At 50.4% G+C, this 69808-nt stretch overlaps 2 protein-coding genes across 2 annotated transcripts in view; one reads left to right on the plus strand and one right to left on the minus strand.

The window, feature by feature from the left end:
• Nucleotides 1–442: 442 nt before the first annotated feature.
• On the plus strand, nucleotides 443–42048 carry ABCF1 (ATP binding cassette subfamily F member 1; the record flags this gene model as incomplete). The annotated part of the gene is given in 26 exon segments (XM_059837357.1): nucleotides 443–570; nucleotides 2055–2114; nucleotides 4790–4867; nucleotides 5927–6007; nucleotides 8414–8539; nucleotides 9470–9570; nucleotides 14981–15066; nucleotides 16797–16936; nucleotides 18169–18317; nucleotides 20415–20498; nucleotides 23446–23570; nucleotides 25579–25691; nucleotides 30575–30688; nucleotides 31233–31305; nucleotides 35710–35784; nucleotides 36929–36999; nucleotides 39302–39334; nucleotides 39855–39922; nucleotides 39924–40021; nucleotides 40359–40423; nucleotides 40651–40726; nucleotides 41186–41206; nucleotides 41209–41295; nucleotides 41298–41378; nucleotides 41427–41465; nucleotides 41547–42048. Coding segments are annotated over 24 exon segments (2105 nt in total), but the record flags the coding sequence as incomplete, so codon positions are not given.
• A 2395-nt stretch (nucleotides 42049–44443) lies between these two features.
• The window catches only part of PPP1R10 (protein phosphatase 1 regulatory subunit 10), a 34371-nt gene continuing 9006 nt past the window's right edge, over nucleotides 44444–69808 (minus strand). The window contains 15 exon segments of the mRNA XM_059837358.1: nucleotides 44444–45519; nucleotides 49206–49396; nucleotides 49398–49669; nucleotides 50134–50220; nucleotides 53058–53172; nucleotides 55148–55345; nucleotides 55438–55513; nucleotides 57277–57523; nucleotides 61467–61622; nucleotides 62026–62170; nucleotides 63941–64041; nucleotides 65562–65671; nucleotides 66363–66462; nucleotides 68430–68600; nucleotides 68696–68773. Coding sequence (XP_059693341.1) covers nucleotides 45123–45519; nucleotides 49206–49396; nucleotides 49398–49669; nucleotides 50134–50220; nucleotides 53058–53172; nucleotides 55148–55345; nucleotides 55438–55513; nucleotides 57277–57523; nucleotides 61467–61622; nucleotides 62026–62170; nucleotides 63941–64041; nucleotides 65562–65671; nucleotides 66363–66462; nucleotides 68430–68600; nucleotides 68696–68773 — 2444 coding nt within the window. The 3' untranslated portion in view covers nucleotides 44444–45122.

Consider the following 69808-nt stretch of genomic DNA (forward strand, 5'->3'; position numbering starts at 1 on the left):
AAAATCTCTAAAAAAACTCTCAAAAAACCTCAAAATTCCTCAAAAACCCCCAAAAAATCTGTAAAAAACCCCAAAATCCCTAAAAAAATCTAAAATCTCTTAAAAAGTCCTAAAGTTCCTCGAAATAATCCAGATTTTTGGACAAAAAAATTCCAAATCCTTGAGAAAAAATTCTCAAGTTCTTGAAAAATTAAAATTCTTTGAAAAAAATCAAAAAAATCTTTGGAAAAATCCCCCAAAATCTCTCAAAAAAGCCCAAAATCCCTGAAAAAAAATCCCAAAATTGCTGAAAAATCCTAAAATTCTTCAAAAAAACCCCAAACTTCCTCAAAAAAACCCTAAAATTCCTGAAAAAATTAAAATATTCTTGGGAAAAAGCCCCAAAATCCCTAAAAAATCCTCATAAAATCCCTTAAAAAATCCCAAAACGCCTCAAAAAAAGCCCAAATTTGTGAAAAAAACCCCAAAATCCCTGAAAATTCCAAATTTTTGCCTCCCCAGGAGGAAGAGGAGGCTGAGAAGAAGAGGAAGAAAAATCCCAAGAAGGAAAAAGCCAAAGGGAAGAAACAGGTGCAGAATTTGGGGGGGGGGGTTCCACAATTTTGGGGTTTTTCCCCCAATTTTTGGGAATTTTCCCCCAATTTTGGGGATTTTTCTCCTATTTGGGGATTTTTCCCCATTTTTGGGGTTTTTTCCCCAATTTTGGGATTTTTTCCCAAATTTTTATTATTTTTCCCCCCAATTTTTCGGATTTTTTCCCCAATTTTTGGGATTTTTCCACAATTTTTGGGATTTTTTTTCCCCAATTTTTGGGATTTTTCCCCAATTTTTGGGATTTTTTCCCCCAATTTTGGCATTTTTTTCCCCAATTTTGGGATTTTTTTCCCCAATTTTTAGGATTTTTTTCCCCAATTTTTGGGATTTTTTCCCCAATTTTTGGATTTTTTTCCCAATTTTTGGGATTTTTTTCCCCATTTTTTGGGATTTTTTCTCCTAATTTTGGGATTTTTTTCCCCAATTTTTGGGATTTTTTCCCCATTTTTGGGATTTTTTCCCCAATTTTGAGATTTTTTCCCCAATTTTTGGGATTTTTTCCCCCCAATTTTGGGATTTTGTTCCCCAATTTTGGGATTTTTTTCCCCTATTTTTGGGATTTTTTCCCCCCAATTTTTGGAATATTTTCCCCCGAATTTTGGGATTTTTTTCCCCAATTTTTGGAATTTTTTCCCCCCCATTTTTGGGATTTTTTTTTCCCAATTTTTGGGATTTTTTTCCCCCAATTTTGGGATTGTTTTCCCCAATTTTGGGATTTTTTTTCCCCAATTTTTAGGATTTTTTTTTTTCCCAGTTTTGGGATTTTTTTTCTCTAATTTTGGGAATTTTTTCCCCAATTTTGAGATTTTTTTCTCCAATTTTTGGGATTTTTCCCCCCAATTTTTGGCATTTTTTCCCCAATTTTGAGGATTTTTTCCCCAATTTTGGTGCTTTTCTCTCAATTCTGTTTTTTTCCTCCTATTTTAGGTTTTTCCCCCAATTTTGATTTTTTTTCCCAATTTTGGGGTTTTTTTCCCCAATTTCAGGACTTTTTGCCCCCCAATTTTTGGGATTTTTTTCCCCATTTTTTCCCCATTTTTTCCCTAAATTTGTTTTTTTTCCCCCTAAATTGGGGATTTTTTTCCCCATTTTTGTTTTTTTCCCCCAAATTTGGGTTTTTTCCCCAATTCTGGGGATTTTTTTTCCCCAATTTTTCTTTTTTTTCCCTCAATTTTGGGATTTTTTCCCCCATTTTTGGTTTTTCCCAAATTTTTCTTTTTTTTGTCAATTTTTGGGATTTTTTTTTTCCCCAATTTTTGGGGTTTTTTCCCCCAATTTTGGGATTTTGTTCCCCAATTTTTCATTTTTTTCCCCAATTTTTCATTTTTTTCCCCAATTTTTGGGGTTTTTTTCCCCAATTTTGTTTTTTTTTCCCCCATCTTTAACATTTCCCCATTTTCAACCCCCAAAATGTCCCAAATTTGTGATTTTTTTCTCATTTTTGTCCCCAAAACCCTCAGGGGAAGCCCCCCAGTGATGAGGAGGAGGCCGAAGGCTCCGAGGAGGCCCCGGCCAGGAAGGTGAGGGGGGAATTTGGGGGGGAAAACCCCAAAATTTGGGAATTTTTGGGGGTCCAAAACTCCAAAATTTGGGATTTTGGGGCTCCAAAACTCCAAAATTTGGGATTTGGGGGTCAAAAACTCCAAAATTTGGGGATTTTGGGGGTCAAAACTCCAAAATTTGGGATTTTGGGGCTCCAAAACTCCAAAATTTGGGGATTTTGGGCTCCAAAACCCCAAAAATTTGGGATTTTGGGCTCCAAAACTCCAAAATTTGGGATTTTGGGGCTCCAAAACTCCAAAATTTGGGGATTTTGGGGGTCAAAAACTCCAAAATTTGGGGATTTTGGGGGCTCCAAAACTCCAAAATTTGGGGATTTTGGGGGTCAAAACTCCAAAATTTGGGATTTTGGGGCTCCAAAACTCCAAAATTTGGGGATTTTGGGCTCCAAAACCCCAAAAATTTGGGATTTTGGGCTCCAAAACTCCAAAATTTGGGATTTTGGGGCTCCAAAACTCCAAAATTTGGGGATTTTGGGGGTCAAAAACTCCAAAATTTGGGGATTTTGGGCTCCAAAACTCCAAAATTTGGGGATTTTGGGGGTAAAAAACTCCAAAATTTGGGATTTTGGGGCTCCAAAACTCCAAAATTTGGGGATTTTGGGGGTAAAAAACTCCAAAATTTGCGGATTTTGGGGCTCCAAAACTCCAAAATTTGGGGATTTTGGGGGTCAAAAACTCCAAAATTTGGGGATTTTGGGGGTCCAAAACTCCAAAATTTGGGATTTTGGGGCTCGAAAACTCCAAAATTTGGGATTTTGGGGGTCCAAAACTCCAAAATTTGGGATTTTGGGGGTCCAAAACTCCAAAATTTGGGGATTTTGGGGGTGAAAAACTCCAAAATTTGGGGATTTTGGGCTCCAAAACTCCAAAATTTGGGATTTTGGGGGTCAAAACTCCAAAATTTGGGATTTTGGGGGTCCAAACCTTCAAAATTTGGGGATTTTGGGGGTCCAAAACTCCAAAATTTGGGGATTTTGGGCTCCAAAACTCCAAAATTTGGGATTTTGGGGGTCGAAAACTCCAAATTTTGGGGATTTTGGGCTCCAAAACTCCAAAATTTGGGATTTTGGGGCTTCTGGGGGGATGGGAGACCCCAAAATTTGGGGATTTTGCGGTTCAGACCCAAAAATTTGGGGGTTTTTGGTGGGAAACCCCAAAATTTGGGAATTTTGGGGATTTTTGGGATGGGAGACCCCAAAATTTGGGATTTTTTGGGGATGGAAATGCCAAAATTTGGGGTTTTTGGGGATGGAAATGCCAAAATTTGGGGTTTTTGGGATGGGAGACCCCAAAATTTGGGGGTTTTGGGGATGAAAATGCCAAAATTTGGGGTTTTGGGGATGGAAATGACAAAATTTGGGTTTTTTTTGGGGGGATTTTGGGAGTGGGACCCCAAAATTTGGGGGTTTTTGGGGTTTTTTGGGATGGGAGACCCCAAAATTTGGGATTTTTGTGGATGGAAGTCACAAAATTTGGGATTTTTGGGGATGGAAATGCCAAAATTTGGGATTTTTTGGGATGGAAATGCCAAAATTTGGGATTTTTTGGGATGGAAATGCCAAAATTTGGGGTTTTTGGGGATGGAAATGAGAAAATTTGGGGTTTTTGGGGACTGAGACCCCAAAATTTGGGGTTTTTGGGGTTGGAGACTCAGAAATTTTGGGTTTTTTGGGGTTTTTTGGGGTGGGAGACCCCAAAATTTGGGATTTTTGGAGTTTTTTGGGATGGGAGACCCCAAAATTTGGGATTTTTGTGGATGGGAGACCCCAAATTTTGGGGGTTTTTGGGTTTGGAGACTCAAAAATTTGGGGTTTTTGGGGATGGAAATGCCAAAATTTGGGGTTTTGGGGGATGAAAATTCCAAAATTTGGGGTTTTTGGGATGAAAATTCCAAAATTTGGGATTTTTTGGGATGAAAATGCCAAAATTTGGGATTTTTGGGGATGGAAATGCCAAAATTTGGGGTTTTTGGGGGGATGAAAATTCCAAAATTTGGGATTTTTTGGGATGGAAATGCCAAAATTTGGGATTTTTGGGGCTTTTTGGTGATGGGAGACCCCAAAATTTTGAATTCTTGGGGAAGTTGAGGCCCCAAAATTTGGATTTTTTGGGGTTTTTTGGGCTATTTTTGGGTATTTTTGAGGTTTTTTGGGGATGAGACCCCCAAAATTTGGATTTTTTGGGGTTTTTTGGGGTATTTTTGGGTATTTTTGGGGTTTTTTGAGGATGAGACCCCAAAATTTGGGTTTTTGGGGACGGAAATCCCAAAATTTGGGATTTTGGGGGATGGAAATGCCAAAATTTGGGGGTTTTGGGATGGAAATGCCAAAATTTGGGATTTTTGGGGATGAAAATGCCAAAATTTGGGATTTTTGGGGATGGAAATGCCAAAATTTGGGGTTTTTGGGGGATGAAAATTCCAAAATTTGGGATTTTTTGGGATGGAAATGCCAAAATTTGGGATTTTTGGGGCTTTTTGGTGATGGGAGACCCCAAAATTTTGAATTCTTGTAGAAGTTGAGGCCCCAAAATTTGAATTTTTTGGGGTTTTTTTTGGCTATTTTTGGGTATTTTTGAGGTTTTTTGGGGATGAGACCCCAAAATTTGGTTTTTTTTGCCCCATTTTGGGACAGAACAAATTCGGGGCCCTGAGGGATGAGGAGGAGGAGGAGGAGGAGGAGGAGGAAGGAGCCCGGAAGGGGAGCGAGAACGTGAGTGTGGCCTGGGGGGATTTGGGGGGATTTGGGACATTTTGGGGGCGTTTGGGGCAAAATTTGGGACCTTTTGGGGTTAATTTCAAACGTTTTGGGATAATTTGGGATTTTTTGGGGGGATTTTGGGATTTTTGGGGGTTAATTTGGGATTTTTGGGGTTAATTTGGGATTTTTGAGGTTAATTTTGAATATTTTTGGGGTATTTTGGGGTAAAATTGGGATTTTTTTGGGGTTAATTTGGGACTTTTTGGGGTTAATTTCAAATATTTTGGGGTTAATTTGGGATTTTTTGGGGTAATTTGGGATATTTTGGGGTTAATTTGGGATTTTTGGGGTAATTTGGGATTTTTTAAGGTTAATTTGGGACATTTTGGGGTTATTTTTGAATATTTTGGGGTTAATTTGGGATATTTTGGGGTAATTTGGGGTTTTTTGGGATATTTTGGGGTAATTTGGGATTTTTTGGGATATTTTGGGGTAATTTGGGATTTTTTGGTATAATTTGGGATATTTTGGGGTTAATTTCAAATATTTTGGGGTTAATTTGGGATTTTTTTGGGGTTAATTCTGGATTTTTGGCGTTATTTGGGATATTTTGGGGTTAATTTGGGATATTTTGGGGTTAATTTGGGATATTTTGGGGTTAATTTGGGATATTTTGGGGTAATTTGGGATATTTTGGGTTATTTATTTTGGATATTTTGGGTTTTTTGGGGGTATTTTGGGGCTATTTTGGGTTTATTTTGGGGTTATTTTGGGTTATTTGGGGTTATTTTGGGCTATTTTGGGGTTATTTTGGGTCATTTTGGGTTATTTTGGGCTATTTTGGGGTTATTTTGGGTTATTTTGGGGTTATTTGGGGTTATTTTGGGTTATTTTAGTTTATTTTGGGCTACTTTGGGCTATTTTGGGTTCTTATTTTGAGATATTTTGGGTTATTTTTGAATATTTTGAATATTTTGGGTCATTTTGGGTTCCTATTTTGGGTTATTTTGGGATATTTTGGGTTATTTTGGGTTATTTTGGGCCATTTTGGGCCATTTTGGGGCTCCCCAGGAGGACGAGGAGGGGGCGGGGCCGAGGGCGGGGCCGGACGCCCGAGTCAGCAAAAAGGAGAAGAAGAAGATGAAGAAGCAGGTGAGGGGCGGGGCCTGGGGCGGGGCTTCACCGGTGGGCGGGGCTTCGTGGGTGTGGCCTGAGTGGGCAGGGTGGGGCTAAATTGGGTGTGGTTCTTTGTGGGTGTGGCCTAATTGGGTGTGCGTCAATGGGTGTGGCCTAACTGGGTGTGATTATGGGTGTGGCCTAATTTAATGTGGCTTAATGGGTGTGGTTCTTTGTGGGTGTGGCCTAATTAGGTGTGGTTCAATGGGTGTGGCCTAACTGGGTGTGATTGTGGGTGTGGCCGAATTTAATGTGGCTTAATGGGTGTGGTTGTTTGTGGGTGTGGCCTAATTGAATGTGGTTTAATGGGTGTGGTTGTGGGCGTGGCCTAAATGAATATGGTTTAATGGGTGTGGTTCTTTGTGGGTGTGGTTCTTTGTGGGTGTGGTTCAATGGGTGTGACCTAACTGGGTGTCACTTCCTGTGGGTGTGGCCTAATTGAATGTGGTTTAATGGGTGTGGTTCTTTGTGGGTGTGGCCTAATTGGGTGTGGTTTAATGGGTGTGGTTGTGGGCGTGGCCTAAATGAATATGGTTTAATGGGTGTGGTTCTTTGTGGGCGTGGCCTAATTGGGTGTGTTTCAAAGGGTGTGGCCTAACTGGGTGTCACTTCCTGTGGGCGTGGCCTAACAATGTGGTTTGCTGGGTGTGACTGAATTGGGTGGGGTTCTTTGTGGGCGTGGCATAATGGGGTGGGGCTCAATGAGTGTGGCCTAACTGGGTGTCACTTCCTGTGGGCGTGGCCTAATTGAATGTGGTTTAATGGGTGTGGTTCTTTGTGGGTGTGGCCTAATTGGGTGTGCTTTAATGGGTGTGGCCTAACCCGGTGCCACTTCCTGTGGGCGTGGCCTAACTTAATGTGGTTTGCTGGGTGTGACCTAATTGGGTGTGGTTCTTTGTGGGCGTGGCATAACTGGGTGTGGTTTAATGGGTGTGGCCTAACTGGTTGTCACTTCCTGTGGGCGTGGCCTAACGAGGAGTGGATCATCTGGGGGGTGTGTCCAAACACGTGGGCGTGGCTTATCCCAAGACCATTCCCACATACGTGCCTGTCCCTTAGTGGGCGTGTCCTGCTGGGCGTGGCCTGACTCTTGGCCCCGCCCAGGCGGAGTTTGAGCGGCAGGTGGCGTCGCTGCGGGCGGCGGCCATGACAGGGGCGTGTCCCGGTGGGTGTATCCTACAGTGGGCGTGTCCATAGTGGGTGTGACCTCCCTGTGGGCGTGTCCCTGACTCTTGGCCCCGCCCAGGCGGAGTTTGAGCGGCAGGTGGCGTCGCTGCGGGCGGCGGCCATGACAGGGGCGTGTCCCAGTGGGTGTATCCCACAGTGGGCGTGTCCCTGGGGGGTGTGTCCTCACTGTGGGCGTGTCCCTGACTCTTGGCCCCGCCCAGGCGGAGTTTGAGCGGCAGGTGGCGTCGCTGCGGGCGGCGGCCATGACAGGGGCGTGTCCCAGTGGGTGTATCCCACAGTGGGCGTGTCCCTGGGGGGTGTGACCTGTTTGTGGGCGTGTCCCTGACTCTTGGCCCCGCCCAGGCGGAGTTTGAGCGGCAGGTGGCGTCGCTGCGGGCGGCGGCCATGACGGGGGCGTGTCCCAGTGGGTGTATCCCACCGTAGGCGTGTCCATAGTGGGTGTGACCTGTTTGTGGGCGTGTCCCTGACTCTTGGCCCCGCCCAGGCGGAGTTTGAGCGGCAGGTGGCGTCGCTGCGGGCGGCGGCCATGACAGGGGCGTGTCCCAGTGGGTGTATCCCACAGTGGGCGTGTCCATAGTGGGTGTGCCCTCCCTGTGGGCGTGTCCCTGACTCTTGGCCCCGCCCAGGCGGAGTTTGAGCGGCAGGTGGCGTCGCTGCGGGCGGCGGCCATGACGGGGGCGTGTCCCAGTGGGTGTGTCCCGCAGTGGGTGTGTCCATAGTGGGTGTGCCCTCCCTGTGGGCGTGTCCCTGACTCTTGGCCCCGCCCAGGCGGAGTTTGAGCGGCAGGTGGCGTCGCTGCGGGCGGCGGCCATGACAGGGGCGTGTCCCAGTGGGTGTATCCTACAGTGGGCGTGTCCATAGTGGGTGTGGCCTCACTGTGGGCGTGTCCCTGACTCTTGGCCCCGCCCAGGCGGAGTTTGAGCGGCAGGTGGCGTCGCTGCGGGCGGCGGCCATGACAGGGGCGTGTCCCAGTGGGTGTATCCCGCAGTGGGTGTGTCCATAGTGGGTGTGTCCTCGCTGTGGGCGTGTCCCTGACTCTTGGCCCCGCCCAGGCGGAGTTTGAGCGGCAGGTGGCGTCGCTGCGGGCGGCGGCCATGACAGGGGCGTGTCCCAGTGGGTGTATCCCATAGTGGGCGTGTCCATAGTGGGTGTGTCCTCACTTTGGGCGTGTCCCTGACTCTTGGCCCCGCCCAGGCGGAGTTTGAGCGGCAGGTGGCGTCGCTGCGGGCGGCGGCCATGACGGGCGAGGGCGACTTCGCGGTGTCGCAGGCCGAGCTCTCCTCGCGCCAGGCCATGCTGGAGAACGCCTCCGACATCAAGGTGGGACCTGGGGACACCTGGGACACACCTGGGGACACCTGGGACACACCTGGGGACACCTGGGACACACCTGGGGGCACCTGGGGGCACCTGGGACACACCTGGGGGCACCTGGGACACACCTGGGGGCACCTGGGACACACCTGGGGGCACCTGGGGGCACCTGGGACACACCTGGGGGCACCTGGGACACACCTGGGGGCACCTGGGACACACCTGGGGGCACCTGGGGGCACCTGGGACACACCTGGGGGCACCTGGGACACACCTGGGGGCACCTGGGGACACCTGGAACACACCTGGGGACACCTGGGACACACCTGGGGGCACCTGGGACACACCTGGGGGCACCTGGGGACACCTGGAACACACCTGGAGGCACCTGGGGGCACCTGGGACACACCTGGGGACACCTGGGGACACCTGGGGGCACCTGGGACACACCTGGGGGCACCTGGGACACACCTGGGGACACCTGGAACACACCTGGAGACACCTGGGACACACCTGGGGAACCTCAGAATTCACCTGGGGGGATACAAAAGCCATTTTCCCATTTTTCCCCATTTTCTCCCATTTTTTCCCCGTTTTTTCCCCCATTTTTTCCCCTTTTCCCCCCGGAATTCCCATTTTTTCCCCAAATCCCCCTTTCCCCCCCGGAATTCCCATTTTTCCCCCAAAATCCCCATTTTCCCCCCCTTTTTCCCCATTTTCCCCCCATTTTTCCCACATTTCCCCCCATTTTTCCCCATTTTTCCCACATTTTTCCCCATTTTTCCCCATTTCCCCCCATTTTCCCCCCATTTTTCCCCATTTTTCCCCATTTTTTCCCATTTCCCCCCATTTCCCCCCCCCCCCATCCCCATTTTCCCCGTTTTTCCCCGTTTTTCCCCGTTTTTCCCGTTTCTGGCCTTTTTTGCCCCGTTCCAGCTGGAGAAGTTCAGCATCTCGGCGCACGGCAAGGATCTCTTCGTCAACGCCGACCTCTTCATCGTGGCCGGCCGCCGCTACGGCCTCGTGGGGCCCAACGGGTCCGTTTGGGCTGAAATCCCACGGTTTTGGGCAATTCCCAAAACTTTGGGGACAAGTCTGGGGCTTTGGGGCAAAAATCCCAGAGTTTGGGCAAAAATCCCAGAGTTTGGGCAAAAATCCCAGAGTTTTGGGGTTAATTTTGGGGGTTTTGGGGTTAATTGGGGGATTTTTGGGGTTAATTTGAGGGGTTTTGGGGTTCATTCTGGGATTTTTGGGGTTAATTTGGGGATTTTGGGGGTTAATTTGAGGGGTTTGGGATAAATTTGGGGATTTTTAAGGTTCATTCTGGGATTTTTGGGGTTAATTCTGGGGATTTTGGGGTAAATTTGGGGATTTTGGGGTAAATTTGTGGATTTTTGGGGTTGATTTTAGGGATTTTTGGGGTAAATTGGGGGATTTTTGGGGTTAATTTGGGGGATTTTTGGGGTTAATTTTGGGGATTTTGGGGTAATTTGGGATTTTGGGAGTTCATTCTGGGATTTTTGGGGTAAATTTGAGGGGTTTTGGGGTAAATTTGGGGATTTTGGGGGGTAATCCCAGAGTTTTGGGGTTAATTTTGGGATTTTTGGGGTTAATTTTGTGGGTTTTTGGGGTAAATTTGGGGATTGGAGGAGGTGCTACGGCCTCGTGGGGCCCAACGGGTCCGTTTGGGGCCAGAAACGGCGGTTTTGGGCAATTCCCAAAACTTTCTGGCCAAGTCTGGGGCTTTGGGGCAAAAATCCCAGAGTTTGGGGCAAAAATCCCACAGTTTGGGGTTAATTTTGGGATTTTTGGGGTTAATTTTGGGAGTTTTGGGGTTAATTTTGGGATTTTTTGGGTTAATTTGGGGATTTTTTGGGTTAATTTGGGGATTTTTTGGGGTAAATTTGGGGATTTTTGGGGTAATTCTGGGATTTTTTTGGTTAATTGGGGGATTTTTGGGGTTAATTTGGGGATTTTTGGGGTCAATTTGGGGATTTTTGGGGTTCATTCTGGGATTTTTGGGGTTAATTTGGGATTTTTGGGGTTAATTTGGGATTTTTGGGGTTAATTTGGGGATTTTTGGGGTTAATTTGAGGATTTTGGGGGAAATTTGGGGATTTTGGGGTAAATTTGGGGATTTTGGGGTAAATTGGGGGATTTTTGGGGTAAATTTGGGGATTTTTGGGGTTAATTTTTGGGGTTTTGGGGTTAATTTGAGGGGTTTTGGGGTTCATTCTGGGATTTTTGGGGGAAATTTGGGGGTTTTTGGGGTAAATTTGGGGATTGGAGGAGGCGCTACGGCCTCGTGGGGCCCAACGGGTCCGTTTGGGGCCAGAAACGGCCGTTTTGGGCAATTCCCAAAACTTTGGGGCCAAGTCTGGGGCTTTGGGGCAAAAATCCCAGAGTTTGGGGCAAAAATCCCAGAGTTTGGGGCAAAAATCCCAGAGTTTGGGGGTTAATTTTGGGGGATTTGGGGTAAATTTGGGAATTTTTGGGGTTAATTTTGGGATTTTTTGGGTTAATTTGGGGATTTTTGGGGGTAATCTGGCAATTTTTAAGGTTCATTCTGGGATTTTTGGGGTTAATTCTGGGTATTTTTGGGGTTAATTTGGGGATTTTTGGGGTTGGGGATTTTTGGGGTTAATTTGGGGATTTTTGGGGTTAATTTTTGGGAATTTTGGGGTTAATTTGGGATTTTGGGAGTTCATTCTGGGATTTTTGGGGTTAATTCTGGGATTTTTGGGGTTAATTTGAGGGGTTTTGGGGTAAATTTGGGGATTTTGGGGGGTAATCCCAGAGTTTTGGGGTTAATTTGGGGATTTTGGGCTTAATTTTGGGGGTTTTTGGGGTAAATTTGGGGATTGGAGGAGGTGCTACGGCCTCGTGGGGCCCAACGGGTCCGTTTGGGGCCAGAAACGGCGATTTTGGGCAATTCCCAAAACTTTGGGGGCCCAAAGTCTGGGCCAAGTCTGGGGCTTTGGGGCAAAAATCCCAGAGTTTGGGGCAAAAATCCCACAGTTTGGGCAAAAATCCCAGAGTTTGGGGGTTAATTTTGGGATTTTTGGGGTTAATTCTGGTATTTTTGGGGTTAATTTGAAGGGTTTTGGGGTTAATTTGGGGAGTTTTGGGGTTAATTCTGGGATTTTTGGGGTTAATTTGGGGTTAATTTTGGGGTTAATTTGGGGATTTTTTGGGTTAATTTTGGGTAATTTTGGGGTAAATTATGGGATTTTTGGGGTTAATTTGGGGATTTTTGGGGTTAATTTTGGGTAATTTTGGGGTTAATTTGGGGATTTTTGGGGTAAATTAGGAGATTTTTGGGGTTAATTTGGGGATTTTTGGGGTTAATTCTGGGGGTTTTGGAGTAAATTTGGGGATTTTTGGGGTTAATTTTGGGGATTTTTGGGGTTAATTTGAGGGGTTTTTGGGGTAAATTTGGGGATTTTTGGGGTTTATTTGAGGGGTTTTGGGGTAAATTTGGGGATTTTTGGGGTTAATTTTGGGATTTTTGGGGTTAATTTTGGGAATTTTGGGGTTAATTCTGGGATTTTTGGGGTTAATTTGAAGGGTTTTGGGGTTAATTTGGGGAGTTTTGGGGTTAATTCTGGGATTTTTGGGGTTAATTTGGGGTTAATTTTGGGGTTAATTTGGGGATTTTTTGGGTTAATTTTGGGGGTTTTGGGGTAAATTATGGGATTTTTGGGGTTAATTTGGGGATTTTTGGGGTAAATTTGGGGATTTTTGGGGTAAATTTGGGGATTTTTGGGGTTTATTTGAGGGGTTTTGGGGTAAATTTGGGGATTTTTGGGCTTAATTTTGGGGGTTTTTGGGGTAAATTTGGGGATTGGAGGAGGCGCTACGGCCTCGTGGGGCCCAACGGGTCCGTTTGGGGCCAGAAAGGGCGATTTTGGGCAATTCCTGCACTTTGGGGACAAGTCTGGGGCTTTGGGGCAAAAATCCCAGAGTTTGGGCAAAAATCCCAGAGTTTGGGGCAAAAATCCCAGAGTTTGGGGCAAAAATCCCAGAGTTTGGGGTTAATTTTGGGGGTTTTGGGGTAAATTTGGGAATTTTTGGGGTTAATTTTGGGATTTTTTGGGTTATATTGGGGATTTTTTGGGTTAATTTGGGGATTTTTTGGGGTAAATTTGGGGATTTTTGGGGTAAATCTGGTGATTTTTAAGGTTCATTCTGGGATTTTGGGGGTTAATTTGAGGATTTTTGGGGTTAATTTGAGGGATTTTTGGGGTTAATTCTGGGATTTTGGGGTAAATTTGGGGATTTTTGGGGTTAATTGGGGGATTTTTGGGTTAATTTTGGGATTTTTGGGGTTTATTTGGGATTTTTGGGGTTAATTTGGGGATTTTTGGGGTTTATTTGAGCGGTTTTGGGGTAAATTGGGGGATTTTTGGGGTTAATTTGCGGATTTTGGGGTTAATTTGGGGATTTTTGGGGTTAATTTGGGATTTTTGGGGTAAATTTGGGGATTTTTGGGGTAAATTTGGGGATTTTTGGGGTTAATTTGGGGATTTTTAAGGTTCATTCTGGGATTTTTGGGGGTAATCGCACAGTTTTCGGGTTAATTTTGGTGGTTTTGGGGTAATTTGGGGGATTTTTGGGGTTAATTTAGGGATTTTTGGGGTAAATTTGGGGATTTTTGGGGTTAATTTGGGGATTTTTGGGGTTAATTTGGGGATTTTTGGGGTTAATTTGGGGATTTTTAAGGTTCATTCTGGGATTTTTGGGGGTAATCCCACAGTTTTCGGGTTAATTTTGGGGGTTTTGGGGTAAATTGGGGGATTTTTGGGGTTAATTTAGGGATTTTTGGGGTAAATTTGGGGATTTTTGGGGTTAATTTGGGGATTTTTGGGGTTAATTTGGGGATTTTTGGGGTAAATTTGAGGGGTTTTGGGGTAAATTTGGGGATTTTGGGAGGTAATTTGGGGATTTTTGGGGTAAATTGGGGGATTTTTTGGGGGGTAAAAATTCCAGAGTTTTGGGGTTAATTTTGGGGTTAATTTGCAGGGTTTTGGGTTAATTTGGGGTCAGTTTTGGGGTAATTTGGGGTTCATTATGAATTTATTTTGGGTTAATTTTGGGTTGATTCGGGGTGAATTTGGGGTGATTTTGGGTGAATTTGGGTGATTTTGGGGTGATTTTGGGTTCATTTGGGGTGATTTTGGGGTGATTTGGGGTGATTTGGGTGATTTTGGGTGATTTGGGTGATTTTGGGGTGATTTGGGGTGATTTTGGGTTCATTTGGGGTGATTTTGGGGTGATTTGGGGTGATTTTGGGTGATTTGGGTGATTTTGGGGTGATTTGGGGTGATTTTGGGTTCATTTGGGGTGATTTTGGGGTGATTTGGGGTGATTTTGGGTTCATTTGGGGTGATTTTGGGGTGATTTGGGGTGATTTTGGGTTCATTTGGGGTGATTTTGGGGTGATTTGGGGTGATTTTGGGTTCATTTGGGGTGATTTTGGGGCATTTTGGGTAATTTTGGGTTCATTTGGGCTGATTTTGGGTGAGTTGGGTGATTTTGGGGTGATTTTGGGACATTTTGGGCTGATTTGGGGTGATTTGGGTGATTTTGGGTGATTTTGGGTGATTTTGGGACATTTTGGGCTGATTTGGGGTGATTTTGGGGTGATTTGGGTGATTTTGGGTGATTTTGGGGCATTTTGGGGTGATTTTGGGGTGATTTTGGGGCATTTTGGGGTGATTTTGGGGTGGTAATTTTGGGTTCATTTTGGCTGATTTTGGGCTGATTTTGGGGTGATTTGGGGTGATTTTGGGACATTTGGGGCTGATTTTGGGTGATTTTGGGGTGATTTTGGGTGATTTTGGGGTGATTTTGGGTGAATTTGGGGTGATTTTGGGTTCATTTGGGGTGATTTTGGGGCATTTTGGGTAATTTTGGGTTCATTTGGGCTGATTTTGGGTGATTTGGGGTGATTTTGGGGTGATTTTGGGGCATTTTGGGCTGATTTGGGGTGATTTGGGTGATTTTGGGTGATTTTGGGTTCATTTTGGGTTCATTTGGATGATTTGGGGTGATTTGGGGTGATTTGGGTGATTTTGGGGTGATTTGGGTGATTTTGGGGTGATTTGGGTGATTTTGGGGTGATTTTGGGGCATTTTGGGTTCATTTTGGGTAATTTTGGGGTGATTTTGGGGCATTTTGGGCTGATTTGGCGTGATTTTGGGGTGATTTTGGGGTGATTTGGGTGATTTTGGGGTGATTTGGGGTGATTTGGGGTGATTTTGGGGTGATTTTGGGGTGATTTGGGTGATTTTGGGTGATTTTGGGGTGATTTGGGTGATTTGGGGTGATTTGGGTGATTTGGGTGGTTTTGGGGTGATTTTGGGGTGATTTTGGGGTGATTTTGGGGTGATTTGGGGGTGATTTGGGTGATTTTGGGGTGATTTGGGTGATTTGGGTGTTTTGCAGGAAGGGGAAGACGACGCTGCTGAAGCACATCGCCAACAGAGCCCTGAGCATCCCCCCCAACATCGACGTGCTGCTCTGCGAGCAAGGTGGGCACACCTGGGCACACCTGGGCACACCTGGGCACACCTGGGGGCACCTGAGATACACCTGGGGGCACCTGGGCACACCTGGGGGCACCTGAGATACACCTGGGCACACCTGGGCACACCTGGGGGCACCTGAGATACACCTGGGGGCACCTGGGCACACCTGAGATACACCTGGGCACTCCTGGGGGCACCTGGGGGCACCTGAGATACACCTGGGCACACCTGGGCACACCTGGGGGCACCTGAGATACACCTGGGGGCACCTGGGCACACCTGAGATACACCTGGGCACACCTGGGCACACCTGGGGGCACCTGAGATACACCTGGGGGCACCTGGGCACACCTGGGGGCACCTGGGCACACCTGGGTACATCTGAGATACACCTGGGCACACCTGGGCACACCTGGGGGCACCTGGGCACACCTGAGATACACCTGGGCACACCTGGGCACACCTGAGATACACCTGGGCATACCTGGGCACACCTGGGCACACCTGGGCACACCTGAGATAAACCTGGGCACACCTGGGGGCACCTGGGCACACCTGAGATACACCTGGGCACACCTGGGCACACCTGGGCACACCTGGGGATGGGCTGGGATACACCTGGGGGTACCTGGGCACACCTGGGCACACCTGGGGGACACCTGGGCACACCTGGGATACACCTGGGCACACCTGAGATACACCTGGGCACACCTGGGTGGGGGCTGGGATACACCTGGGGGGACATTTAGGGCCTCACTTGTCCCTTACCTGTGTGGAGGTTCTGGCCCATGACTCACCTGTGTGCTACCTGTCTGTTCCGTGTATTCACCTGTGTTTACCTGTCCCAGAGGTGCTGGCCGATGACACACCTGCGGTGCAGGCCGTGCTCCGTGCCGACACCAAGCGCCTGCGGCTGCTGGACGAGGAGCGGCCCTGGCTGTTACCTGTGTGTCTCACCTGTCCCTCACCTGTCTCACCTGTGTGTTTACCTGTCTCACCTGTGTGTCTCACCTGTCCCTCACCTGTCCCTCACCTGTCTCACCTGTGTGTTTACCTGTGCAGAGGTGCTGGCCGATGACACACCTGCGGTGCAGGCCGTGCTCCGTGCCGACACCAAGCGCCTGCTGGACAAGGAGCGGCCCTGGCTGTTACCTGTGTGTCTCACCTGTCTCACCTGTCTCACCTGTGTTTACCTGTCCCAGAGGTGCTGGCCGATGACACACCTGCGGTGCAGGCCGTGCTCCGTGCCGACACCAAGCACCTGCTGGACGAGGAGCGGCCCTGGCTGTTACCTGTGTGTCTCACCTGTCCCTCACCTGTCTCACCTGTCTCACCTGTGTATTTACCTGTGTTTACCTGTCCCAGAGGTGTCAGCTGATGACACACCTGCGGTGCAGGCCGTGCTCCGTGCCGACACCAAGCACCTGCTGGACAAGGAGCGGCCCTGGCTGTTACCTGTGTGTCTCACCTGTCTCACCTGTCTCACCTGTCCCTCACCTGTCTCACCTGTGTATTTACCTGTGCAGAGGTGCTGGCCGATGACACACCTGCGGTGCAGGCCGTGCTCCGTGCCAACACCAAGCACCTGCTGGACAAGGAGCGGCCCTGGCTGTTACCTGTGTGTCTCACCTGTCCCTCACCTGTCTCACCTGTGTGTTTACCTGTCTCACCTGTGTGTCTCACCTGTCCCTCACCTGTCCCTCACCTGTCTCACCTGTGTTTACCTGTCCCAGAGGTGCTGGCCGATGACACACCTGCGGTGCAGGCCGTGCTCCGTGCCGACACCAAGCGCCTCCGCCTGCTGGACGAGGAGCGGCGCCTGCAGGGGCTGCTGGAGAGCGGCGACGACGCGGCCGCAGAGAGGCTGGAGAAGGTACCTGGGCACACCTGGGCACACCTGGGGACAGCTGGGGACAGCTGGGATACACCTGGGCACACCTGGGCACACCTGGGGACAGCTGGGATACACCTGGGCACACCTGGGTACACCTGGGGACAGCTGGGATAGACCTGGGATTCACCTGGGGAAACCTGGGATACACCTGGGGGCACGTGGGGGTACCAGGGATAGACCTGGGCACACCTGGGCAAACCTGGGCACACCTGGGCACACCTGGGGGCACCTGGGATACACCTGGGGGCACCTGGGCAAACCTGGGATACACCTGGGGGCACCTGGGATACACCTGGGGACAGCTGGGCACACCTCGGATACACTTGGGGATACCTGGGGGCACCTGGGATACACCTGGGGACACCTGGGGACAGGTGAGGACACCTGGGATACACCTGGGGACACCTGGGGACAGCTGGGATACACCTGGGATCCACCTGGGCACACCTGGGTACACCTGGGCACACCTGGGGACACCTGGGATACACCTGGGGACACCTGGGATACACCTGGGGGACACCTGGGCACACCTGGGATACACCTGGGGACACGTGGGATACACCTGGGATACACCTGGGGCACACCTGGGCACACCTGGGATCCACCTGGGCACACCTGGGCACACCTGGGGCACACCTGGGGCACACCTGGGGGCACCTGGGACACACCTGGATACACCTGGGATCCACCTGGGCACACCTGGGTACACCTGGGCACACCTGGATACACCTGGGATACACCTGGGCACACCTGGGATACACCTGGGCACACCTGGGGCACACCTGGGGCACACCTGGGGACACCTGGGCACACCTGGGACACACCTGGGCACACCTGGGCACACCTGGGCACACCTGGGGCACACCTGGGGGTACCTGGGGTACACCTGGGGACACCTGGGCACACCTGGGCACACCTGGGATACACCTGGGCACACCTGGGGCACACCTGGGGCACACCTGGGGCACACCTGGGGCACACCTGGGGCACACCTGGGCACACCTGGGCACACCTGGGATCCACCTGGGCACACCTGGGGCACACCTGGGCACACCTGGGGCACACCTGGGCACACCTGGGCACACCTGGGGCACACCTGGGCTGCATTAACCAAACCCGGGGGGGATTCCCACATTCTGCAGCCACCTGAGGGGGGGGCAGCGGAGCCCAGGCGGCCCCGCCCAGCCCCCAGGTGAGGCTCACCTGCGCAGGTGTACGAGGAGCTGCGCGCCATCGGCGCCGCCGCCGCCGAGGCCAAAGCGCGGCGGATCCTGGCCGGGCTCGGCTTCACCCCGGAGATGCAGAACAGAGCGACCCGCAAGTTCTCGGGGGGCTGGAGGATGAGGGTCAGCCTGGCCAGGTGAGCTCAGGTGGGCCCAGGTGGGCTCAGGTGGGCTCTAGGGGGGTTCTAGGTGGGCTCAGGTGGGCTCTAGGTGGGCCCAGGTGAGCTCAGGTGGGCTCTAGGTGGGCCCAGGTGAGCTCAGGTGGGCTCTAGGTGGGCCCAGGTGAGGTCAGGTGGGCTCTAGGTGGGCCCAGGTGGGCTCAGGTGGGCTCTAGGGGGGTTCTAGGTGGGCTCAGGTGGGCTCTAGGTGGGCCCAGGTGGGCTCAGGTGGGCTCTAGGGGGGCTCAGGTGGGCTCAGGTGGGATCAGGTGGGCCCAGGTGAGCTCAGGTGGGCTCTAGGTGGGCCCAGGTGAGCTCAGGTGGGCTCTAGGTGGGCCCAGGTGAGGTCAGGTGGGCTCTAGGTGGGCTCCAGGTGAGCTCAGGTGGGCTCCAGGTGGGTTCAGGTGGGCTCTAGGTGGGCTCCAGGTGAGCTCAGGTGGGCTCCAGGTGAGCTCAGGTGGGCCCAGGTGGGCTCAGGTGAGGGGGTGGGGTTGGTGTTACCATGGCAACGCAGATCTGCAAGTTCTTGGGGGGCTGGAGGATGAGGGTCAGCCTGGCCAGGTGAGCTCAGGTGGGCCCAGGTGAGTTCAGGTGGGCCCAGGTGGGATCAGGTGGGGTCTAGGGGGGTCCAGATGGGCCCAGGTGGGCTCAGATGGGCTCAGGTGGGCTCTAGGTGGGCTCAGGTGAGGGGGTGGGGTTGGTGTTACCATGGCAACGCAGATCTCGAAGTTCTCGGGGGGCTGGAGGATGAGGGTCAGCCTGGCCAGGTGAGCCCAGGTGGGCTCAGGTGGGCTCAGGTGGGGTCTAGGGGGGTCTAGGTGAGGGGGTGGGGTTGGTGTTACCATGGCAACGCAGAACTGGAAGTTCTCGGGGGGCTGGAGGATGAGGGTCAGCCTGGCCAGGTGTGCTCAGGTGGGCCCAGGTGGGCTCAGGTGGGGTCTAGGTGGGCTCTAGATGGGCTCCAGGTGAGGGGGTGGGGTTGGTGTTACCATGGCAACGCAGAACTGGAAGTTCTCGGGGGGCTGGAGGATGAGGGTCAGCCTGGCCAGGTGGGCCCAGGTGGGCCCAGGTGGGCTCAGGTGGGCTCAGGTGGGGTCTGGATGGGCTCCAGGTGGGCTCAGGTGAGGGGGTGGGGTTGGTGTTACCATGGCAACGCAGATCTGGAAGTTCTCGGGGGGCTGGAGGATGAGGGTCAGCCTGGCCAGGTGTGCCCAGATGTGCCCAGGTGGGCCCAGGTGCATCCCTGCCCTCCCAGATGCCCCCAGATGCCCCTAGCTGTGCCCAGGTGTGCCCAGGTGTATCCCAAGTGTATCTCAGGTGTATCCCAGGTGTGCCAGGTGTATCTCAGGTGTATCCTAGGTATCTCCCAGTTGCCCCCAGGTATCCCAGGTGTATCCCCAGGTGTTCCAGGTGTATCCCAGGTGTTCCAGCTGTCCCAGGTGTATCCCAGGTGTCCCCAGGTGTCCCCAGGTGTATCCCAGGTGTATCCCAGGTGTCCCCAGGTGTATCCCAGGTGTATCCCAGGTGTCCCCAGGTGTCCCCCAGGTGTATCCCAGGTGTTCCAGCTGTTCCAGGTGTATCCCAGGTGTTCCAGCTGTTCCAGGTGGTATCCCAGTTGCCCCCAGGTGTGTCCCAGGTGTCTCCCAGGTGTCCCAGGTGTGACTGCAGGTGTCCCCAGTTGCCCCCAGCTGTCCCCAGGTGTCCCCAGGTGTGCCCAGGTGTATCCCAGCTGTCCCAGGTGTATCCCAGGTGTATCCCAGCTGTCCCAGGTGTATCCCAGGTGTATCCCAGCTGTCCCAGGTGTATCCCAGGTGTATCCCAGCTGTCCCAGGTGTATCTCAGGTGCCCCCAGGTGTGCCCAGGTGCCCCCAGGTGTGCCCAGGTGTGCCCAGGTGCCCCCAGGTGTGACAGCAGGTGTGTTGCAGGGCGCTGTTCCTGGAGCCCTGTCCCAGGTGCCCCCAGGTGTATCCCAGGTGCCCCCAGGTGCCCCCAGGTGTGCCCAGGTGCCCCCAGGTGCCCCCAGGTGCCCCCAGGTGTGCCCAGGTGTGCCCAGGTGTGACGGCAGGTGTGTTGCAGGGCGCTGTTCCTGGAGCCGACGCTGCTGCTGCTGGACGAGCCCACGAACCACCTGGACCTGAACGCCGTCATCTGGCTCAACAAGTCAGGGGGGAGGGGCACCCCGGGCCTCCCAAAATTCCCCTTTTTTCCCCCAAATTCTCTTTTTTCCCAAAAATTCCCCTTTTCCCCCAAAATTCCCCTTTTCCCCCCAAAACTTGCCATTTTTCACCAGAATTCCTGCTTTTTTCGGATAAAATTCCCTTTTTTCCCCTCAAAATTCCCATTTTTCCCTCCCAAATTCCCATTTTTCCCCAAAATTTCCCATTTTTCTCTAATAAATTCCCATTTCCCCCCCCAAATTCCGATTTTTTCCCCCCAAATTCCCATTTTTCCCATAAAATTCCCTTTTTCCCCCAAAATTCTCTTTTTCCTCCAAAATTCTCTTTTTTCCCAGAAATTCCCCTTTTCCCCCCAAAACCTGCCATTTTTCACCACAATTCCTGTTTTTTTTCTGATAAAATTCCCTTTTTTCCCCTCAAAATTCCCCTTTTTTCCCCAAAAAATTCCCTTTTTTCCCCCAAATTCCCATATTTCCCCCCAAATTTCCCATTTTTCCCCCAAAGTTCCCATTTTCCCCCAAAATTCTCATTTTCCCCCCTAAAATTCCCTTATTTCCCAAAATTCCCATTTTCCCCCCTAAAATCCCTTTTTTTTTAACAAAATTCTCATTTTTTCCCCTAAAATCCGCTTTTTTCCCAAAATTCTCATTTTCCCCTTAAAACCCCCTTTTTTTCCCAAAATTCTCATTTTTTCCCCTTAAAATTCCATTTTCCCCCCCAAAATTCCCATTTTTCCCGAAAAATTCCCATTTCCACCCCCAAAATTCTCATTTTTTCCCCCAAAACTCCCATTTCCCTCCCCCCCAAAAAAATTCCCCTTTCCCCCCCCAACTCCCACTTCCCCATTTTTTCCCATTTTTCCCCATTTTTTCCCCATTTTCCCCCATTTTTCCCCCCTTTTTTCCCCATTTTTTTCCCCCCATTTTCCCCATTTTCCCCATTTTTCCCCATTTTTCCCCATTTTTTCACCGGATTTTTCCCCAGATTTTTTCCCATTTTCCCATTTGTCCCAAATTCCCGGTTTTTCACCCCAAACCCACTGTAGTTCCCCTCTCCCAGTGCAGTTTCTGCCTGTCCAGCTGCACCACCTCCCATTTTTTGGCCATTTTTCCCCCATTTTTTCCCCATTTTTTGGCCGTTTTTCCCCGGATTTTTTCCCATTTTCCCCATTTTCCCCATTTTTTTCCCCATTTTCCCCCCATTTTCCCCATTTTTTCCCCATTTTCTCCATTTTTCCCCATTTTTCCCCATTTTCCCATTTTCCCCATTTTCCCCATTTCCCCCCATTTTCCCCCATTTTCCCCCATTTTCCCCCTTGTTTTTCCCCATTTTTCCCCCATTTTCCCCCATTTTCCCCATTTTTTCCCATTTTCCCCATTTCCCCCCATTTTCCCCATTTTCCCCCATTTTTCTCCAATTTTCCCCATTTTTTTCCCCATTTTTCCCCATTTCCCCCATTTTCCCCATTTTTCCCCATTTTTCCCCATTTTTCCCCCATTTTTTCCCCATTTTCCCCATTTTTTCCCCCATTTTCCCCCTTTTTTCCCATTTTCCCCATTTCCCCCCATTTTTTTCCCAATTTCCCCCCATTTTCCCCCCATTTTTTCCCCCCATTTTCCCCCATTTTTCCCCATTTTTTCCCCATTTTTCCCCATTTTTCCCCATTTCCCCCATTTTCCCCATTTTTCCCCCATTTTTCCCCCATTTTCCCCATTTTCCCCATTTTTCCCCATTTTCCCTATTTTCCCCCATTTTTCCCCATTTTCCCCATTTTCCCCCCATTTTCCCCCATTTTCCCCCATTTTCCCCATTTTCCCCCATTTTCCCCATTTTCCCCCATTTCCCCCCATTTTCCCCCATTTTCCCCCATTTTTCCCCATTTTCCCCCATTTTTTCCCATTTTTCCCCCATTTTTCCCCATTTTTCCCCATTTTCCCCCATTTTTTCCCCCATTTTTCCCCATTTTTCCCCCATTTTCCCGATTTTTCCCCCATTTTCCCCCCATTTTTTCACCGTTTTTCCCCGGATTTTTTCCCTTTTTCCCATTTTTCCCAAATTCCCGGTTTTTCACCCCAAACCCACTGTAGCTCCCCTCTCCCAGTGCAGTTTCTGCCTGTCCTGCTGCACCATCTCCCATTTTTTGGCCATTTTTCCCCATTTTTTCCCCATTTTTTGGCCGTTTTTCCCCGGATTTTTTCCCATTTTCCCCATTTTCCCCCATTTTTCCCCATTTTCCCCCATTTTCCCCCATTTTTCCCATTTTCCCCATTTTTTCCCATTTTTCCCCATTTTTCCCCATTTTTTCCCCATTTCCCCCATTTTTCCCATTTTCCCCATTTTTCCCCATTTTTCCCCATTTTTCCCCATTTTTCCCCAATTCCCCCCATTTTTCCCCCATTTTTCCCCATTTTCCCCATTTTCCCCCCATTTTTCCCCATTTTCCCCATTTTTTCCCCTTTTTTCCCCATTTCCCCCCATTTTCCCCATTTTCCCCCCATTTTTCCCCAATTTTCCCCATTTTTTCCCCATTTTTCCCCATTTTTCCCCATTATTTCCCCATTTTTTCCCCATTATTTCCCCATTTTTCCCCATTTTCCCCCATTTTTCCCCCATTTTCCCCCATTTTTCCCCATTTCCCCCATTTTTCCCCATTTTTTGGCCATTTTTCCCCATTTTTTCACCGGATTTTTCCCCAGATTTTTTCCCATTTTTCCCAAATTCCCGGTTTTTCACCCCAAACCCACTGTAGTTCCCCAGTCCCAGTGCAGTTTCTGCCTGTCCAGCTGCATCACCTCCCATTTTATCCCATTTTCCCCCATTTTTTCCCCGGATTTTCCCCCATTTTTTCCCCATTTTTCCCCCAAAATTCCCATTTTTTCCCCATTTTTCCCCATTTTTTCCCAAAATCTCCGTTTTTCCCCCCAATCCAGTTACCTGCAGGGCTGGAAGAAGACGCTGCTGGTGGTGAGCCACGACCAGGGGTTCCTGGACGACGTCTGCACCGACATCATCCACCTGGACAGCCAGAAACTGCACTACTACCGCGGGAACTACAGTGGGTTTGGGGCCAAAAACCGGGAATTTGGGAAAAAACAAAAATTGGGGAAAAACGGGGAAAAAATCCGGGGAAAAACGGTGAAAAAATGGGGAAAAACGGCCAAAAATGGGGAAAAAACGGCCAAAAAATGGGGAAAAAATGGGAGGTGATGCAGCTGGACAGGCAGAAACTGCACTGGGACAGGGGGAACTACAGTGGGTTTGGGGTGAAAAACCGGGAATTTGGGAAAAAACGAAATTGGGAAAAATTCCGGGGAAAAACGGTGAAAAAATGGGGAAAAAGGCCAAAAAATGGGAAAAAAATTGAATAAAATGGGGAAAAAATGGGAGGTGATGCAGCTGGACAGGCAGAAACTGCACTGGGAGAGGGGAACTACAGTGGGTTTGGGGTGAAAAACCGGGAATTTGGGAAAAATGGGAAAAATGGGAAAAAATCCGGGGAAAAATCCGGGGGGAAACGGTGAAAAAATGGGGAAAAAATGGCCAAAAAATGGGGAAAAAACGGCCAAAAAATGGGAGGTGGTGCAGCTGGACAGGCAGAAACTGCACTGGGACAGGGGAACTACAGTGGGTTTGGGGTGAAAAACTCGGAATTTGGGAAAAATGGGAAAATGGGAAAAAATCCGGGGAAAAACGGCCAAAAAATGGGGGAAAAAATGGGGAAAAAATGGAATAAAATTGGGGAAAAATCTGGGGGAAAATGTTGAAAAATGGGGAAAAATTAGGAAAAAATGGGGGAAATGTGGGAAAATTGGGGAAAAATGGGAAAAAATGGGAAAATGGGGGAAACTTGGGAAAAAATGGGGGAAAAATGGGAGAAAAATGGGGAAAATTGGGGGAAATTGGGGGAAATTAGGAAAAGATGGGGGAAAATGGGGGAAAATGGGGGAAAAATGGGGGAAAATTGGGAAAGTGGGGGAAAAATTGGGAAAAAATGGGGGAAATGGGGAAAAATGGGGAAAAAATGGGGGAAAATTGGGGAAAATTAGGAAAAAATGAGGGGAAATGGGGGAAAATTGGGAGAAAATCGGGGAACAATGGGGAAAAATGGGGAAAATTGGGAAAATTAGGAAAAATGGGGAAAATTGGGAAAAAATCGGGGAAAAATGGGGGGAAATTGGGGAAAATTGGGGAAAATTAGGAAAAAATGAGGGGAAAATGGGGGGAAATGGGGAAAATTAGGGAAAAATGGGGGAAATTGGGGAAAATTAGGAAAAAATGGGGGGAAAATTAGGAAAAAATGGGGGAAAATGGGGGGAAATGGGGGAAAAATGGGGGAAAATTGGGGAAAATCGGGGAAAAATGGGGAAAATTGGGAAAATTAGGGAAAATGGGGAAAATTGGGGAAAATTGGGAAAAAATGAGGGGAAATGGGGGAAGATGGGGAAAAAATGGGGGGAAATTGGAGAAAGTTGGGAAAAATGGGGGAAAATTGTGGAAAATTGGGGAAAAATGTGGAAAATTGGGAAAATTAGGAAAAATGGGGAAAACTGGGGAAAATTGGGGGAAAATTGGGGGAAAATTGGGGAAAATGGGGAAAAAAATGGGGGAAAAATGGGGGAAAATGGGGGAAAAATGGGGGAAAATTGGGAAAATGGGGGAAAAATGGGGAAAATTGGGGGAAAATTGGGGAAATGGGGGGAAAATGGGAAAAAATGGGGGAAAATTGGGAAAAAATGGGGGGAAAATGGGGGAAAATTGGGAAAATGGGGGAAAAATGGGGAAAATTGGGAAAATTAGGAAAAAATTAGGGGAAAATGGGGGGAAATGGGGAAAATTAGGGAAAAATGGGGAATGGGAGGGAAAAATCTGGAATAGAGGAGGGAGGGAATGAGGAATGGAAGGGAAAATTGGGAATATTGGGAGGAAACCAAAAAAAAAAAAGGGAAAATGGGAATTGGGGGGGGTCGGGAACGGCTCAAAACAGTGGAAAATTCCAGAAAATGGTGGAAAATTCCAGAAAATGGTGGAAAATTCCAGAAAGTTGTGGAACTTCTGGGTTGCAGTGACCTTTAAGAAGATGTACCAGCAGAAGCAGAAGGAGCTGCTGAAGCAGTTTGAGAAGCAGGAGAAGAAACTGAGAGATCTCAAAGCCGGGGGGAAATCCACCAAGCAGGCGGTGAGAGCTCCCAAAATCCCCAAAAAAACCCAAAAAATCCCCAAAAAAACCCCAAAAAAACCCAAAAAAACCCAAAAAAATCCAAAAAAATCCAAAAAATCCCCAAAATTCCGGGCTCAGGACGCCGGGAATTGAGGCTGAAAATCCCAGGGGTCTGAGCCCCAAAATCCCGGGGATGTGAGGTCGAAATTTTTAGGATTTCACCCCCAAATATTCGGAATTTCAGCCCCAAAATTTTTGGGGTTTTATGTCCCAAATCTCTGGGATTGGAGCCTCAAAAATCCCGGAGTTTTGGTCCCAAATCTCTGGGATTTGAGGTCGAAAATCCTAAAAAAATCCCCCCAAAAAAACCTTCAAAATTCCCCAAATTTGCCAGGAAAAGCAAACCAGCCCCCAAAAACCTCCTTGAAAATGCCCAAAAACCCCCAAAATTCCCCAAAAGCTGCACAAATTCCACCCAAAAATCCTGAAAATCCCTGAAAAACCCCAAATTTCCCTGAATTTGCCCCAAATTTCCAGGAGAAGCAGACCAAGGAGGCGCTGACCCTCCCAAAATCCCAGAAAAAAAACCAAAAATCCCCAAAATTACACCCAAAACCCCTAAAACTCCCCATAAAAAACCCCAAAAATCCCCAAAAATCCCAGAAAATCATGGAACCAACCCCAAAACCCCAAATTTGCCTGAATTTGCCCCAAATGTTGCAGGAGAAGCAGACCAAGGAGGCGCTGACCCGCAAGTAGCAGAAAAAAGCCCCCAAAATTAGTGGAAAATCCCCCAAAAACCCCAAAAATTCCCCGTAAAAAACCCCAAAAATCATAGAAACAACCCCAAACGACCCCAAAAACCCCAAATTTGCCTGAATTTGCCCCGAATGTTGCAGGAGAAGCAGACCAAGGAGGCGCTGACCCGCAAGCAGCAGAAAAAAACCCCAAAAAACCCAAAATTCCACCCAAAATCCCTGAAAATTCCCCCTAAAATTCCCCGTAAAAAACCCCAAAAACCCCAAAAATCCCAGAAAATCATAGAAAGGACCCCAAAAACCCCAAATTCGCCTGAATTTGCCCCAAATCTTGCAGGAGAAGCAGACCAAGGAGGCGCTGACCCTCCCAAAACCCCAGAAAAAAACCCAAAAAAACCCCAAAATTACCCCCAAAACCCCTGAAAACTCCCCATAAAAATCCCCAAAAATCCCAGAAAATCATGGAAACGACCCCAAAAACCCCAAATTTGCCTGAATTTGCCCCAAATGTTGCAGGAGAAGCAGACCAAGGAGGCGCTGACCCGCAAGCAGCAGAAAAAACCCCCCAAAAAAACCAAAATTCCACCCAAAATCCCTGAAAATTCCCCCAAAAATTCCCCGTAAAAAACCCCAAATTAACAGAAAATTATAGAAAATCATAGAACCGACCCCAAAAACCCCAAATTCGCCTGAATTTGCCCCAAATTTCCAGGAGAAGCAGAGCAAGGAGGCGCTGACCCGCAAGCAGCAGAAAAAACCCCCCAAAAAAACCAAAATTCCACCTAAAATCCCTGAAAATTCCCCATAAAAAAATCCAAAAAAACCCAAAAATCCCAGAAAATCATGGAAACGACCCCAAAAACCCCAAATTCGCCTGAATTTGCCCCGAATGTTGCAGGAGAAGCAGACCAAGGAGGCGCTGACCCGCAAGCAGCAGAAAAAAACCCCAAAATTAGTGGAAAATCCCCCCAAAAACCCCTTAAATTCCCCGTAAAAAAACCCCAAAAACCCCAAAAATAATAGAAAATCATAGAACCGACCCCAAAAACCCCAAATTCGCCTGAATTTGCCCCGAATGTTGCAGGAGAAGCAGACCAAGGAGGCGCTGACCCGCAAGCAGCAGAAAAACCCCCCCAAAAAAACCAAAATTCCACCCAAAATCCCTGAAAATTCCCCCTAAAATTCCCCGTAAAAGACCCCAAATTAACAGAAAATTATAGAAAATCATGGAAACGACCCCAAAAACCCCAAATTTGCCTGAATTTGCCCCAAATGTTGCAGGAGAAGCAGACCAAGGAGGCGCTGACCCTCCCAAAATCCCAGAAAAAAACCCAAAAAATCCCCAAAATTACCCCCAAAACCCCTGAAAATTCCCCATAAAAAACCCAAAAAACCCCAAAAATCCCAGAAAATCATAGAACCGACCCCAAAAACCCCAAATTCGCCTGAATTTGCCCCAAATTTCCAGGAGAAGCAGACCAAGGAGGCGCTGACCCGCAAGCAGCAGAAAAACCCCCCCAAAAAACCCAAAATTCCACCCAAAACCCCCAAAAATTCCCCGTAAAAAACCCCAAAAATCATAGAAACAACCCCAAACGACCCCAAAAACCCCAAATTCCCCTGAATTTGCCCCGAATGTTGCAGGAGAAGCAGACCAAGGAGGCGCTGACCCGCAAGCAGCAGAAAAAACCCCAAAATTAGTGGAAAATCCCCCCAAAAAACCCCAAAAATTCCCCATAAAAAACCCCAAAAATCATAGAAACAACCCCAAACGACCCCAAAAACCCCAAATTTGCCTGAATTTGCCCCGAATGTTGCAGGAGAAGCAGACCAAGGAGGCGCTGACCCTCCCAAAATCCCAGAAAAAACCCAAAAAAAATCCCCAAAATTACCCCCAAAACCCCTAAAACTCCCCATAAAAAAACCCAAAAATCCCCAAAAATCCCCAAAAATCATAGAACCGACCCCAAAAACCCCAAATTTGCCTGATTTTGCCCCGAATTTGCAGGAGAAGCAGACCAAGGAGGCGCTGACCCTCCCAAAATCCCAGAAAAAACCCAAAAAAATCCCCAAAATTACCCCCAAAACCCCTGAAAACTCCCCCTAAAATCCCCAAAAATCCCAGAAAATCATAGAACCGACCCCAAAAACCCCAAATTCGCCTGAATTTGCCCCAAATTTGCAGGAGAAGCAGACCAAGGAGGTGCTGACCTGCAAGCAGCAGAAAAACCCCCCCAAAAAAACCCAAAATTCCACCCAAAACCCCCAAAAACTCCCCATAAAAAACCCCAAAAATCATAGAAACAACCCCAAACGACCCCAAAAACCCCAAATTTGCCTGAATTTGCCCCGAATGTTGCAGGAGAAGCAGACCAAGGAGGCGCTGACCCGCAAGCAGCAGAAAAAAAACCCCAAAATTAGTGGAAAATCCCCCCAAAAACCCCAAAAATTCCCCATAAAAAACCCCAAAAATCATAGAAACAACCCCAAACGACCCCAAAAACCCCAAATTTCCCTGAATTTGCCCCGAATGTTGCAGGAGAAGCAGACCAAGGAGGCGCTGACCCGCAAGCAGCAGAAAAAAAACCCCCCAAAAATCCCCAAAAATCCCCCCCAAAACCCCTTAAATTCCCCGTAAAAAACCCCGAAAACCCCAAAAATAATAGAAAATCATAGAACCGACCCCAAAAACCCCAAATTCGCCTGAATTTGCCCCGAATTTCCAGGAGAAGCAGACCAAGGAGGCGCTGACCCGCAAGCAGCAGAAAAAACCCCAAAATTAGTGGAAAATCCCTCCCAAAAACCCCAAAAATTCCCCATAAAAAACCCCAAAAATCTCAGAAAATCATGGAAACGACCCCAAAAACCCCAAATTTGCCTGAATTTGCCCCGAATGTTGCAGGAGAAGCAGACCAAGGAGGCGCTGACCCGCAAGCAGCAGAAAAAAACCCCCAAAATTAATGGAAAATCCCTCCCAAAAACCCCTAAAATTCCCCATAAAAAACCCCAAATTAACAGAAAATCATAGAAACGACCCCAAAACCCCAAATTTGCCTGAATTTCCCCCAAATGTTGCAGGAGAAGCAGACCAAGGAGGCGCTGACCCTCCCAAAATCCCAGAAAAAACCCCAAAAAATCCCCAAAATTACCCCCAAAACCCCTGAAAATTCCAAATAAAGAACCCAAAAATCCCAGAAAATCATAGAGCCGACCCCAAAAACCCCAAATTTCCCTGAATTTGCCCCGAATGTTGCAGGAGAAGCAGACCAAGGAGGCGCTGACCCGCAAGCAGCAGAAAAAACCCCAAAATTAGTGGAAAATCCCCCCAAAAACCCCCAAAAATTCCCCATAAAAAAACCCAAAAATCCCAGAAAATCATAGAACCGACCCCAAAAACCCCAAATTTCCCTGAATTTCCCCCAAATTTCCAGGAGAGGCAGACCAAGGAGGCGCTGACCCTCCCAAAATCCCAGAAAAAACCCAAAAAAAACCCCAAAAATGTCCCAAAACCCCTGAAAATTCCCCATAAAAAACTCAAAAATCCCAGAAAATCATAGAAAGGACCCCAAAAACCCCAAATTTGCCTGATTTTGCCCCAAATGTTGCAGGAGAAGCAGACCAAGGAGGCGCTGACCCGCAAGCAGCAGAAAAAACCCCCCAAAAAACCCAAAATTCCACCCAAAAACCCCAAAAATTCCCCATAAAAACCCCAAAAATCATAGAAACAACCCCAAACGACCCCAAAAACCCCAAATTTGCCTGAATTTGCCCCGAATGTTGCAGGAGAAGCAGACCAAGGAGGCACTGACCCGCAAGCAGCAGAAAAAAACCCCAAAATTAGTGGAAAATCCCCCCCAAAAACCCCTAAAATTCCCATAAAAAACCCCAAAAATCATAGAAACAACCCCAAACGACCCCAAAAACCCCAAATTCGCCTGAATTTGCCCCAAATTTGCAGGAGAAGCAGACCAAGGAGGCGCTGACCCGCAAGCAGCAGAAAAAACCCCCCAAAAAACCCAAAATTCCACCTAAAATCCCTGAAAATTCCCCATAAAAAAATCCAAAAATCCCCAAAAATCCAGAAAATCATGGAAACGACCCCAAAAACCCCAAATTCGCCTGAATTTGCCCCAAATGTTGCAGGAGAAGCAGACCAAGGAGGCGCTGACCCGCAAGCAGCAGAAGTGCCGCCGCCGGGCGCCCTCGGAGGGCTCGGCCGAGGCCCCGGAGCTGCTGCGGCGGCCCCGGGAATATTCCGTGCGCTTCACCTTCCCCAACCCGCCCCCCCTGAGCCCCCCCCGTGCTCGGCCTGCACGGTCAGAACCCAAACCCCCCGGATTTGGGGCGTTTTGGGGGCATTTCGGGGGTTTTGGGGTTTTTTTTGGGATTTTTGGGGGATTTTTTGGGGATTTTTGGGGAGGTTTGGGGAGGTTTCGGGCAGATCTGGGGGGGTTTGGTGGGATTTTTGGGAGGATTTGGGGCATTTTGGGGTAATTTGGGACATTTTGGGATGGTTTTGGGGGATTTGGGGTGGATTTGGGGCATTTTGGGGGGTTTTGGGGTTTTTTTCTGGGATTTTTGGGGGATTTTTGGGGGATTTTGGAATGGGGTTTATGGAGGTTTCAGGCAGATTTGGGGGGGGATTTGGGGGATTTTTGGGAGGTTTTGGGGGATTTTTGGGGTGGATTTGGGTGATTTTTGGGGATTTTGAGTGATTTTGGGGGATTTTGGGGGATTTTGGGGTGATTTGGGGGGTTTTGGGGGGGTTTCAGGAGGTTTTGGGGGGTTTTGGGGGTTCCAGCCCCGGGAATATTCCGTGCGCTTCACCTTCCCCAACCCGCCCCCCCTGAGCCCCCCCGTGCTCGGCCTGCACGGTCAGAACCCGAAAAACCCCATTTGGGGCATTTTGGGTCATTTCGGGGGGTTTTGGGGTTTTTAATGGGATTTTTGGGGGATTTTTGGGGGATTTTTGGGGAGGTTTGGGGAGGTTTTAGGAGGTTTTGGGGGGGTTTGGGGGGTTTGGGGGGGTTTTGGGGGGTTTTTTGGGGATTTTGGGGGTTTTGGGATGGTTTTGGGGGATTTTGGGGTGGATTTGGGGGATTTTGGGGTGGATTTGGGGGATTTTGGGGTTTTTTTCTGGGATTTTTGGGGGATTTCGGGCTGGGGTTTATGGAGGTTTCAGGCAGATTTGGGGGGGATTTGGGGGATTTTTGGGAGGTTTTGGGGGATTTTGGGGTGGATATGGGGGATTTTGGGGGGGATTGGGGGATTTTGGGTGATTTGGGGTGATTTGGGGGATTTTGGGGTGATTTGGGGGATTTTGGGGGGTTTCAGGAGGTTTTGGGGGGGTTTGGGGGTTCCAGCCCCGGGAATATTCCGTGCGCTTCACCTTCCCCAACCCGCCCCCCCTGAGCCCCCCCGTGCTCGGCCTGCACGGTCAGAACCCGAAAAACCCGGATTTGGGGCATTTTGGGGGATTTGGGGTGATTTCGGGGGGTTTTGGGTTTTTTTTTTGGGATTTTTCTGGGATTTTTGGGGGATTTTTGGGGATTTTTGGGGGATTTTGGGGAGGTTTCAGGAGGTTTTGGGGGGGGGTTTGGGAGGTTTTTGGGAGGTTTTAGGGTGGTTTTGGGGGATTTTGGGGGGATTTCAGGGGGGGTTTGGGGTTTTTTTCTGGGATTTTTGGAGGATTTTTGGGGATTTTGGGTTGCGGTTTATGGAGGTTTCAGGCAGATTTGGGAGGGGATTTGGGGGGATTTTTGGGAGGTTTTGGGTGATTTTTGGGGTGATTTGGGTGGTTTTGGGGGATTTTGGGGTGATATGGGGGACTTTGGGGTGATTTGGGGGATTTTGGGGGCTTTGGGGGGATTTGGGGGTTCCAGCCCCGGGAATATTCCGTGCGCTTCACCTTCCCCAACCCGCCCCCCCTGAGCCCCCCCGTGCTCGGCCTGCACGGTCAGAACCCAAACCCCCCGGATTTGGGGCGTTTTGGGGTCATTTCGGGGGGTTTTGGGGGGTTTTGGGTTGATTTCGGGAGGTTTTGGGGATTTTTAATGGGATTTTTGGGGAGGTTTGGGGAGGTTTTAGGAGGTTTTGGGGGGGTTTGGGGGGATTTTTGGGAGGTTTTGGGGGGTTTTTGGGGATTTTGAGGGTTTTGGGATGGTTTTGGGGATTTTGGGGTGGATTTGGGGGATTTTGGGGGGTTTTGGGTTTTTTTAATGGGATTTTTGAGGGATTTTTGGGGGATTTCGGGCTGGGGTTTATGGAGGTTTCAGGCAGATTTGGGGGGGATTTGGGGGGATTTTTGGGAGGTTTTGGGTGATTTTTGGGGTGGATTTGGGTGATTTTTGGGGATTTTGGGGCATTTTGGGGTGATTTGGGGTGATTTGGGTGATTTTGGGGTGATTTGGGGGGTTTTCAGGAGGTTTTGGGGGGATTTGGGGGTTCCAGCCCGGGAATATTCCGTGCGCTTCACCTTCCCCAACCCGCCCGCCCTGAGCCCCCCCGTGCTCGGCCTGCACGGTCAGAACCCAAAACCCCGATTTGGGGCGTTTTGGGGGGGTTTTGGGGGGTTTTGGGGTGATTTCGGGAGGTTTTGGGGATTTTTAATGGGATTTTTGGGGGATTTTTGGGGGATTTTTGGGGAGGTTTGGGGAGATTTCAGGAGGTTTTGGGGGGGTTTGGGGGGGTTTTGGGGAGGTTTTGGGGGGTTTTAGGGGATTTTGGGGTGGATTTGGGCATTTTGGGGTGGATTTGGGGGATTTTGGGGTCATTTTGGGGGGTTTTGGGGTTTTTTTCTGGGATTTTTGGAGGATTTTTGGGGGATTTTGGGTTGCGGTTTATGGAGGTTTCAGGCAGATTTGGGGGGGGATTTGGGGGGATTTTTGGGAGGTTTTGGGGGATTTTGGGGATTTTGGGGTGATATTGGGGATTTTTGGGGTGATTTCAGGGGTTTTGGGGTTTTTTAATGGGATTTTTGGGGGATTTTTGGGGAGGTTTGGGGAGGTTTTAGGAGGTTTTGGGGGGTTTGGAGGGATTTTTGGGAGGATTTGGGGGATTTTTGGGAGGTTTTAGGGGATTTTGGGGTGATATTGGGGATTTTTGGGGTGATTTGGGGGATTTTGGGGGATTTTGGGGGGTTTTGGGTTTTTTTTCTGGGATTTTTGGGGGATTTCGGGCTGGGGTTTATGGAGGTTTCAGGCAGATTTGGGGGGGGATTTGGGGGGATTTTTGGGGGGTTTTGGGGGATTTTTGGGGTGGTTTGGGGGATTTTGGGGGATTTTGAGGTGGATTTGGGGGATTTTGGGGTGATTTCAGAGGGTTTTGGGGTTTTTTTCTGGGATTTTTTGGGGGATTTTTGGAGGATTTTGGGTTGCGGTTTATGGAGGTTTCAGGCAGATTTGGGGGGGATTTGGGGGGATTTTTGGGAGGTTTTGGGTGATTTTGGGGTGGATTTGGGGCATTTTTGAGGGTTTTGGGGGATTTGGGTGATTTTGGGGTGATTTGGGGGGTTTTCAGGAGGTTTTGGGGGGATTTGGGGGTTCCAGCCCCGGGAATATTCCGTGCGCTTCACCTTCCCCAACCCGCCCCCCCTGAGCCCCCCCGTGCTCGGCCTGCACGGTCAGAACCTGAAAAACCCCATTTGGGGCGTTTTGGGGGGTTTGGGGGGATTTCGGGGGGTTTTGGGTTTTTTTTTGGGATTTTTCTGGGATTTTTGGGGGATTTTTGGGGAGGTTTGGGGAGGTTTCGGGCAGATCTGGGGGGGTTTGGAGGGATTTTTAGTGTGGGAGGGGTTTTGGGGGATTTTGGGATGGTTTTGGGGCATTTTGGGGTGATATTGGGGATTTTTGAGGTGATTTCAGGGGTTTTGGGGTTTTTTTCTGGGATTTTTGGGGGATTTTTGGGGGATTTTGGGTTGCGGTTTATGGAGGTTTCAGGCAGATTTGGGAGGGGATTTGGGGGGATTTTTGGGAGGTTTTGGGGGATTTTTGAGGTGGATTTGGGTGGTTTTGGGGGATTTTGGGGTGATTTAGGGTGATTTGGGGGGATTTTGGGGCATTTTGGGGTGATTTGGGGGGATTTTGGGGGGTTTCAGGCGGTTTTGGGGGGATTTGGGGGTTCCAGCCCCGGGAATATTCCGTGCGCTTCACCTTCCCCAACCCGCCCCCCCTGAGCCCCCCCGTGCTCGGCCTGCACGGTCAGAACCCGAAAAACCCCCGGATTTGGGGCATTTTGGGGTCATTTCGGGGGGTTTTGGGGTGATTTCGGGAGGTTTTGGGGATTTTTAATGGGATTTTTGGGGAGGTTTCGGGCAGATCTGGGGGGGTTTGGAGGGATTTTTGGGGGATTTTGGGGGATTTTGAGGTGGATTTGGGGGATTTTGGAGGATTTTGGGTGATTTCGGGGTGATTTGGGGCATTATGGGGTGGATTTGGGGGATTTTGGGGTCATTTCGGGGGGTTTTGGGGTTTTTTTGGGATTTTAATGGGATTTTTGGGGGATTTTTGGGGAGGTTTGGGGAGGTTTCGGGCAGATCTGGGGGGGGTTGGGGGGTTTTTGGGAGGATTTGGGGGATTTGAGATGGTTTTGGGGCATTTTGGGGTGGATTTTGGGGATTTTGGGGTCATTTTGGGGGGTTTAGGGGTTTTTTTCTGGGATTTTTGGGGGATTTTTGGGGGATTTTGGGTTGCGGTTTATGAGGTTTCAGGTAGATTTGGGGGGGGATTTGTGGGGGGGATTTTTGGGAGGTTTTGGGGGATTTTTGGGGTGGATTTGGGGGATTTTTGGGGATTTTGGGGAGGTTCAGAAGTTTTGGGGATTTTTGGGGGATTTGGTTTTTTTTTTCCAAGGATTTTTGGGGAATTTCTGGGATTTTTGGGGGGATTTCGTGTGAGGTTTGGGGGAATCTTGGGAGGTTTTGAGAGGATTTGGGGGGTTTGGGGGGAAATCAGGAGATTTTGGGGAATTTATGGTGATTTGGGGGGTTTTGGGGGGTTTAAGGGGGATTCCCCCCAAAAAAATCCCAAATTTCCCCCAAAAATTACCAAAAATTCCCCAAAAAAATCCCAAATATTCCCCAAAAAATCCCAAATTTCCCCCAAAAATCCCAAAAATTCCCCCCAAAAAATCCCAAATTTCCCCCAAAAAATCCCAAAAATTCCCCCAAAAAATCCCAAATTTCCCCCAAAAAATCCCAAAAATTCCCCCAAAAAATCCCAAATATTCCCCAAAAAATCCCAAATTTTCCCCAAAAAATCCCAAATTTCCCCCAAACCCAGGAGTGGATTTTGGCTACGAGGGGCAGGAGCTGCTGTTCCGGAACCTGGACTTTGGCATCGACATGGAATCCCGAGGTGGGACCCCAAAAACGGCCCCAAAACCCCCAAAAATGGCCCCAAATCTCCCAAAAATGGCCCCAAATCCCCAAAAATGGCCCCAAATCCCCAAAAATGGCCCCAAAACCCCCAAAAATGGCCCCAAAACCCCAAAAATGGCCCCAAAACTCCAAAAATGGCCCCAAATCCCCCCCAAAAATGGCCCCAAATCCCCAAAACCGGCCCCAAATCCCCCCAAAAACGGCCCCAAAACTCCAAAAATGGCCCCAAAACCCCCCAAAAATGGCTCCAAATCTCCCAAAAATGGCCCCAAGACCCCAAAAATGGCCCCAAAAATGGCCCCAAAGCCCCCCTGGTGGTCATGGGGACCCCTCCCCTAATTGGAGACCTCTCCCCTGTTCTGGGACCCCTCCCCCTAATCCGGGACCCCTCCCCTGGCTCGGACCCCTCCCCTGACCCAGGACCCCTCCCCTAATTGGGGACCCCTCCCCTAATCTCAGACCCCTCCCCTAATTAGGGACCCCTCCCCTAATCTGGAACCCCTCCCCTAATTGGGGACCCCTCCCCTGTTCTGGGCCCCCTCCCCTAATCTCAGACCCCTCCCCTGGCCCAGGACCCCTCCCCTGGCTGTGCCCTCTCCCCTAATTGCCCCTCCCCTGTTCTGGAGCCCCTCCCCTGAGCTGGGACCCCTCCCCTAATTGGGGACCCCTCCCCTAATTGGGGACCCCTCCCCTAACTGGGGACCCCTCCCCTGATTGGGGACCCCTCCCCTGTTCTGGAGCCCCTCCCCTGGCTGTGCCCTCTCCCCTAATTGCCCCTCCCCTGTTCTGGGCCCCCTCCCCTGTTCTGGAGCCCCTCCCCTAATTGGGGCCCCCTGCCCTAATTGGGGCCCCCTCCTCCCCTGTTCTGGGACCCCTCCCCCTCACCTGGGCCCCCTCCCCTGAGCTGGGCCCCCTCCCCTAATTTCCCCTCCCATAATTGGGGATCCCTCCCCTCACCTGGGCCCCCTCCCCTGGCTGTGCCCCCTCCCCTGAGCCAGGACCCCTCCCCTGGCTGGGACCCCTCCCCTAATTGGGGCCCCCTCCCCTGGCTGGGACCCCTCCCCTAATTGGGGCCCCCTCCCCTGGCTGGGACCCCTCCCCTAATTGCCCCTCCCCCGCAGTGTGCATCGTGGGCCCCAACGGCGTGGGCAAGAGCTCCCTGCTGCAGCTGCTGACCGGGGCCCTGACCCCCGTACGGAACCGGGGGGAAAAACGGGGAAAAACGGGGAAAAAACGACAAAAAACGGGAAAAAACCGACAAAAACGGGGAAAAACCGACCAAAAACGGGGGAAAAACGACCGAAAACGGGGAAAAAACGACAAAAAACGGGGAAAAACCGACGGGAATGGGGAAAAACCGACAAAAAACGGGGAAAAACCGACGGGAATGGGGAAAAACCGACAAAAAACGGGGAAAAACCGACAAAAAAACGGGGAAAAACAGACAGAAAACGGGGAAAAACTGACAAAAACGGGGAAAAACAGACAAAAAACGGGGAAAAACCGACAAAAAATGGGGAAAAACGACAAAAACGGGGAAAAAACGACAAAAAACGGGGAAAAACCGACAAAGAACGGGGAAAAACCGACAAAAAAACGGGGGAAAAACAGACAAAAACGGGGAAAAACCGACAGAAAACAGGGAAAAACGACAAAAACGGGGAAAAACCGACCAAAAACGGGGAAAATCAGAAATGGGGAAAAACCCAAAATGGGGAAAAACACCGGGAACGGGGAAAAACCAACAAGAAACGGGGAAAAACAAAAATGGGGAAAAAACAGAAATGGGGAAAACCAAAAATGGGGAAAAACACCGGGAATGGGGAAAAACCGACGGGAATGGGGAAAAACAAACAAAAAATGGGGCAAAAACAGAAATGGGGAAAAACCCAAAATGGGGCAGAAACCGACGGGAACGGGGAAAAACAGAAATGGGGAAAAACCAAAAAATGGGGAAAAACAGAAATGGGGAAAAAACCCAAAACGGGGCAGAAACTGCCGGGAATGGGGAAAACAGAAATGGGGAAAAACTGCCGGGAACGGGCAAAAACCAAAAACGGGGCAAAAAACCACTGGGAATGGGGAAAAACAGAAATGGGGAAAAAACCCAAAATGGGGAAAAAAGAAAAACGGGGAAAAAACCCAAAACGGGAAAAAAATCGCTGGGAATGGGGAAAAACTAAAAATGGGGAAAAACCCAAAAACGGGGGAAAAAACTGCTGGGAACGGGAAAAACAAAAATGGGGAAAAAACCCAAAAACGGGGGGAAAAACCATCGGGAACGGGAAAAACTAAAATGGGGAAAAGACCTAAAAATGGGGAAAAAACCACCAGGAATGGGGCAAAACTGCGGAATGGGGAAAACAAAAATGGGGAAAAAAACCCAAAAATGGGGAAAAAAAACGCCGGGAACGGGAGAAAAGGGACCAGGAATGGGGAAAGGGAGCCCGGAAATGGGGGAAAAACCTAAAAATGGGGAATGGGAGCCGGAAATGGGGGGAAAAAACCTAAAAATGGGATTGGGGACCTTGAAAATGGGAAAAGACACCAAGAATGGGGAGAGGGACCCCGAAAATGGGGAAAAGGGACCAAAAATGGGGAAAAGGGACCAAAAAAGGGGAAAAGGGACCAAAAAAGGGGAAAAGGAGCCTGAAAAGGAAAGGGAAAATGGGAATTCGTGGGAGGGAAAATTCCCCAAAAATCCCCAAAAATGGGGAGGGGGGAGAGATCCCAAAAATTGGGGGGAAAATGTCTAAAAATGGGAAGGGAAAAACCCCAAAAATGGGGAAAATCCCAAAAAATGGGGAAAACCCCAAAAATGGGAAGGAAAAACCCCAAAAATGTGGGAAAATCCCAAAACAGGGAAAAGATTCCCAAAAATTGGGGGGAAAATTTCTAAAAATGGGAAGGAAAAACCCCAAAAATGGGGAAAATATTTCCAAAAATGGGGAAAAACCCCAAAAATGGGGAAAAATCCCAAAAATGGGGGAAAAGCCCCCAAAAAGGGGTGGGAAAATCCCAAAATGGGGGAAAAGATTCCCAAAAATTGGGGGAAAACTTTTAAAAATGGGAAGGGAAAAACCCCAAAAATGGGAAGGAAAAAACCCCAAAAATGGGGAAAATCCCAAAAATGGGGAAAAACCCCAAAAATGTGGGAAAACCCCAAAAAGGGGTGGGAAAATCCCAAAACGGGGAAAAGATTCCCAAAAATTGGGGGGAAAATTTCTAAAAATGGGAAGGGAAAACCCCAAAAATGGGAAGGAAAAAACCCCCAAAATGGGGAAAAACCCCAAAAATGGGGGAAACCCCAAAAATGGGGGAAAATCCCCAAAAAGGGGTGGGAAAATCCCAAAATGGGGGAAAAGATTCCAAAACTTGGGGGGGAAAATCCCAAACTGGGGGGGGGGGGTCCCTCCCGAGCCGGGGCGGCCCCGGAGCGCGGGAAATGCCCAAATTTGGGGATTTTAACCCTTTCCCCCCCGGTTCCTCCGCAGCTCCGGGGGCAGATGAGGCGCAACCATCGGCTGGTAAAGGGGCGGGGCCACAGGGGGCGGGGCCTAAGTGGGTGTGGCAGCGATTGGTGGGGAAAGGGCGGGGTCTAAACGGGTGTGGTCAAAGGTGCGGCTGCCCATTAAGACATTAAGGGGTGTGGTCACAAAGGGGGTGTGGCCTAATGGCGATGGGCGTGGCCTCACCTGGTGCAGCGCCTTCTGAAGCTGAATGCGGGGTGGGGGAGGGGCCAACGGGTGCGGGCGTGGCCTTGACTGTGCCCCGCCCTCACCTGCAGAAGGTGGGGTTCAGAAGTGGGAGGTGGGTGTGTCAGCTCAGAGGTGGGTGTGGCCACTCTGGGGTGGGTGTGACCGCTCTGTGGTGGGTGGGCGTGGCCTGTGGGCGTGTCCCTGACCCAGCCCCGCCCCCTGCAGAAGGTGAGGTTCTCTAATGAGCAGTGGGAGGTGGGTGTGGCCACTCTGGGGTGGGTGTGGCAGGTCTGTGGTGGGTGGGCGTGGCCTGTGGGCGTGTCCCTGACCCGGCCCCGCCCCCCTGCAGAAGGTGGGCTTCTTTAACCAGCAGGCGGCCGAGCAGCTGCGCCTGGAGGAGACGGCGGCCGAGTTCCTGGCGCAGCTTCAACCTCCCCCACCAGGAGGCGCGCAGGTGCCTCGGCCGCTTCGGCCTCGAGGGCCACGCCCACACCCTGCAGATCGCCAAGCTCTCGGGTGGGCGGGGCCACCGCGCCTGGGGGGGCGGGGCCGGCACCTGGGGGGCGTGGGGAGGGCGTGGCTGGTACCTGGGAGGGTGTGGCTGATGTCTAGAGAGGTGTGGTTAGTGTTGGCGGGGCGTGGCTGGGACATGAAGGGTGTGGCTAACACCTCAGGTGGGGTGGGCGTGGCTAATACCTGGGTGGGCGTGGCTAGCGTCAGCAAAGGTGTGGCGGGAGAGTGGAGGGCGTGGCTATGACCTGGGGGAGTGTGGCCGCCACAAGGGAGGGCGTGGCTAGGACACGCAAGGTGTGGATGGGCGTGGCCTGTGGCTGAGCCCCGCCCCTTCCCGCAGGTGGGCAGAAGGCCCGGGTGGTGTTTGCTGAACTCTCCTGCCGAGAACCTGACGTGCTGATCCTGGTGAGGGGCGTGGCCTGAGAGGGGGTGGGGCCTGGGAGGGGCGTGGCCAAGTGGGAGCTCACCTGAGTGACCCCCGACCCCTCCCGAGCTCCTGTTCCCCTTCCAATCACAGCCCTGGGTGTGGTTTGGGTGGGGTCAGGAGGGCGTGGCCGCTCGGGGAGGGGCGTGGCCATGGCGGGAGGGGCGTGGCCAGGTGTGAGCTCACCTGAGCGCCCCTCGGCCCCCAGGACGAGCCCACCAACAACCCTGGACACTCGAATCCATCGACGCCCTTGGCCGACGCCATCAACGAGTACAAAGGAGGTGGGGCCCTGGGCGGGGCCGGGGTGGGCGGGGCCATGGCGATGACGTCACACCTAGAACCGGGGCGAGGGGGGCCAAAAATGGGAAAATGGAGCCCGAAAATGAAGGGGAAAATGTGAATTAGGGGGAGGGGGAAAATTCCAAAAAACTGGGGAGGGAAATACCCAAAAATGGGATTAGAAATGCCCCAAAAATGGATGAAAAATTCCCCAAAAATGATTAGAAATGCCCCAAAAATGGATTAAAAATGCCCCAAGAATGGATTAAAAATGCCCTAAAATGGATCCAAAATGCCCCAGAAATGGATGAAAAATTCCCCAAAAATGGATTAGAAATGCCCAAAATTGGATTAAAAATGCCCTAAATTTGGATTTAAAATGCCATTAAAACACCCCAAAAATGCCCCAAAACGGGACCCCAGAGTGGTGACGTCACGCTGACGTCACTGTGACGTCACAGCGGTGATCGTGGTCAGCCACGACGCCGGCTGATCACCGAGACCAACTGCCAGCTGTGGGTGGTGGAGGAGCAGGGCCTGAGCCAGATCGACGGCGACTTCGACGACTACAAACGGAGGTGCTGGAGGCCCTGGGCGAGGTGGTGGTGCACCGGCCCCGGGAGTGACCAGCGGAGTGGCCACAGTGACCACCCGAGTGACCACAGTGACCGCCCGAGTGACCGCAGTGACCGCAGTGACCACAGTGACCACAGTGACCACCTGAGTGACCACAGTGACCACCTGAGTGACCACAGCGACCACCTGAGTGACCACAGTGACCGCTGCAGTGACCGCAGTGACCGCAGTGACCGCAGTGACCACAGTGACCACCTGAGTGACCACAGCGACCACCCGAGTGACCACAGTGACCACAGTGACCACCCGAGTGACCAGCGGAGTGACCACAGTGACCACAGTGACCACCTGAGTGACCACAGTGACCACCTGAGTGACGAGTGACCAGAGTGACCACAGTGACCACCCGAGTGACCACAGTGACCACAGTGACCACCCAAGTGACCACAGTGACCACCCGAGTGACCACAGTGACCACAGTGACCACAGTGACCACAGTGACCACCACAGTGACCACAGTGACCACAGTGACCACCCAAGTGACCACAGTGACCACTCAAGTGACTGCAGTGACCACCCCGAGTGACCACAGTGACCACAGTGACCGCCCGAGTGACCGCAGTGACCACCTGAGTGACCACAGTGACCACCTGGGTGACCACAGTGACCGCAGTGACCGCTGCGGTGGCTGCAGTTACCAGCCGTGACCAGCAGGGGGCGCAGAGGGGAATAAACGGTGGTGGAGCAATGGCGGAGTGGGCGTGGTTAATCTGGGTGTGGTCAGTGTGGGTGTGGTCGGCGTCGTCAGTGGGTGTGGTCAGCACTGAGGGACCACAGTGACCGCAGTGACCACAAGAGTGGCCACAGTGACCGCTGGAGTGGCCGCAGTTCCCCGCAGTGACCGCCAGGGGACAAAAGGGAGAAATAAATGGAGGTGGAGCAATGGCAGAGTGGGCGTGGTCAGTGTGGGTTTGGTCAGTGCGGGTGTGGTCAGTGTGGGTGTGGTCAGCACTAGAGTGTCCACAGTGATCACTGGAGTGGCCGCAGTTCCCCGCAGAGGACAAAAGGGAGAAATGGAGGTGGAGCAATGGGGGAGTGGGCGTGGTCAATGGGTGTGGTCAGCGGGTGTGGTCAGCACTGAGGGACCACAGTGACCGCAGGAGTGGCCGCAGTTCTCCGCAGTTCCCCGCAGAGGACAGAAGGGAGAAATAAATGGAGGTGGAGCAATGGCCGAGTGGGCGTGGTCAGTGTGGGTGTGGTCAGTGGGTGTGGTCAGCACCAGAGTGTCCACAGTGACCACTGGAGTGACCACAGTGACCAATGGAGAGGCCGCAGTGACCGCAGTTCCCTGCGGTGACCACGAGGGGACCAAAGGGAGAAATGGAGGTGGAGCAATGGCCGAGTGGGCGTGGTCAGTGTGGGTGTGGTCAGTGTGGGTGTGGTCAGCACTAGAGTGTCCACAGTGACCACTGGAGTGGCCGCAGTTCCCCGCAGAGGACAGAAGGGAGAAATAAATGGAGGTGGAGTAATGGGGAGTGGGTGTGGTCTGTGTGGGTGTGGTCAGTGGGTGTGGTCAGCACCAGAGTGTCCACAGTGACCAATGGAGTGACCACAGTTCTCTGCAGTGACCGCCAGGGGCGCAGAGGGGAATAAATGGGGGTGGAGCAATGGCAGAGTGGGCGGGCTTAATGTGGGTGTGGTCAGAGTGGGTGTGGTCAGAGTGGGTGTGGTCAGTGGGGTGACATCCCTGCCTCCTCCCTGGGGTCTCCAGAGTGACCGAATGACCCTGAGTGACCCTAGGGTGACCAAATGACCCGGAGTGACCCCAGCTGACCCCAGGGTGACCCCAGCTGACCCCAGGGTGACCCCGCGTGTCCTGCCCCTCCCCCACAGAGCAGGCTCTCTCCTTTCCGGGCTCTCTGGAGTGACCCCAGCTGACCCCAGGGTGACCCCAGGGTGACCCCGCAGTGACCCCACAGTGACCCCAGGGTGACCCCGGTGTCGGGCCCCTCCCCCACAGAGCAGGCTCTCTCCTTTCCGGGGTTTCTCCCCAAACTTTATTAATAATGTACAAAATATACAAAAGGGGGGGGGGGGTGTCGCCCCTCCCCCCCCCCCCGGCCAAAGTTTTCACAGAAAACAGCGTCCGGCGCGGCCCCTCCCCCACCCCGCCCCTCCCCCACCCCCCCGGCCCCTCCCCCACCCCCCCCAAAGGCGGCGGCGGCGGCGGAGTGGGGGAGGGGCGGCGGCTGCGAGCTGAGGGGGGAGGGGAGGATTTGCGGGGGTGGGGGAGGGGAAAACTCCCCTCCCCTCCCCCTCCCACCCCCAAAATGGGGCAGAGTTGGACCCGGTGGGGGAGGGGTGGTGGTGGTGAATAAATAATTATTAATGGGTAATTAATAATTACTAATTGCCCCTCCCCCTCCCCTCCCCCCAGGGGGTGACGTCACCTTTGGGGGGGGTCCAGCCCCCCCGGCAAAGGGGGAGGGGCAGCCCTGGGTGTGGGGGAGGGGCGGCCCTAAGGGGGGATTTGGGTCTGAAAATTGAAGGGTTTGACCCAAAATGGAAAATTATTGAGCCCTGAAGGTGCTAAAACCCCAAAAGTGAAAAATTCTGTCCCAAAAATGAAAAATTCTGCCTCAAAAATGAAAAATTCTGCCTCAAAAATGAAAAATTGTCCCAAAAATGAAAAATTCTGCCTCAAAAATGAAAATTTCAGCCCCAAAAAATGAGAATTTTTGCCTCAAAAATGAAAATTTTTGCCTCAAAAATGAAAATTTCAGCCCCAAAAATGAAAATTTCTGCCCCTGGGGAGACGTTTTGCCCCCAGAATCGAAAGGTTTTGCCCTAAAATTGAGATTTTTAAAGCCCTGAAAAGGATAAACCCCCAAAATTGGGATTTTCTGCCCCAAAAGTGACAATTTTTACCTCTGAGGGGGAAATTTCCACCCCACGAATCAGAGTTTGTGCTCCTGGGGGGGATTTCCGCCCCCAAAACGACAATTTCTGCCCCAAAAATGAAATATTTCACTCCTTGGGGAGGGATTTCAACCCAGAAATTGGAAATTCTACCCCGTGAATGACAATTTCCACCCCTTAAATTCAAATTTTTGCTCCAAAATTGATGATTTCTCCCCAAAATCCCCATTTCCACCCGGAAAATTTTAATTTCCGCTCCATAAATGACAATTTCTGTCCCTTGTGAAAGGATTTCCACTCCTAAATTCCAACTTTTCCCCCCTAAATTCCAATTTCTGGCTCTTAAAGATCAATTCCCACCCCATAAATTTGATTTCCCCCCCAAAATTCACATTTTTCCCTCCAAAAATTCACATTTCTGCCCCTTTAAGGGGCTTTTTCCCCCTACACTCCACCTTTTACCCGAAATTTCCACTTTTTAACCCCAAATTTCCAATTTTTAACCCCAAATTTCCAATTTCCACCCCTTAAAGGAGCATTTTCCCCCCTAAATTTCCAATTCCTGCCCCAAATCTTCAATTTTTACCCCAAATTTCCAATTCCTGCCCTGAATTTCCAATTCCTACCCCAAATCTCCAATTCCTACCCCAAATCTCCAATTTTCTACCCCAAATCTCCAATTTTTTACCCAAATCTCCAATTCCTTCCCCAAACCTCCAATTTTTACCCCAAATTTCTAATTTCTACCCAAAATTTCCAATTCCTACCCCATATTTCCAATTTTTACCCCAAATTTCTAATTTCTACCCCAAATCTCCAATTCCTACCCCAAATCTCCAATTTTTTACCCAAATCTCCAATTCCTACCCCAAACCTCCAATTTTTACCCCAAATTTCAAATTTCTACCCAAAATTCCCAATTCCTACCCCATATTTCCAATTTTTACCCCAAATTTCCAATTCCTGCCCTGAATTTCCAAGTTTTGCCCCAAATTTCCAAGTTTTTCCCCAAATCTCCACCCAACCCCCCCTCACCACCACCACCACCACCACCACACCCCAACAATAATCTGATTTTTCCCCCATTTTTCCTCTCCGTTCTTTCCCCCTCCGAGGCCTCACGGAAGCCATAACCGGGGGGGGTTTTTGGGGTGGATTTGGGGTTTTTTTTGGGGTGATTTCGGGGGGTTTCAGGGCAGGGGGGGCCCGTTGACGCCGGGGTGGTAGAAGGCACAGTTGTTCTCGTACCTGCAGCTGCCCTTGAGCATGAAGTGGCGGCACACGGCGCGGCTCGACATGTCTGGGGGAGACAAAAGGGGGGGGGCGCGTCAGGCGCCGGCCCCCGGCCCCAAAACGGCCCCAAAAAGGCCCAAAATGGCCCCAAAAACGGCCCCGAAACCGGCCCGGAGACACCCCGGCACCGTGGGGGGAGGGTCAGCGGGAGGGAGGGGGGGAAAGGGTTAAAAAGGTTTGGGGAGGATTTTGGGGTTCGAGGGGGAGGGAGGGATGAACCCCCCCTGACTCAAAACGGCCCCAAAATGGCTCAAAACGGCCCCAAAATGGCTCAAAACGGCCCCAAAATGGCTCCGGGACGGCCTCAAAATGGCGGCTGGGAGAGGACGGTAGGGACGCGATTTTGGAGGGGTTTGGGAGGGTTTTAGGAGGATTTTGGGACGTTTGAGGGAAATTTTGGGGGTTAAAGGGAAAAGGGGTGAACCCCTGATCCCAAAATGTTTCCAAACAGCCCCAAAATGGCCCCAAAACAGCTGCAAAAGGCCCAAAACGGCCCCAAAAAGGCCCAAAACAGCCCCAAAACCGGCCCAGAGCCACCCCGGCACTGGGGGGGGTCAGCAGGAGGGAGGGGAGGAAAGGGTTAAAAAGGTTTGGGGAGGATTTTGGGGTTTGAGGGGAAGGGAGTGTAGCCCTGGCCCCAAAATGGTTTAAAACGGCCCCAAAACGGCTCAAAATGGCCCCAAAATGGCTCCGGGACGGCCTCAAAATGGCGGCTGGGAGAGGACGGTGGGGAAGCGATTTTGGAGGATTTTGGGAAGATTTTGGGAGGTTTGAGGAGGATTTTGGGGGTTAAAGGGGAAGGGGGTGAACCCCTGACCCCGAAATGGCCCAGAATGTTTCCAAATGGCCCCAAAAAGGCGGAAAATGGCCCCAAAATGGCTCCAGGACAGCCTTAGAATGGGCCCAAAATGGCGGCAGGTCTGTGAGGGAGAGAAGGGTGGGAACACAAATTTGGGGGGGTTTAAAGAGAATTTTGGGGGGGTTAAAGTGGATTTTGGGGTTTAAAGGGGAGGGGAATAAACCCCTGACCCCAAATGGGCCAAAAATGTTTTGAATGGCCCCAAAACGGCTCCAGGATGGCCTCAAAATAGGCCCAAATTGGCCCAAAATGGTGGCAGCTCTGTGAGGGAGAGAAGGGTGGGAACACAAATTTTGGGGGGTTTAAAGAGAATTTTGGGGGTTTAAAGAGGATTTTGGGGTTTAAAGGGGAGGGGGATTAACCGCTGACCCCAAACCAAGCCCAAAATTGCCCCGAAATCGCCTAAAATGGCCCCAAAACGGCCTCAGAGCAGGCCTGGGAAGGCCTCAAAATGTCGGCTCCATGGGGGGACAGGATTTCGGAGAGTTCCAGAAGGATTTTGGGGCGTTTGAGGAGATTTTGGGGGAGTTAAGGGGGACTTTGGAGGGTAAAGGTGAAGGGGATGAACCCCTGACCCCAAAAATGCCCTTAAATGGCCCAAAAACGGCACCAGTAAATCCAACATGGCGGCCGTGGGAGGAGGAGGAGGAAGGGCGGGAAGGGGTGAAAAAAAGGGGCATCAAAAGTGAATTTTGGGGAATTTAAAGAGAATTTTGGGGTGTTTAAGGAGGATTTTGGGGGCTTAAACAAGAAGGGGATGAACCCATGACACCAAAATAACTAAAAATTACCCCAAAATGAGGAAAGAAAAGGACAGGGACAGGATTTTGGGGGGTTTTAGAAGGATTTGGGGTTTTTAAAGAGGATTTTGGGGGTTTGGGGGGGAGGGGGGTGAACCCTCAGTCCCAAAACGCTCCCGGAGCAGCCACGGGAGGACAAAAGGACAGGATTAAAAAAATGGGGTTAAAAATGGGGATTTTGGGGCCGGGGGGCAGTGGGGTCCCTGTCCCAGAATTGGGAGGGGCTGGGGGGATTTTAGGGGAGAACCCCGATCCCGGAACTACAACTCCCAGCATCCTTTGCACCACAAAACCACATGAACTACAACTCCCAGCATCCCCTGCTGCTTGCCAGAGCCACAATAACTTCCAGCATGCCTTGTTAATGAAATGGGAGCCAAACTACAACTCCCAGCATGCCTTGCTGCTAAATTAAAGACAGGTTCAGGCCCCACCAGGCCTCAGTGGCCCCCTCAGGATCGGTTTTAGGCCTTGATGAGCGAAACTACAACTCCCAGCATCCTTTGCTTCTCACTAACAGAGAAACTACAGCTCCCAGCGTGCCTTCCTGGTTAAATGAAAGATAAACTACAAATCCCAGCGACCCTTGCTGGCCAGGTAAAGCCCCCTCAGGCTTTCGGCAACCTGAGAGCCGAACTACAACTCCCATCATGCCTTGCTGCCACAGCTGTGGAACTACAGCTCCCAGCACCCATTGCTGTGGCGTTAGTGACGGGTTTAGGCCCTGCCAGGTGTCAGAGGCCTCCTTAGGCCGGGTTTTGGGCCCCTCTGTAAAACCCTGCAGCACACCTGGAGCTGAACTACAACTCCCAGCATGCTTTGATGTCTCGCAGGCTGAACCACAGCTCCCAGAATCCTTTGCAGCCCCTCCCAGAGCAGATTTAACCCCCACCAGGCCTCAGCGGCTTTCAGTTAGGAGCTGCTCCTAACTCCCACCATCCCTTGCTGCCCTCCTATGACCCAAACTACAACTCCCAGCATGCCTAGCGACCACAGGTTTAAACTACAACTCCCAGCGGCCTATGCGGCCGGCTTGCCACGCCCCCATCCTTCCCAGCACGCCTCGCGGCCGCTTTGCAAGCACCAAACTACAACTCCCAGCATGCCCTTCTCGCAACCGACCGCCAAACTACAACTCCCAGCATGCCCCGCGGCCGCTCCCGCCACAGCCGGCGTTAGAGGCTGGGCCCCGTTTTGGGCAGGGGTCGCTCCCGATTCTGGGGGGTCCCTTCAGCCATTTTGGGGCGGGGGTCCCTCCCCATTTTGAGGGGTCCCGCAGCCATTTTGGGGCGGGGGTCCTTCGCCACCCTCCAGAAAACTTTTGGTGGGGGGGGTCTCAGGCATTTTGGGGGCAAGCCCAGCACTCCTCAGGGGCCATTTTGGAGGCGTCCCTCACCGCCACCACCCCCATTTTGGGGAGGGGTCTCTCGCTGCCCTGGAGCCATTTTGGGAGGGGGTTTCCTCCCCATATATCAGGAAGACCCCTCCCCATTTCTGAGGGGAACCCCTCACTGCCGTTTTTGGGGGGGTCTCCACCACCATCACCCCCATTTTGGGGGGGCTCTCTCTCTGCCCCTGCCCCACTCTGGGGTGTCCCTCAGCCCCATTGTGGGGGGGGGTCCCTCTCTTCCCCATTTTGGGGAGGGGTCCCTCAGCCCCATTGTGGGGGGGGTCCCTCTCTGCCCCATTTTGGGGGAGGGGTCCCTCTCTGCCCCTCTCACCCCGCAGCCATTTCGGGATGGGGGAGGGGGATCACACCAATTTTTAGGGGAGGGGTCTCTCTCAGCCCCTCCCCCTCCTCAGAGCCCCATGGGGGGTCTGCGCCAGTCGTGGCCCCTCCCCCACGGCCCGGGGGGGTGCTCCGGGGGGTGCATGGGGGGATGGTGAGGGGGTGGGGGAGGGGGCTCGCCGCCCCCCCCCCTCCAGCGGGGCAGGAAAGGCGGGGGGCGGCGGGGGTGGGGAGGGGGCACCCACGGGCCCCTCCCAAGCGGGGCCGGGCCCCCCCCCAGAGCCAGGCCCCCCCCCCCAATTTACCTCCGCCGTGCCCTCCGCCGTGGCCCCGGGGGGGGGGGGTGGTCTCTGCCGTGCTCGCCGTGCCCGCCGGGGGGTGGGGGAGGACCCCCCCGAGACCCCCCGCCGCCGCCGCCGCCATTGGGGGGGGGTCCCCCGCTCCTGCCCCCTCCCCCACCCCCACCCCGGCAGCGATAAGGGGGGGGAGGGGGGGGGCTCGGCACCGCCGCGACCCCCTCGGGGCGGGGGGCGGTGGAACGGGGGAGGGGGCGGCCCCCCCCCGCCGCCCCCTCCCCCTCCCCCGCGCATTCCCCCTCCCCCGTTGGGGGGGCCCCCGCGGAGGCCGCCCCCTCCCCCACCCCCGTCGGGCCCCTCCCCCCAGAAATCGCCGCCGCGTTGGGGAGGGGGCGGCCCCAACATTCGGGGACCCCCCGGGAGCCCCGGGGGGAGGCCGGGACCCCCTCCCCCGCCGCCGCCGCCGTGGGGACCTGCGGGGAGAGAGAGAGAGAGAGAAAAATTGGGGTTAAAAATGCGGATTTGGGGATTTTTTTGAGGTTTTAAAGGATTTTTTTAGGGGGGGGTTGGGGAAATTTTTTGGGGTTTTTTATGGGATATTTTTGGGAAAATTTTTTTTTGGTTTTGATGGGTTTTTGTTTATTTTTTTGGGGTTTTTTTTAAATTGTGGGGTTTTTTTGGGGGGGGATTTTAAGGATTTTTGAGGGGGCTTTAGGGAAATTTTTGAGGGGTTTTTGGGAGATTTTTGGGGGGTTTTCGGGAGATTTTTTTCAAGTTTTTTAATTTTTGGAAAATTTCTTGGGGGTTTGGGAGGAATTTTTCAGGTTTTTCAGGGCGTTTGGAGGGATTTTTGGGGAGTTGGAAGATTTTTGTAGTTTTGGGGTTTTTTTTAGGGGGATTTTTTAGGGTTTAGGTAATTTGGGGAGGGGACACTTACCCGGCATGGGCCCCCCCGGGGGGAAGTGCTGCATTTTGGGGGGTGGGAAACCGTTCATGGGTCCAGGGCCCAGCAGCCCGTGGGGAACTGCAAAAATGGGGGAAAAAACAGAAAAAATGGGTCAGGGGGACCCCAAAACACCCCCTGAGGGAGAGGGTGTGCAGTTTAGAGACCCCCGAAATCCACCCCAATTAAGGAGATCACCCCAATTTAGAGACCCCCAAATTTACCCCAATTAAAGGAGAACACCCCAATTAAGAGACCCCCAAATTTACCCCAATTAAAGGGGAACATCCCAAATTTGGAGACCCCCAAATTTACCCCAAAATTAAGGGGGTGTCCCCAATTAAGAGACCTCCAAATTTACCCCAAAATTAAGGGGGTGTCCCAGATCTGGAGACCCCCAAATTTACCCCAATTAAGGAGATCACCCCAATTAAGAGACCCCCCCAAATTTACCCCAATTCAAGGGGGTGTCCCCAATTTGGAGACCCCCAAATTTACCCCAATTAAAGGAGAACACCCCAATTAAGAGACCCCCAAAATTACCCCAAAATTAAGGAGGTGTCCCAGATTTGGAGACCCCCAAATTTACCCCAATTAAGGAGATCACCCCAATTAAGAGACCCCCAAATTTACCCCAATTAAGGAGATCACCCCAATTAAGAGACCCCCCAAATTTACCCCAATTAAAGGAGAACATCCCAATTTAGAGACCCCCAAAATTAAGGGGGTGTCCCAAATTTGGAGACCCCCAAATTTACCCCAATTAAAGAGATCACCCCAATTAAGAGACCCCCAAATTTACCCCAAAATTAAGGGGGTGTCCCAAATTTGGAGACCCCCAAATTTACCCCAAAATTAAGGGGGTGTCCCCAATTTGGAGACCCCCAAATTTACCCCAATTAAGGAGATCACCCCAATTAAGAGACCCCCAAATTTACCCCAATTAAAGGAGAACACCCCAATTTAGAGACCCCCAAAATTAAGGGGGTGTCCCAGATCTGGAGACCCCCAAATTTACCCCAAAATTAAGGGGGTGTCCTAGATTGGGAGACCCCCAAATTTACCCCAAAATTAAGGAGGTGTCCAAGATTTGGAGACCCCCAAATTTACCCCAATTAAAGGAGAACACCCCAATTAAGACACCCCCAAATCCACCCCAATTAAGGAGAACACCTCAATTAAGAGACCCCCAAATTTACCCCAATTAAAGGAGAACACCCCAATTAAGACACCCCCAAATCCACCCCAATTAAGGAGAACACCTCAATTAAGAGACCCCCAAATTTACCCCAAAATTAAGGGGGTGTCCCAGATTTGGAGACCCCCAAATTTACCCCAATTCAAGGGGGTGTCCCCAATTTGGAGACCCCCAATTTAAGGGACACCTGCCCCCAGGTGACCCCAATTGAAGGGGGTGTCCCCAATTTGGAGACCCCCAAATTTACCCCAATTAAAGGGGAACACCCCAATTTAGAGACCCCCAAATTTACCCCAATTAAAGGGGAACACCCCAATTTAGAGACCCCCAAATTTACCCCAATTAAAGGAGAACACCCCAATTAAGAGACCCCCAAATTTACCCCAAAATTAAGGGAGTGTCCCAGATTTGGAGACCCCCAAATTTACCCCAAAATTAAGGGGGTGTCCCAGATCTGGAGACCCCCAAATTTACCCCGATTAAAAGGGGGTGTCCCCAATTTGGAGACCCCCAAATTCACCCCAAAATTAAGGGGGTGTCCCAGATTTGGAGACCCCCAAATTTACCCCAATTAAGGAGATCACCCCAATTAAGAGACCCCCAAATTTACCCCAATTAAAGGAGAACATCCCAATTAAGAGACCCCCAAATTTATCCCAAAATTAAGGGGGTGTCCCAGATTTGGAGACCCCCAAATTTACCCCAATTAAAAGGGGGTGTCCCCAATTTGGAGACCCCCAAATTTACCCCAAAATTAAAGAGGTGTCCCCAATTTGGAGACCCCCAAATTTACCCCAATTCAAGGGGGTGTCCCAGATCTGGAGACCCCCAAATTTACCCCAATTCAAGGGGGTGTCCCCAATTTAGAGACCCCCAAATTTACCCCAATTAAGGAGATCACCCCAATTAAGAGACCCCCAAATTTACCCCAAAATTAAGGGGGTGTCCCAAATCTGGAGACCCCCAAATTTACCCCAATTAAGGAGAACATCCCAATTAAGAGACCCCCAAAATTAAGGGGGTGTCCCCAATTTGGAGACCCCCAAATTTACCCCAAAATTAAGGAGGTGTCCCAGATCTGGAGACCCCCCAAATTTACCCCAATTCAAGGGGGTGTCCCCAATTTAGAGACCCCCAAATTTACCCCAAAATTAAGGGGGTGTCCTAGATTTGGAGACCCCCAAATTTACCCCAATTAAGGAGATCACCCCAATTAAGAGACCCCCCAAATTTACCCCAATTAAAGGAGATCACCCTAATTAAGAGACCCCCCAAATTTACCCCAATTAAAGGGGAACACCCCAATTAAGAGACCCCCAAATTTACCCCAATTAAAGGAGATCACCCCAATTAAGAGACCCCCAAATTTACCCCAAAATTAAGGGGGTGTCCTAGATTGGGAGACCCCCAAATTTACCCCAATTAAGGAGATCACCCCAATTAAGAGACCCCCAAATTTACCCCAATTCAAGGGGGTGTCCCCAATTTGGAGACCCCCAATCTAAGGGACACCTGCCCCCAGGTGACCCCAATTGAAGGGGGTGTCCCCAATTTGGAGACCCCCAATCTAAGGGACACCTGCCCCAGGTGACCCCAACTGAAGGGGGTGTCCCCAAAACCCCTGTCAGGGCCACTGGGCACTGTCCCCACGTGTGTCCCCCGGCCAGGAGCACCCCAAAGCCCCGTGGGGACCCCAGGAGTGTCCCCAGGTGTGCCTCACCTGCCCCGGGCCCCCCTGGGGGCTGGCTGCCCAGGTTGCCCAGCAGGTGTTTGATCTTGTCCGAGTAGTCCGGCTGCTTCAGCAGCTCCTCGGCCTTGTGGCTGCTGGGGCCGCCCTGGGGGAGAAACGGGGGGAAAATGAGAAAAAATGGGAAAAAATGGGAAAAAACGGGAAAAAATGAGAAAAAATGGGAAAAAATGGGAAAAAATGGGGGGAAAATGGGAAAAAATGGGAAAAAATGGGGGGGAAATGGGGGAAAATGGGAAAAAATGGGGGGGAATGGGGGAAAAATGAGAAAAAACGGGAAAAAACGGGGGGGAGATGGGGGAAATGGGAAAAATGGGGAAAATGACAAAAAATGGGGGGAAAATGAGAAAAAACGGGGGGAAAATGAGAAAAAATGGGGGAAAATGAGAAAAAATGGGAAAAAATGGGGGGGAATGGGGGAAAATGGGAAAAAATGGGGGGGAAATGAGAAAAAATGGGGGGAAAATGAGAAAAAATGGGGGGAAATGAGAAAAAATGGGGGGGAAATGGGGGGAAAATTAAAATAAATGGGGGGAAAATGAGAAAAAAGGGGGAAAATGGGGGGAAAATCAGAAAAAATGGGAAAAAACAGGGGTGAGATGGGGGAAAATGAGAAAATATGGGGGGAAATGAGAAAAAATGGGAAAAAATGGGGGTGAGATGGGGAAAATGAGAAAAAATGGGGGGAAATGAGAAAAATGGGGGAAAATGAGAAAAAATGGGGGAAAATGAGAAAAAAAGGGGGGAAAATGAGAAAAAATGGGAAAAATGGGGGGGAAATGGGGGAAAATGAGAAAAAATGGGGGGAAAATGAGAAAAAATGGGGGGAAATGAGAAAAAAGGGGGGGAAATGAGAAAAAAGGGGGGGAAAATGAGAAAAAATGGGAAAAATGGGGGGGGAAATGGGGAAAAATGAGAAAAAATGGGGGGAAAATGGGAAAAAATGGGAAAAACCAGGGGTGAAATGGGGGGAAATGGGAAAATATGGGGGGGAATGGGGAGAAAATGAGAAAAAATGGGGAGAAAATGAGAAAAAATGGGGAGAAAATGAGAAAAAATCGGAAAAATCAGGGGTGAAATGGGGGAAAATGAGAAAAATGGGGGGAAATGAGAAAAAATGGGAAACAACAGAGGCAAAATGGGGAAAATGAGAAAAATGGGGGGAAAATGAGAAAAAATGAGAAAAACCAGGGGTGAAATGGGGGAAAATGAGAAAAAATGGGGGGAAAATGAGAAAAAATGGGGGGAAAATGAGAAAAAAGGGGGAAAATGAGAAAAAATGGGGGGGAATGGGGGGAAAATGAGGAAAAAATGGGGGGAAAATGAGAAAAAATGGGAAAAACCAGGGGTGAAATGGGGGAAAATGAGAAAGAAGAGGAAAAATGGGGGGAAAATGAGAAAAAAGGTAAAAAACGGGGGAGGGAAATGGGGAAAAATAGGAACAAAGGGCAAAATGGGGGGGAAAAGGGGGAAGGGGGGGAAAAGTGGGAGAAAATGAGAACAAAATGAGAAAAAAAGGGCAAAATTAAAGGAAAAAGGAGGGGAAATGAGAAAAAAGAGGAAAAACTGGGGAAAACCAGGGGGAAAATAGGAAGAAATGAGGAAAAAAGAGGCAAAAACCAGGCAAAAATGGGGGAAACCAGGGATCAACGAGAAGAAAGAAAAAGACAAAAGGGGAGAAAGGGGAAAAAAGAAGGGAAAAAGAAAAAGAGGGAAAAAAAGGGGGAATCAGGGAAAAACCCCAGCGAGGGAAGGGGAAAATGGGGGTTCCACCCTTTTACCCCTCCCAGCTGTGACCCCACAGATTTTGGGGTGTCCCAAATCACAATGTCCCAATTTGTGATGGCCACAATTTATGACCCTCCCTCCCCCAGATTTTGAGGTATCCCCAAATCTCGGGTTCAAAGGATGGGGAGTGACCCCCCCCAAATTTATAACCTCCACAATTTAACCCCACAATGGGGGTGACCCCCCTCAATTTGTGCCCCCCCCACGGCTACGTGTGACCCCCCCTCCCCCCTCCCCCCCCCCAAATTTCGGGGTGCCCCGTTTGTGGGGGTTACCATGATGGAGCTGAGGATCTCCTGCATGTTGATGGGGGCGTTTTGGGGGGGTCCTGGGGGTCCCTTGCCAGCCCCGACGCTGCCCATGAGGTTGGCAAGCACTGGGGGCAGCTTGGCCCCCGCCCCCGGCTCCGGGGAGGCCGCGGCGGCGCCGGGATCCAGCCCCTCGGGATAGGCCCCGTCCTCGCCCGAGCAGTCCTGGGGGGGCACAAACGGGGGGTCACCAAAGGCACTTTGGGGTTTTTTAGCTTTTTTTGGGGTTTTTTTGGGGGTTTTTTTTCAGGGCTTACCTCGTCCAAGGGGATGAGTTTGGGCGGGAGCGGCTCGTAGGATTCCGGGTCGGGCTCGTGGGGGCTGTCGGGAATGCTGAGGGAGTGGGAAAAGCTCAGTGGGTTTCTGGGGTCCCAAAAATTTTTTTCTAATTTCTTCCCATTTTCTCCCCAGTTTTGCCCTTTTTTCTCTTTTTTTTTCCTCATTTTTCCCTGGGTTTTGCCCTTTTTTCTCGTTTTTTTCCCATTTCCCCCCCCCATTTTCCCCCTCTTTTTGTCCTTTTCCTCATTTTTCCCATTTCCTCCCATTTTTTTCCCCTGTTTTTGCCTTTTGTTTCCTCTTTTTTTTTCTCACTGAGGGCCCAAAGGCTTCCTAGCCCACATTTCCAGCTTTAGGTTTTCCAGTTCTGTGTGTGCCAGAAATATTGGATTCTCCACAAACTTGGGTGTCCCGAAATGCGCCCAAAGTGTCGCCCAAAAAGGGACAAAGTGATCCCAAAATGGTCTCTTCAAAGTGACAAAAAAGGCACCTAAAATGTTCCTGAAATAATTCCCAAAATGGCACCAAAAGGATTCCTAAAAAAACTTAAGAGCCTCCCCAAAAAGAGGCTAAAATCATCCCCAAAATGGCTCTCAAATTCCTCACAAAATGGTGCCCCAAGTGACCCCACACTGGCCCCAAAAAGGGCTCCTAAAACAGCATCCAAAATGTGTCTAAAAGGGATTCAAAATGTTTCTAAAATAGCCTCCAAAATGGCCCCCAAAATGTCCCAAAAAGAGTCTCAAAGTGCTCCCAAAAAAGCCTATAAACTGTCCCCAAAAGTGTCTCCAAAATGTCCTCCAAAGCATCCTCAGAATGGACACCAAAGCCCTCACAAAATGGCACCCAAAGCCCTCACAAAATGGCACCCAAAGCCCTCACAAAATGGCACTCAAAGCCCTCACAAAATGACCACTGAAACCCCCACAAAAAAGACCCCAAAGCCCTCACAAAATAACCACCAAAGCCCTCAAAAATAGACCCCAAAGCCCTCACAATTTTGACCCCAAAGCCCTCACAAAATGGCGGCCAAAGCCCTCACAAAATGGCGCCCAATGCCCTCAGAAAACGGACTCCAAAGCCCTCATAAAATGGCACCCAATGCCCTCAAAAAACAGACCCCAAAGCCCTCATAAAATGGCACCCAAAGCCTTCACAAAACTGCACCTAAAGCCCTCAGAAAACAGACGCCAAAGCCCTCATGAAACAGACCCCAAAGCCCTCATAAAATGGCACCCAAAGCCTTCACAAAACAGCACCCAAACCCCTCAGAAAACAGACCCCAAAGCCCTCATGAAACAGACCCCAAAGCCCTCACAAAATGGCACCCAAAGCCCTCACAAAATGGCGGCCAAAGCCCTCACAAAATGGCACTTAAACCCCTCAGAAAACGGACACCAAAGCCCTCATGAAACAGACCCCAAAGCCCTCACAAAATGGCACCCAAAGCCCTCAGAAAACAGACCCCAAAGCCCTCGTGAAACAGACCCCAAAGCCCTCACAAAATGGCACCCAAAGCCCTCAGAAAACAGACCCCAAAGCCCTCACAAAATGGCACCTAAACCCCTCAGAAAACAGACCCCAAAGCCCTCGTGAAACAGACCCCAAAGCCCTCACAAAATGGCACCCAAAGCCCTCAGAAAACAGACCCCAAAGCCCTCATGAAATGGCCACCAAATCACCCTCACCACCCCCTGACATGCTGGGCCCTGAACACTGCAAATCCCCCATTCCCCACCACCAAAAAGAAATCTGGGATTTACCCCCCCACCCAAATTCCCAAATTCCCCACAAATGCCCCCAAAATCCCCCTCGCTCACCTCTCCTTGGAGAGGAAGATCTCCTGCAGGATGCCCTTGACGCGCTCGGCCTGCGTGAAGCGCTCGCGGCTGCCGCTGCCGGGGATGACGAGCGGCGCCGGCAGCTCCAGGGCCTTGGGGTAGGCCCAGGGCACCTTCTCCTCCATGGAGTCGTGGCTGAGGCGCCGCGCCGTCTCGAAGGCGTGCCGGTCCTTCAGCATCTCCCGCTTGGCCGCCTCGCCAAAGTCCTTGATCTTGTTCACGTTCACTGCCGGGGGGGAAGGGTGGGATCAGCGGGAAGAAATCGTGGGGTTGTGTTGGAGTGGTCGGGTTGGAAATGTTTCAAAATGGCAGCCAAAGGGGTGACAAAATGGCGCCCAAAGGGTTTGTAAAATGGAATCCGAAGTGTGCACAAAAAGGGACACAAATTGTCCACAAAATGGAATCTAAAGTGTGCACAAAAAGGGTTTAAAGTGCCTACAAAATGGTGCCCAAAGGGTTCGCAAAATGGAATATAAAGTGTGCACAAAAAGGGTTTAAAGTGCCTACAAAAAGGGACCCAAATTGTCCACAAAATGGAATATAAAGTGTGCACAAAAAGGGACGCAAATTGTCCACAAAATGGAATATAAAGTGTGCACAAAAAGGGATACAAATTGTTCACAAAATGGAATCTAAAGTGTGCACAAAAAGGGATACAAATTGTCCACAAAATGGAATCCAAAGTGTCCACAAAAAGTGACATAAATTGTTCACAAAAAGGGACTCAAAGTGGCCAGAAAATGGCGGCCAAAGAGTTCACAAAAAGGGTTTTAAACTGCCCACGAAAAAAGGACTTAAAGTGTCCACAAAATGGAACTCAAAATGTCCACAAAAAGGAACCCAAACTGTCCCTAAAATGGCACCAAGTTTTCCCACAAAATGTCCTGGAAATAATCCCAAAATGGCACCAAATGTTCCAACAAAAAGTCCCGGTAAATGATCCCAAAATGGCGTCCAGAGGGTCCCTCACAAAAAGGGGCTCAAAGACTCCCACAAAACGGCTCTGGAACAATCTCAAAATGGCACAAAATGTTCCTAAAAAATGTCGCTGAAACGATCCCAAAATGGCGCCCAGAGGGTCCCACAAAATGGAACCCAAAATGCCCCTAAAATGAGCCCAAAACGGCACCAAATGTCCCCATAAAATGTCCCTAAAGTGATCCCAAAATGGCACCCACAGAGTCCCACAAAAAGAGACCCAAACTGTCCCTAAAACAACCCCAAGATGACACTGAGTGTTCCCACAAAATGTCCCTGAAATGATCCCAAAATGGCGCCCAGAGGGTCCCACAAACGAGGCCCAAAGCCTCCCACAAAACGGCCCTGGAACAATCTCAAAATGGCACAAAATGTTCCTAAAAAATGTCCCTGAAACGATCCCAAAATGGCGCCCAGAGAGTCCCTCACAAAAAGAGGCCCAAAGACTCCCACAAAACGGCTCTGGAACAATCTCAAAATGGCACAAAATGTTCCTAAAAAATGTCGCTGAAACGATCCCAAAATGGCGTCCAGAGGGTCCCTCACAAAAAGGGGCTCAAAGACTCCCACAAAACGGCTCTGGAACAATCTCAAAATGGCACAAAATGTTCCTAAAAAATGTCCCTGAAACGATCCCAAAATGGTGCCCATAGGGTCCCACAAAATGGAACCCAAAATGCCCCTAAAATGAGCCCAAAACGGCACCAAATGTCCCCATAAAATGTCCCTAAAGTGATCCCAAAATGGCACCCACAGAGTCCCACAAAAAGAGACCCAAATTGTCCCTAAAACAACCCCAAGATGACACCGAGTGTTCCCACAAAATGTCCCTGAAATGATCCCAAAATGGCGCCCAGAGGGTCCCTCACAAAAAGAGGCCCAAAGACTCCCACAAAACGGCTCTGGAACAATCTCAAAATGGCACAAAATGTTCCTAAAAAATGTCGCTGAAACGATCCCAAAATGGCGCCCAGAGGGTCCCACAAAATGGAACCCAAAATGCCCCTAAACTGAGCCCAAAACGGCACCAAATGTCCCCATAAAATGTCCCTAAAGTGATCCCAAAATGGCACCCACAGAGTCCCACAAAAAGAGACCCAAATTGTCCCTAAAACAACCCCAAGATGACACTGAGTGTTCCCACAAAATGTCCCTGAAACGATCCCAAAATGGCGCCCAGAGGGTCCCACAAACGAGGCCCCAAGACTCCCACAAAACGGCCCTGGAACAATCTCAAAATGGCACAAAATGTTCCTAAAAAATGTCCCTGAAATGATCCCAAAATGGCGCCCAGAGGGTCCCACAAAATGGAACCCAAAATGCCCCCAAAATGAGCCCAAAACGGCACCAAATGTCCCTAAAGTGATCCCAAAATGGCACCCACAGAGTCCCACAAAAAGAGACCCAAATTGTCCCTAAAACAACGCCAAGATGACACTGAGTGTTCCCACAAAATGTCCCTGAAACGATCCCAAAATGGCGCCCAGAGGGTCCCTCACAAAAAGGGGCTCAAAGACTCCCACAAAACGGCTCTGGAACAATCTCAAAATGGCACAAAATGTTCCTAAAAAATGTCGCTGAAATGATCCCAAAATGGCGCCCAGAGGGTTCCACAAAATGGAACCCAAAATGCCCTTAAAATGAGCCCAAAACGGCACCAAATGTCCCCATAAAATGTCCCTAAAGTGATCCCAAAATGGCACCCACAGAGTCCCACAAAAAGAGACCCAAATTGTCCCTAAAACAACCCCAAGATGACACCGAGTGTTCCCACAAAATGTCCCTGAAACGATCCCAAAATGGCGCCCAGAGGGTCCCTCACAAAAGAGGCCCAAAGACTCCCACAAAACGGCCCTGGAACAATCTCAAAATGGCACAAAATGTTCCTAAAAAATGTCGCTGAAACGATCCCAAAATGGCGCCCAGAGGGTCCCACAAAATGGAACCCAAAATGCCCCTAAAATGAGCCCAAAACGGCACCAAATGTCCCTAAAGTGATCCCAAAATGGCACCCACAGAGTCCCACAAAAAGAGACCCAAATTGTCCCTAAAACAACCCCAAGATGACACTGAGTGTTCCCACAAAATGTCCCTGAAACGATCCCAAAATGGCGCCCAGAGGGTCCCACAAAAGAGGCCCAAAGACTCCCACAAAACGGCCCTGGAACAACCTCAAAATGGCACAAAATGTTCCTAAAAAATGTCCCTGAAACGATCCCAAAATGGTGCCCATAGGGTCCCACAAAATGGAACCCAAAATGCCCCTAAAATGAGCCCAAAACGGCACCAAATGTCCCCATAAAATGTCCCTAAAGTGATCCCAAAATGGCACCCACAGAGTCCCACAAAAAGAGACCCAAACTGTCCCTAGAACAACCCCAAGATGACACCGAGTGTTCCCACAAAATGTCCCTGAAACGATCCCAAAATGGCGCCCAGAGGGTCCCTCACAAAAAGGGGCCCAAAGACTCCCACAAAACGGCTCTGGAACAATCTCAAAATGGCACAAAATGTTCCTAAAAAATGTCGCTGAAACGATCCCAAAATGGCGCCCAGAGGGTCCCACAAAAAGGAACCCAAAATGCCCCCAAAATGAGCCCAAAACGGCACCAAATGTCCCCATAAAATGTCCCTAAAGTGATCCCAAAATGGCACCCACAGAGTCCCACAAAAAGAGACCCAAATTGTCCCTAAAACAACCCCAAGATGACACTGAGTGTTCCCACAAAATGTCCCTGAAATGATCCCAAAATGGCGCCCAGAGGGTCCCTCACAAAAAGGGGCCCAAAGACTCCCACAAAACGGCCCTGGAACAACCTCAAAATGGCACAAAATGTTCCTAAAAAATGTCGCTGAAATGATCCCAAAATGGCGCCCAGAGGGTCCCACAAAATGGAACCCAAAATGCCCCTAAACTGAGCCCAAAACGGCATCAAATGTCCCCATAAAATGTCCCTAAAGTGATCCCAAAATGGCACCCACAGAGTCCCACAAAAAGAGACCCAAACTGTCCCTAAAACAACCCCAAGATGACACTGAGTGTTCCCACAAAATGTCCCTGAAATGATCCCAAAATGGCGCCCAGAGGGTCCCACAAACGAGGCCCAAAGACTCCCACAAAACGGCCCCGGAACGGTCCCAGAGGGGCTCTCGGGGGATTTTGGGGTGAATTCCGGCCGTTTGGGGCTCACCTCGCTCCGTCTCGTCCAGCTCGAAGTAGAAGTACTCGCGCAGCCGCCCCTCCTCGGGCCACGACACCGATTTCTTCTTGCGGGGCCTGCGCGGGGCCGGGCCCCCCTCGGAGGGGACATCGGTGGCCTTGGGGTCACCCCCCGCCTCCGACGAGCCTGAGGGGACAGCGGGGGGGGATCAGCAAAGGGGGATCCCAAAAATGGGGGGTTTGAGCCCAAAATGGCACCGGGGAGGGGTGAAATGGGGCCTGGAATGGGGCAAAGTGACACCAAAATGGGGCAGAGGGACACCAAAATGGGGCAGAGGGACACCAAAATGGGGCAAAGTGACACCAAAATGGGGCAGAGGGACACCAAAATGGGGTCTGGATTGTTGGCAGGGAGGGATTCAAAATGGCACCCGATAGTCCCAAAAGAGGGACTCAACGTGCTCCTAAAATGGCCCCAAATCACCCCAAAAGTGACCCTAAACAGCCCCAATCCCACCCAAACTGTCCCCAACTCCACCCAAACTGTCCCCAAAGGGTCCCCAGTCCGTCCCAGTGCCCCCAGTCCGTACCGGTGTCCATGGGCTCGGGCACCTCGATGGCGGGCACCGGCGTCCCCGGCCGCTCCGTGTCCATGGGCTCTGCGGCCGCCGGCTCTGGGGACGAGGGCTTGGCCGTGCTGGGCTCCGGCGCCGGCTTCCCCTCGAAGGGGCTGGGCTGGGGGGGCACGAGGTGGGTCAGAACGGGGTGGGTTTACCCCAAAATGGCTCCTAAAGTGTCCCCAAAATGGCTCCCAAAGTGTCCCCAAAATGGCTCCTAAAGTGTCCCCAAAATGGCTCCAAAGTGTCCCCAAAATGGCTCCAAAGTGTCCCCATAAATGGGTCGCAAAGTGTGCCCAAAATGGATCATGTGGTGTTCACAAAATGGCTCCCAAAGCGTGCCCAAAATGGCTCCCAAAGGGTGCCCAAAATGGCTCCCAAAGCGTGTCCAAAATGGCTCCCAAAGCATGCCCAAAATGGCTCCCAAAGCATGCCCAAAATGGCTCCCAAAGCATGCCCAAAATGGCTCCCAAAGCATGCCCAAAATGGCTCCCAAAGGATCCCCAAAATGGCTCCAAAGTGTCCCCATAAATGGGTCGTAAAGTGTGCCTAAAATGGGTCATGTGGTGTTCACAAAATGGCTCCCAAAGGGTGGCCAAAATGGGTTATAAGGTGTGCCTAAAATGGCTCCCAATGTGTGCCAAAATGGCTCCCAAAGTGTGCCCAAAATGGCTCCCAAGTGTCCCCATAAATGGGTCTCAAAGTGCGCCCAAAATGGCTCCCAAAGCGTGTCCAAAATGGCTCCTAAAGTGTCCCCAAAATGGCTCCAAAGTGTCCCCATAAATGGCTCCAAAGTGTCCCCATAAATGGCTCCCAAAGTGTGCCCAAAATGGGTCATGTGGTGTTCACAAAATGGCTCCCAAAGGGTGCCCAAAATGGGTCATGTGGTGTTCACAAAATGGCTCCCAAAGGGTGCCCAAAATGGCTCCTAAAGTGTCCCCAAAATGGCTCCAAAGTGTCCCCATAAATGGGTCGTAAAGTGTGCCCAAAATGGGTCATGTGGTGTTCACAAAATGGCTCCCAATGTGTTCCTAAAATGGCTCCCAAAGGGTGCCCAAAATGGCTCCCAAAGGGTGCCCAAAATGGGTCATAAGGTGTGCCTAAAATGGCTCCCAAAGTGTGCCCAAAATGGCTCCCAAAGCGTGCCCAAAATGACTCCCAATGGGTGCCCAAAATGGCTCCCAAAGGGTGCCCAAAATGGGTCATGTGGTGTTCACAAAATGGCTCCCAATGTGTTCCTAAAATGGCTCCCAAAGGGTGCCCAAAATGGCTCCCAAAGCGTGCCCAAAATGGGTTACAAGATGTGCCTAAAATGGCTCCCAAAGTGTGTCCAAAATGGCTCCCAAAGGGTGCCCAAAATGGCTCCCAAAGGGTGCCCAAAATGGGTCATAAGGTGTGCCTAAAATGGCTCCCAAAGTGTGTCCAAAATGGCTCCCAAAGTGTGTCCAAAATGGCTCCCAATGTGTGCCCAAAATGGGTCATGAGGTGTTCACAAAATGGCGTCTGTGGTGTTCTCAAAATGGCGTCCGTGTTGTTCTCAAAATGGCTCCCAAATTGTCCCACAGAAAGGGACAAAATGGCTGCCAAAGAGTTCACCAAAAAGGCCTCAATGTCCCCAAAAAGGCCACCTAAGTCCCCAAAACGGTTCCTAAAAAGCCACACAATGTCTCAAAAAATGATTTAAAAGTGAAATATTGGCCCCAAAAATGATCTGCAAATGAGCCCAAAAGTGTTACAAAAAATTATTCCAAATATTCACAAATTAGCCCCTAAAATTGTGCCTAAAACAACCCCCAGAGTGTCCCCAAAAAAGGGACTTGAGGAATCCTTAAAATGGCTCCCCAAAATGTCCCAAAATGTCCCAAAATGTGCCCAAAATGTGCCTCACCTTGGCTGCTGTTGGGGACAGAACTTTCTTCTTCTTTTTGATTTTGATGCCGGGGACGGGCGCAGAGTTCAGGGCGTCCAGGAACCCGAGGCCTTCCATGGCTGGGGGGAGCACAGAGAGGTCACCAAAAACCCCCAAATTCACCCCAAAACGGGTCCCAAACCTGCCTCAAAATGGTGCCCAAATCTGCCCTAAAAAGGATCCCAAATCCACCAGAAAATGGCTGAAATCTCCCCTAAAACTGGACCCAAATTTTTCTCAAAATGGGTCTCAAATCAGTCCCAAAATGACTGATCCAGGTACCACCCAAAACCACCCAAAATGTCCCCAAAAACGACTCCCAGATGGAACCCAGGTGTCCCCAAAATGGCACCGAAAGGTCCCAAATATCACCTGAATTGTCACCAAAATGGCTCCAAAACCAAACCCTAAATGGCACCAAAATGAAACCAGAAATGGCACCAAAATCAACCCCAAAATGGCACCAAAACCACCCCAAAATGGCACCAAAAACCACCCCAAAATGGCACCAAAACCACCCCAAAATGGCACAAAAACCACCCCAAAATGGCACCAAAAGTCTCCCCTAGAAAGGTCCCAAATATCACCTGAATTGTCACCAAAATGGCTCAAAAACCAAACCCTAAATGGCACCAAAATTAAACCAGAAATGGCAACAAAATCAACCCCAAAATGGCACCAAAATCAACCCCAAAAAGGCACCAAAATCAACCCCAAAAAGGCACCAAAAACCACCCCAAAATGGCACCAAAAGTCTCCCCTAGAAAGGTCCCAAATATCACCTGAATTGTCACCAAAATGGCTCAAAAACCAAACCCTAAATGGCACCAAAATGAAACCAGAAATGGTACCAAAATCAACCCCAAAATGGCACCAAAATGAAACCAGAAATGGCACCAAAACCACCCCAAAATGGCACCAAAACCACCCCAAAATGGCACCGAAAGTCTCCCCTAGAAAGGTCCCAAATATCACCTGAATTGTCACCAAAATGGCTCAAAAACCAAACCCTAAATGGCACCAAAATGAAACCAGAAATGGCACAAAAACCACCCCAAAATGGCACCAAAACCACCCCAAAAAGGCACCAAAACCACCCCAAAATGGCACCAAAACCACCCCAAAATGGCACCAAAACCACCCCAAAAAGGCACCAAAAACCACCCCAAAATGGCACCAAAAGTCTCCCCTAGAAAGGTCCCAAATATCACCTGAATTGTCACCAAAATGGCTCAAAAACTAAACTCTAAATGGCACCAAAATGAAACCAGAAATGGCACCAAAACCACCCCAAAATGGCACCAAAATCAACCCCAAAAAAACACCAAAAATCACCCCAAAATGGCACCAAAACCACCCCAAAATGGCACCAAAAGTCTCCCCTAGAAAGGTCCCAAATATCACCTGAATTGTCACCAAAATGGCTCCAAAACCAAACCCTAAATGGCACCAAAATGAAACCAGAAATGGCAACAAAACCACCCCAAAAAGGCACCAAAATCAACCCCAAAATGGCACCAAAACCACCCCAAAATGGCCCCCAGGTGTCCCAAAATGGCCCAAAATGGCCCAAAATGGCCCAAAATGGCCCCAAACTCACGCTGTGGGGGGATGATCTTCACTTTGATCTCCTTGGCTGCATTCGGGGCCGTGTTTAGGGGTTTGTATTTCTTCTCTGCCAGAGGAGCCTCCCCTGGGGCTGTCGGGGCACTGGGGCAGGAAAAAAGGGTCAGGATCCCCCAAAAACCACCCCAAAACCCCTGAGATTTACCCCAAAACAGCCCTGAAATTGTCCCCAGAAACCACAGAACTCGCCTCCCAAAACAGACCCAACATTATCCCAAAAAAGCCCTGAAACCACCCCAAAAGTGGCCAAAAATTGTCCTCCAAAAAGATCTGGAAACCACCCCCAAAAGAGCTCTAAATCTGCTCCCTAAAATGGCCCAAAAACCCCCAAATTAGCCCCAAAAGCACCCATGAAAAAAACCCCAAAATAATCCTGAAACATCTCCAGAAGTGCCCCAAATCAGCCCCAGAAATTCCCCCAAACCAGCCCCAAAAGCAGCTCCAAGACCCCAAAATGGCTCAGAAACCCCCAAAAATGCCCCAAAATGGCCTGAAATTGACCCAAAAGTGGCCAAAAATTGTCCCTCAAAAAAGTCCTGGAATCAGCCCCAAAAGAGCTCTAAATCTGCTCCCTAAAATGGCCCAAAAACCCCCAAAATAGCCCCAAAAGTGCCCATCAAAAAAACCCCAAAATAACCCTGAAACATCTCCAGAAGTGCCCCAAATCAGCCCCAGAAATTCCCCAAATCAGCCCCAAAAGCAGCTCCAAGACCCCAAAATGGCTCAGAAACCCCCAAAATGCCCCAAAATGCCCTGAAATTGCCCCAAACCCCACCTCTGCCTCTTGACAGGGACGGGTTTCAGGCTGTATTTGTCAGACGAGGCCGAGTTCAGTTTCTTCACCGGCGCCAGCGACGGCGTCTCCAGCTCCAGCCCTGAGGGGAAAAAAGGGTTAAAAATCCCCAAAAATCCCCCAAAAATCCCCCCAAAAAGCTCAAAAAGCTCAAAAAATCCCCAAAAAATCCCCAAAACAGCCCCAAAAATCCCCCAAAAAAGCTCAAAACCCAACCCCAAATGGCCCCGAATCGTTAAAATCCCAATAATGGAGGTTGAGCTCTGAATTCTCCAAAATCAACCCCAACTTTGTCTCAAATCAGCCCAAATTTCACTAAGAGAGCCCAAAACTCAGCCCAAATTCCTCAATTTCAGCACAAATGCCCCAAAATAGCCCCAAATTCCCAAAACCAGCCACAATTTCCCTTAAAACCACTCCTAAATTCCAAAAAAAACACCCCAAACTCCCTTAAAACAGCCCAAACCCACCCCAAACTCCCCCAAAATAGCCCCAATTTTAAAATCAGCCAAAATTTCCCTTAAAACTGCTCCTAAATAAAAAAAAAAAACCCAGAAAGGCCCAAACCCACCCCAAATTCCCCCAAAATAGCCCTAGTTCCACCCCAAATTCCCAAAACCAACCCAAATTCCCTTAAAACCACTCCTAAATTCCCCAAACCAACCCAAATCTCCCTTAAAACCACTCCTAGATCCCCCAAAAAACATCCCCAATTCCCTTAAAACCAGTCCTAAATTCCCAAATTCCCTTAAAACCAGTCCTAAATTCCCAAATTCCCTTAAAACCACTCCTAAATTCCCCAAACCAACCCAAATCTCCCTTAAAACCACTCCTAGATCCCCCAAAAAATCCCAAATTCCCTTAAAACCAGTCCTAAATTCCCAAATTCCCTTAAAACCAGTCCTAAATTCCTAAAAACCACCCCAAACCAACCCAAATCTCCCTTAAAACCACTCCTAGATCCCCCCAAAAAATCCCAAATTCTCTTAAAACCAGTCCTAAATTCCCAAATTCCCTTAAAACCACTCCTAAATTCCTAAAAACCACCCCAAACCAGCCCCAATCTCCCTTAAAACCAGTCCTAAATTCCCAAATTCCCTTAAAACCAGTCCTAAATTCCCCAAACCAATCCAAATCTCCCTTAAAACCACTCCTAGATCCCCCAAAAAAATCCCAAATTCCCTTCAAACCAGTCCTAAATTCCCCAAACCAATCCAAATCTCCCTTAAAACCACTCCTAGATCCCCCAAAAAATCCCAAATTCCCTTAAAACCAGTCCTAAATTCCCAAATTCCCTTAAAACCACTCCTAGATCCCCCAAAAAACCCCAATTCCCTTAAAACCACTCCTAAATTCCCAAATTCCCTTCAAACCAGTCCTAAAATCCCAAATTCCCTTAAAACCACTCCTAAATTCCTAAAAACCACCCCAAACCAGCCCCAATCTCCCTTAAAACCACTCCTAGATCCCCCAAAAATTCCCAAATTCCCTTAAAACCAGCCCTAAATTCCCCAAACCAACCCAAATCTCCCTTAAAACCACTCCTAGATCCCCCCAAAATTCCCAAATTCCCTTAAAACCAGTCCTAAATTCCCAAATTCCCTTAAAACCAGTCCTAAATTCCTAAAAACCACCCCAAACCGGCCCCAATCTCCCTTAAAACCAGTCCTAAATTCCCAAATTCCCTTCAAACCAGTCCTAAATTCCCAAATTCCCTTCAAACCAGCCCTAAATTCCCCAAACCAACCCAAATCTCCCTTAAAACCACTCCTAGATTCCCCCAAAAAATCCCAAATTCCCTTAAAACCAGTCCTAAATTCCCAAATTCCCTTAAAACCAGTCCTAAATTCCCCAAACCAGCCCAAATCTCCCTTAAAACCACTCCTAGATCCCCCAAAAAATCCCAAATTCCCTTAAAACCAGTCCTAAATTCCCAAATTCCCTTAAAACCACTCCTAGATTCCCCCAAAAAATCCCCAATTCCCTTCAAACCAGTCCTAAATTCCCCAATTCCCTTCAAACCAGTCCTAAATTCCAAACCCAGCCCACCTGTGGAGCGGAACTTGGCGTGGCTGGGGGCCGTGGTCCGCAGGGATTTGGGTTTTTCCCGTTTCTTTTCGGGAATTTCCTCATTTTTGGCCTCGTTTTTGGTCTCCTGGGGCTTCTCCGGGACGGGAGTTTTGTTTTTGTTTTCCTCTTTTCTCTTCTTTTTATCCCGTTCTGAGGTGGGCAAAGGGCAGGGAAAAGGGGTGAGGGGATTTTGGGGGGGATTTTGGGGGGATTTTGGGGGAATTTTGGGGTTTTTTGGGGCTCACCTGTGGGCTGAGAGCTGCTCTGGGAGCGGATCACCCCCATCCAGTCGCTGACCAGGATGGAGGCCAGGCGGCGCAGCTCTGAGGGGTTAATTAACAATTAATTAGTCATTAATCAGTCGTTAATCAGTCGTTAATCAAGCAGAGGGTAGGGAGTAGGACCTAGAGGAGGTTTGAGGGGGATTTGGGGGGGTCCAAGGGAACTTTTGGGGCTCTTCAGGGGGGTTTTGGGGGTCTCAGAGGGATCTGGGCTGATTTTTGGGGGAGCTTGAGGGGTTTCGAGGGGATCCCAGGGGGAGTTCTGGGGTTCTCAGGAGGATTTTGGGGGGATTTTAGGGAGGTTTTGGGGTTCTGAGGGGGATTTTGGGGGGATTTCAGGGAGGTTTTGGGGTTCTGAGGGGGATTTTGGGGGGATTTTAGGAAGGTTTGGGGGTTCTGAGGGGGATTTTGGGGGGATTTCAGGAAGGTTTTGGGGTTCTGAGGGGGATTTTGGGGGGATTTCAGGAAGGTTTTGAGGTTCTGAGGGGGATTTTGGGGTGTCTGGGGGGATTTTGGGGTCCTCAGGGGTTTTTTTTGGGGTGTCTGGGGGGATTTTGGGGTCCTCAGGGTTTTTTTTTTGGGGGGTCTGAGGGGGATTTTGGGGTGTCTGGGGGGATTTTGGGGTCCTCAGGGGTTTTTTTGGGGTGTCTGAGGTGAATTTTGGGGTTCTCAGGAGGATTTTGGGGGTTTTAAGGGAAGTTTTGGGGCTCTCAGGGTTTTTTTGGGATGTTTGGGGGGAATTTGGGGTTCCCAGGGGGATTTTGAGGTCTCTGAGGGGGATTTTGGGATGTTTGGGGGGAATTTGGGGTTCCCAGGTGGATTTTGGGGTCTCTGAGGGGGATTTTGGGGTTCCCAGGTGGATTTTGGGGTCTCTGAGAGGGATTTTGGGGTCTCTGAGAGGGATTTTGGGGTGTCCCAGGGGTATTTTGGGGTCTCTGAGGGGGATTTTGGGTTCCATGAGGGATTTTGGGGTCTCTGAGGGGGATTTTGGGGTGTCCCAGGGGTATTTTGGGGTCTCTGAGGGGGATTTTGGGGTGTCCCAGGGGTATTTTGGGGTCTCTGAGGGGGATTTTGAGT

Source organism: Haemorhous mexicanus, assembly GCF_027477595.1.
Source record: "Haemorhous mexicanus isolate bHaeMex1 chromosome 32 unlocalized genomic scaffold, bHaeMex1.pri SUPER_32_unloc_3, whole genome shotgun sequence".
In the NCBI taxonomy this organism is placed as follows: Eukaryota; Metazoa; Chordata; class Aves; order Passeriformes; family Fringillidae; genus Haemorhous; species Haemorhous mexicanus.